This window comes from Brassica napus, chromosome C6 (assembly GCF_020379485.1).
Source record: "Brassica napus cultivar Da-Ae chromosome C6, Da-Ae, whole genome shotgun sequence".
Classification (NCBI taxonomy): Eukaryota; Viridiplantae; Streptophyta; class Magnoliopsida; order Brassicales; family Brassicaceae; genus Brassica; species Brassica napus.
Window position 1 is genome coordinate 34,916,200 of NC_063449.1, and position 71,320 is coordinate 34,987,519.

At 38.1% G+C, this 71,320-nt stretch overlaps 7 protein-coding genes, 1 long non-coding RNA gene, 1 other non-coding gene and 1 pseudogene across 9 annotated transcripts; 5 read left to right on the plus strand and 5 right to left on the minus strand.

The window, feature by feature from the left end:
* Window positions 1–20,766: 20,766 nt before the first annotated feature.
* LOC125589314 lies at window positions 20,767–20,873 on the plus strand. The gene has a single exon (XR_007325502.1). It is a non-coding gene; the product is annotated as a small nucleolar RNA R71 (small nucleolar RNA).
* A 13,790-nt stretch (window positions 20,874–34,663) lies between these two features.
* On the minus strand, window positions 34,664–35,160 carry LOC125588590. Its single transcript, XR_007324691.1, has 2 exons — window positions 34,826–35,160; window positions 34,664–34,754 (listed from the first exon to the last, which is right to left on the minus strand). It is a non-coding gene; the product is annotated as an uncharacterized LOC125588590 (long non-coding RNA).
* A 371-nt stretch (window positions 35,161–35,531) lies between these two features.
* On the minus strand, window positions 35,532–37,167 carry LOC125588589. The gene is made up of 2 exons (XM_048760072.1): window positions 36,999–37,167; window positions 35,532–36,909 (listed from the first exon to the last, which is right to left on the minus strand). The coding sequence occupies exons 1-2, from the start codon at window positions 37,148–37,150 to the stop codon at window positions 36,621–36,623; spliced, it is 441 nt and encodes a 146-aa protein (XP_048616029.1). The 5' UTR covers window positions 37,151–37,167; the 3' UTR covers window positions 35,532–36,620.
* A 159-nt stretch (window positions 37,168–37,326) lies between these two features.
* Window positions 37,327–39,484, minus strand: LOC125588500. Its single transcript, XM_048759872.1, has 5 exons — window positions 39,453–39,484; window positions 39,284–39,362; window positions 37,862–39,199; window positions 37,492–37,624; window positions 37,327–37,391 (listed from the first exon to the last, which is right to left on the minus strand). Exons 1-5 carry the CDS (start codon window positions 39,482–39,484, stop codon window positions 37,327–37,329), a joined length of 1,647 nt encoding a protein of 548 aa, XP_048615829.1.
* Window positions 39,485–41,279: 1,795 nt separating this feature from the next.
* On the minus strand, window positions 41,280–43,637 carry LOC106403727 (disease resistance protein TAO1-like). Its single transcript, XM_013844530.1, has 4 exons — window positions 43,183–43,637; window positions 42,275–42,444; window positions 41,784–42,143; window positions 41,280–41,719 (listed from the first exon to the last, which is right to left on the minus strand). Exons 1-4 carry the CDS (start codon window positions 43,635–43,637, stop codon window positions 41,280–41,282), a joined length of 1,425 nt encoding a protein of 474 aa, XP_013699984.1.
* An 8,344-nt stretch (window positions 43,638–51,981) lies between these two features.
* On the plus strand, window positions 51,982–52,458 carry LOC106403726 (toll/interleukin-1 receptor-like protein). Its single transcript, XM_013844529.1, has one exon. The coding sequence runs from the start codon at window positions 51,982–51,984 to the stop codon at window positions 52,456–52,458; it is 477 nt and encodes a 158-aa protein (XP_013699983.1).
* Window positions 52,459–54,989: 2,531 nt separating this feature from the next.
* On the plus strand, window positions 54,990–58,332 carry LOC106405258 (probable disease resistance protein At4g19520). Its single transcript, XM_013845833.2, has 3 exons — window positions 54,990–55,202; window positions 56,661–57,827; window positions 57,910–58,332. Exons 1-3 carry the CDS (start codon window positions 54,990–54,992, stop codon window positions 58,330–58,332), a joined length of 1,803 nt encoding a protein of 600 aa, XP_013701287.2.
* A 6,246-nt stretch (window positions 58,333–64,578) lies between these two features.
* Window positions 64,579–71,012, minus strand: LOC106406173 (disease resistance protein CHS1). The gene is made up of 4 exons (XM_048760071.1): window positions 70,080–71,012; window positions 69,178–69,448; window positions 66,103–67,895; window positions 64,579–65,676 (listed from the first exon to the last, which is right to left on the minus strand). Exons 3-4 carry the CDS (start codon window positions 66,522–66,524, stop codon window positions 64,692–64,694), a joined length of 1,407 nt encoding a protein of 468 aa, XP_048616028.1. The 5' UTR covers window positions 66,525–67,895; window positions 69,178–69,448; window positions 70,080–71,012; the 3' UTR covers window positions 64,579–64,691.
* LOC106403720 (toll/interleukin-1 receptor-like protein) lies at window positions 67,194–67,700 on the plus strand. Its single transcript, XM_013844524.2, has one exon. The coding sequence runs from the start codon at window positions 67,194–67,196 to the stop codon at window positions 67,698–67,700; it is 507 nt and encodes a 168-aa protein (XP_013699978.2).
* Window positions 69,215–71,320, plus strand: part of LOC106406617 — a 3,191-nt pseudogene continuing 1,085 nt past the window's right edge.

Sequence of the window (71,320 nt, forward strand, 5' to 3'; positions counted from 1 at the left end):
CTGTCTAACCATCTATCATACCAAAAAAGGATGTATGCCGACCATTCCCAATCTCCTTCATATAAAGACTCTTTGATATATCCCTCAGCTTCAACATCTTCCTCCACATCCACGATCCAGTATGCGTTTTACTCTTAACTTCCCAAAAGCTCCTCTTCCTCAATAGATTCTCATCAATCCATTTCCCCCATAAGGATTTACCAGTAAGCATACGCCAGATTAACTTCAATCCATAAACCTTATTCAGTTCCTTAAGCACTCTTATACCTAACCCACCTTCGCTTTTCATCCTACAAACATCCTTCCAAGCCACTTTAGCACCCGTTGTTTTGAGCTCTGGTCCTGACCAAAGGAAAGCAGAGCAGAGGCTTTCCATTTCCTTAATACACTGACTTGGTAATCTGAACACAGCAAAAATTTACTATACTCATCAACACTGCAGTAATCAATTGCAGCCTTCCAGCATAGGATAAATATTTGCAGGTCCAGGTACTGATCTTGTTTCTTATTTTCTCCACCAGTGGCTGATAATCTTGCTTCCTCATCGACAGAGTCATAAGCGGTAAACCCAAATATCTGACATGCAGAGCACCCTCTTCGAATGGAAAGTTTGTTAGAATTCTTATTTTCTCATCTTCCTCAACCCCTGCCATATAAATTGTAGATTTCTCCAAACTTATTTTCAATCCCGACCATTCTGCAAACTTGTTGAATACTGATAGAGCTCCTTCAACCGACTGTTTGGATCCCTCAACAAACACCATAAGATCATCCGCGAAGAGACAATGACTTACAGCTAGGATGAAACTTAAATTTCTTCTCCTTTGCAGCCTTATCTATTTTCCGAGACAATACGTTCATGCAAATCACAAATAGATACGGTGAAAGTGAGCAGTCCTGCCTCAAACCCCTAGCACTCTGAAAATATCCAGCCAAATCTCCATTAACTTTGACAGAAAAAGATGGACTAGTGATGCAGAGCTTTATCCAATGAATAAACTTCTCCGGAAACCCCATTGCCACCAAACTCCTTAACACAAAATTCCATTGAACTGAATCAAATGTTTTTGAGATGTCAATCTTCATTACACTTCTTGGAGAGATCAAATTCTTATGATAATCCTTAACAAGCTCTGATGCCAAAAGAACATTCTCCATGAGTAATCTTCCTTTTATAAAAGCAGATTGATTTTCTGTAAACATTCTCGGCAACAACAACTTCAGTCTGTTAGCAATAATCTTTGACACCACTTTATATAAGACATTGCAACATGCAATTGGCCTAAAATATCTCATCTCCATAGAGTCAATCTTCTTCGGAACCAGAGCAAGTATAGTGGAGTTATATCCTTTAGGTAAGAATCCATACCTAAACACAGATTGTATAGCCACCGTAAAATCCTGTGCTATGATTGGCCAGGTTATCTTGAAAAACTCACATGGATATCCATCTAGTCCCAGAGACTTATTAGCTAGAATTGCGAAGATCACCTTTCGAATCTCTTCTTCAGTGACCTCAGCTTCCAACATACTCCTATCTCCCGAAGAACATCTGAACTCCAACAGCGACTGCAATTCCTCTTCCGAAACACCTTTGTAATCCATAGGGTGTTTATTCAAAAACGCAGAGAAGAATCTCTCTGGTTCTCTTTTTATATCACCATGAGTCGTAGCCACACTGCCATCCAGACATCTGATCTCTCTAATAGTGTTCTGAGCTTTCCGGGTTCTTATAGCATTATGAAAAGTCTTGTTATTCTGATCACCAACATCTAGCCCATGCAGTTTCGCTTTTTGTTTTAAAACTCTTCTTCTAACCCAGCAAAATAATCCATTTCTCATAAGCCTCAGTTTCCTCCTGAATAGCAGCACTACTGGGACTAGAGAGAGTATTTTGCTGCTTATTACAAAGAACTTCATACGCTTCATTAGCTCGCTTAGTCAGATTTCCCAACTTCTCTCTACCCAATTCTGTAATAAGAGGCTTCAGGTTTTTGAGCTTCTTCGAGAATCTAAAAAAAGCCGAGGTTGAGTGAAAGAGCTTCTCCGTCCCATCCCAATACTCCTTCACCATTGGCAAAAAAGAGGGAAGGTTTCCTATTGCATTTACAAACTTGAACGGCCTTCTAATCTTTTCACTAGGAGTCCAGATTTGAATCTTGCAACGCATATGATCTGAACAACCCCCTGGCTCAAACACTGAGTAAACATTATTAAACCGAAGGAAAGCAACATTATTCAGCAAAACCCTATCCAGCTATTTACAAATAATCCCTTCTTCTCTCTTATTACACCAAGTAAATTTTGGTCCTTGATAGCCCATATCTGCAAGCTGAGAATGCAATACAGCTCTCTGAAAATCCCTCATCCCAGTTGAAATCCTGCCCGTATTCCCAAAACCCGAACTCTCCTCACCCTCCAAAATCTTATTAAAATCTCCCATAATCAGCCATGCCTTGTTTTTGAAACTGGGAGAATCGTGATGATGGAAAAGGTCACTCCACAATTCCTTCCGCTCCTCCATTTGGTTACTAGCATAAACAAAAGTGCAATAAAACTCTTCTTCGTCTTGCATACCCACAGAACAAGTCATTAACTGATTTGACTTATAAACTGGAGTTAAACAAACAGACTCTCTCCACACAAACCAAATTCTTCCTCCTTGACTACATTCGTAATTAGTCATAGAAAACCAATCACTAAATACCGACTTCATAATTCTTTCTACCTTCTTTTCTTTCACCCTTGTTTCCAAAATACACTCAAACTTCATATCTTTACTTCTAGTCCATTCTCTTACCACGAAATGTTTCAAAACTTTGTTAAATACGCGCACATTCCAGAAGAAACTAGCCATATTAGTGCTTTTTTCTAGAAGGCCTTGTACTCTTTGCATTTACATCCTGAGTTTTGGCCTTCTGATTCCTCGTCACCCCTTTCTTCATTACAGCTTCATCTTTCTCCTTCACTTTTCGAGTCAGAATAACATCTTCCAACAGATCATTTTCCAACTCCCTCATTTGATCACTTGCTTCAGAAATATCATCAACATTCTCCTCTTGCTCTTCTCTCAATACTTCACCTTCCTCAACATCTTCATCTACACTTAACACCGAGTATTTTGAAGCTGATATCTGAACTTCTGTTTCATTTCCCTGTGGAGACTTCATATGCGACCTTCCTATTTTTGCAGGCGAAACCAAAGCCCATTTGTTACCACTTTGCTGCCTCACAGATCTTCATTATCTCCTTCCCATCATTATCATTTTTTCCCCTTCCATACTGCTTCTATTTGTGACTCCTTTCTGTACATTTAAATCATCTTCCTGACTTGTGCTAGCATCTGCCTCATTAACAATTTTCACTCCTCCCTCAGATCTCGGCGATCGATCAGAACCATCATTCTGCTTCTTCCTTTTATCATTCAACTTGCAAACCTTCTCAGTATGTCCCCACTTATCACAAAAATTACTTCTACAGTTTTCTCTTGGTAGCCTTCAAGTTTTTGCAGCTCCTCCTCCCAAGTCCCTTCATCCTTGCCATGAAAGGAAGAACCAAGGATTTTAAGAGTCAGAGGAAGGAAACTGGCCACCCGAACAGCACGAAGAGCAAGTGATTCAAAACTAGTTGGAGGGTGTTGCTAGTTGAAAGCAGATCGGCAAAAGAGTTAGCTTCGTCAAATCTTAGAGACTGGAGTTCATTGACATGCTCCACACTAATTTCATCTAATAAACTCTTTTCTTGTGTAACAAAGATGACTCTGCTCCCTGAACCAAACCAGCCAACGATCCCTGCTATGTCCTTTAACTGTTGGAGGTTATCCACGCAATCAATCACAAGCAGACCTCTTCTCTGTCCAAGCACCTATTTGATGACATCAGTTTGAGATTCTTCTTGAATATCTCGTGATGTGAATGTTTCTTGATGGACTTGGTGATAGTTCTTTTCGGATATGTCTACATCTCTTCGTATGCATGTCTCCCTAGTGTCGTCTTGCCAACGCTTCCTGGACCACATATCCCGACCAAGCGAACCTCCTTTTCGGAGTTTAAATCCAGCAACTCGTATAATGCATGCATATGACGATCCATTGCGAGAGGTTCATCCCTTGCTCTGAGCTGAACTCATCTGGAAATGTGTTTTTTTTAAACCTTTATGCGTAGTAACGTTAACGTTTCTATCAACAGGGTACAGACGAAACTGAAGGGTTGATACTACACATGTGTAAGATGCGTTATACGTTTACTATGAGCAATACAGTATTTGAAGTTATGTGTAACGGCCCGGTTCCTGGCCCGTAAAATTTCCCAAAGAATATGGGCTTCTCTACGGCCCATTTGGCAAAAACATAGGGTTTCCCTTCCCCTTTCCTATAAAAAGAGATGCAGCCTCCCTTTTTGCCTCATCACAAATCTGAAGCGAAGCTCTGTAGAGAATTCCCGGAGGCCGAAAACCCTAGCCGTCGAGCTCTCTCCCCTTCTATCCTGCGCCGCCTCTCTCTCTTCTCTCTCTCTCCCGCGCGTCGCTCTCTCTCTCTCTCCTCGCCGACACCCCCTCTCTCTCCTCGCCGTCGCACGCTCTCTCTCTCTCTCTCCCTCTCGCCGGCGCCGTGAAGTGGTGGTGGTGACCAGATCTCAACCTTCTTAAATCCGTGTTTACAGATCCAGATCCAGATCTAGACTAAGGTGGAGTGTCTTGAACCCATCTTGTTCTCATGTACTGTATACTCCTTTATGTTGGAGTTAGGGTTGATTAGACCCTGTTTGAAAGCTAGGATGATAGATCATGATTATTGCTAGGATGTTAAATGAATGGAACACGATGCATAAGAACCCTCATACTGATAAATGGGACTCGATGAACTGAATTGAATTGTTGTGGTGATGATTGATTGGTAGTTGATTCTAGTATGTTTGGATGTGTTGTCCCATGTGTTGTTGTGATTGAAGTTAGGATGCTAGAGAGAAATAAATGCTAGGACGATAGACGAGTAATGATTATAAAAGTTATTGAAGTAGAACTTGAATGCGATGTGTATTGTGTGTGACACCGATAGCGGGTGGCGTCTAGTGAATTGAGTCCCAAGTACAAGTATGAATGAAAAAGGAAGGTAAATGAGAATGGGAAGGGATAAGTGAAAATGATAAGGAAGTGAAAGGATAAGTAAAAGTATGAGAGAATGATGTTAAGGTTAAGCATGGGTGGGAAGGCATATAGAGGGTCTAAGGAAAGTATGTGGGGTAGTAGTCCACGCTAGGTATCCATAGGAGATGTGGCCAATCCACAAGAATATGGAAGCACCCATAGGAGATGTGGCCAATCCACAAGAATATGGGGTAGAAGCCTAGTTGGGGCTACCCACTGTTGAAAAGGACGAAAAGATGAAAAGGATGTGCATTGTAGGGTTTTTAGCTCATGGTCGGGTAACAGGGAGTTAAAGGTGTCATAGGATCAAGTCGGACTGGTATGATGAGTCGGTTAAGCCTAGGGTTTGACGTGTGTGGCAATGAGTGAGATCATTGTATTGATTGATCACTAGGTTGTTAGAAATGAATGGAAGTGAATGTGGAAAATCAATAGATGACGTTAGGAAATGATAAAATGCATTAACTGATTGTAGTGGCTAGTCAGTCCTAGTTCCCGCATAGAGTAGTATAGAGTGTCATGCGGGCAGGCTGGGCTAGAACCACTTCACTGAGTAACTTGTTACTCACCCCTCCATTTCCATTTTTCCCTGTGCGCAGGACTGTAAGTAGAAGTATATGGATGTGGGTGTGACGGTATTTCAAAGAAGGTTATGCGCTCGTCTCTCGGGACCAGTATCGGGACACGTAGGGTTGGCTAAATGAGTAGACACGTGTCCATAACGCCCCTTCGATAACCCCGGTCGGACGCCGGGGGATCGGGCTGTTACATTATGCGTAGTAAAAAAAAAAAAAAGTTTCTCAAGTTCTTCCACCACTTGAGTGATATAAAGCCCAACTTGCAGCTCAAGTCAGATGGATTTTATTTTCCCCCAGATCTTAAGCTACTACATTGGGATGCATGACCGTTGAAAATCTTACCATCCAGGTTCCGACACCACCAGCTTGTCCAAGTCAATCTCCCATACAGCAACCTCAAGAGCCTTTGGGATGACACGTTGGTCTATTATCGTTTTAGATATATGTCCTGGTTTCACTCTTTTCAAACATATCAGTAAGTAAGGACTCACCACAGCCGCCAAAGATAATATCTACATGTTTTTTTGTCTTCATTTTGTTTCAGATCCTTGGTAATCTACAGAGACTAGATGTGACAGGCTCCAAGAATCTGATACAACTTCCAAATCTTTCAACAGCCACGAACTTTGAGGAGTTGATAGTAGAAGGGTGCAAGAGGCTTCAGAAAATCCCAAAGTCCCTAGAGTGGTTACATAAGCTCACAAAACTCAACGCAAGCCACTGCGATCACCTTAAGAGTATGTTGTTCGATGTTGACTCCATCCTGAGTGGTCCTACCTGGAGAGTTTATTTCAATTTTCCGGATGAACAAGCAAGAATGGAATGTCTTAAAGATCTATCCATCGACGGTCAAATACACTTAAGCTTATCGGGACTATATGGGCACATCTCCTTTAGGTCCAATTACCAAGAGATTGATAGAGTAAAGTAGATGAAAGATTTGTAAACTAAAATACACGTTTATGGAAATGGAAATAGCTTTGTAAAGTTCAGATGTGATCTCTATCTCATAACGATATAGATCAACACCTACGATCTCATAGCGATCATGAAGAGACTCATATCGTCTTCTCTCAACATACAAAGCATAAAGAAACTACAACGAATCTATTCCTTTATTAGTACTCCATCTCGAGCTGAGAAGACTCTAACCGCTAACCCTCCGCTAACCCTCCGCTTGCTTCAGAGTCTTCTCCTTTCTTGCCAGCTCACCCATTTCCTCCAATAAGAATGCATCACTCGGATCGGCCACGTCATCCAACTCCTTATTCATAATCTTCTTTTCCCGCCTCACATAAGAACGTTGGTACTTATCAATACTCCTCCCTTTGAAACCAAGCTTGTCCTCAAGCTTGAAAGCTGGATAATCCTTGACAAACGAACGAAACGAAACCCACGAATTCTCATGAGATGGCTTACCCACCAAGCTAACCAGCAGCTCCAAATAACCCTCATCATCATAACGCTTAGCCAAGACTTCCAATTGTTCTGGAAGAGCTTCTACCTCATCAATACAATTCTCTGGTAAGGGATGAACTACACGATCCACTCCCAATGCCGCTTTCAACTGAGAACAATGGAAAACGGGATGTATACGAGAAGCTGGGGGTAGATCCAACTTGTATGCTGCTTTCCCCACACGAGCAATCACACGGTAAGGACCGAAATACTTAGCAGCCAGCTTTTGACACACTCGGTGAGAAACAGACTGCTGCCTATATGGCTTGAACTTCAAATACACCAGCGTTCCCACATCAAATGAAACATCCCTTCTATGCTTATCAGCTGCCTTCTTCATCATATCTTGAGCGCACACCAAATTCTGTTTGATGAGAGCCAACACTCTGTCACGTTCACGCAAAGACGTTTCCAAATCAAAGTTACTCGTACACCCCTCCTCAAACTTGACCACTGCCGGAGGTTCCCGACCATAAACCACTTGAAACAATGTAGTCTTTAACAAAGTGTGAAATGACGTATTGTACCAGAACTCCGCCCAAGGGAGAAACTTACGCCACGTTCGAGGATGCGCAGATGCGAAGCAGCGGAGATAAGTTTCGAGACAGCGGTTCAACACTTCAGACTTACCATCAGTTTGAGGATGGAAAGCCGTGCTGTACTTGAGCTGCGTACCTGCCAAATGAAAAGCCTCCTTCCAAAACGAACTCAGAAAAATGCGATCCCTATCCGACACAATGCTTCTAGGGAACCCGTGCAGTCGAACAATACCCTCCACAAAGCAGTTTGCCACTTCCACCGTAGTGAAAGGATGACGAAGACTAAGAAAATGAGCATATTTGCTTAGCCTATCAATCACCACCAGCACCACATTCACCCCCTGTGAAGTAGGCAAGCCCTTGATAAAATCCATTGCAATCTCATCCCACACACATGTTGGTAAGGGAAGAGGTTGAAGAAGACCAGCAGGAGACAGTGTTGATGACTTATGTGTCTGACAAACAACACACTCTTGCACATAACGCTGCACTGACCGTGTTATGCCTTCCCAATAGAATGAACGTTGCACTCGTTTAAGAGTCTTCAGAACTCCAGAATGACCACCACCCAAACTATCATGTGCCTCATGCAATAGTAATGGAATGAAAGTCGATGTCTTAGGTATCATCAGCCTCCTCTTGTACCAAAGACGACCCTCAATCACTTGATAGTTATTGTTGATCAAAGAAAGATCCAAGACCCTTTTGATCATACTCTGTAACTCTGGATCAGCGTCAATATCTTTATACAAATCCTGGAGCTGTAAAGCTGTAGGAGTCGTCAAAGAGAGCAACAAAGTACTCGCAGAAACGTCCAAGCAACACATGCTTCGAGAAAGCCCATCCGCAGCCTTATTCTCACACCCTGGCTTGTAAAATATCTCAAAGTCAAATCCCAAAAGATGAACCAACCACCGTTGATACTCCATATTGACCTCCTTCTGTTCCAACAAAAATTTTAAACTCCGCTGATCCGTATGCACCTCAAACTTCCTTCCAACCAGATATTGTCTCCACTTCTTGACTGCCAACACCACCGCCATTAATTCCCTCTCATACGCAGGATTTAACTGTTCTCAATCAGTAAGAGCATAACTAAAGAATGCAATTGGCTTCTTCTCCTGCATCAGAACAGCACCCAAACCCACGCCAGAAGCATCTGTTTCCACAATAAACTTCTTCGAAAAATCTGGTAAAGCTAATACTGGAGCAGTACACATAGCCTTTTTCAATTCCTCAAAAGCCAACTGAGTAGCAGAAGTCCATAAGAACTGCTCTTTCTTCAGCAAATTTGTAAGTGACTTAGCAATTAACCCATAATGCCAGACAAAACGCCTGTAGTAACCTGTTAAACCTAAGAACCCTCGCAGCTGCTTAACATTCTTAGGAGTAGGCCACTGACGCATAGTTTCTGTCTTCGCACTATCAGTTGAGACGCCATCTTTAGAAATTATGTGCCCCAAGTACTCGACCTGAGTCATTCCCATCACGCATTTCTTCTTGTTTGCGAATAACTGATTCTCCTGAAACACCTTCCATACAGCTTGAAGATGCTGCACATGTAATTCTACTGACTTGCTGTAAACAAGCACATCATCAAAGAACACCAGCACAAAGTCACACAAGAACGGCTTGAAGATCTTATTCATCAGTGCCTGAAACGTTGCAGGAGCATTGGTGAGGCCAAAAGGCATCACCAGAAACTCATAATGCCCTTCAACTGTCCTGAACGCCGTCTTGGGAATATCCTCCTCGACCATACGGATTTGGTGGTAACCAGAACGTAGATTAAGCTTAGAAAACACCATGGCGCCATTCAATTCATCAAGCAGCTGATCTAGGACCGGAATGGGAAACTTGTCCAAGACGGTGACTCTGTTCAGAGCTCTATAATCCACACAGAACCGATGACTATTATCCTTCTTCTTCACAAGTAAAACCGGACTTGAAAAAGGACTAGTACTAGCTCGTATCACTCCAGACTGCAGCATTTCCTCCACCATCTGTTCCATAATCACCTTAGTTGCGTGTGGGTAACGGTACGGTCAAACCGAGAGCGTGGAAACTCCTGGAAGTAATTGTATAGAGTGCTCACTTCCTCGAAAAGGAGGTAACCCCTGTGGCAATGCAAACACCAACTCCCAAGCCTTTAACAGCTCCGTATCTGCTGGATCACAAGTAGCTGTAGACGTTGTCGCAACTGCACTAGAGAGCAGCAATTCCGGAATCTCCAACTTTGTACTCACAGCGGAATGTAAAGATTTCAAGGACAAACGAGGTCCGTGCAAACTCCTATCTCCCAACAATGTAACTCTCCCTCCTTGATAAGGAAACAACAACTCCTGTTTCTTCCAATCCATCTCACATTTGCCTAATGTCTCCAGCCATTGAACCCCCAAAATAACATCTACTGATCCCAATTCCAGCGAAATAAAGTCTGAAATGAAACACGCATTGTTAAGCTGAATAGGAACATCTCTGCACACTCCAAACCCTTTAACTATCACGCCATTCCCCAAAAGCACATCCAGACCTCCCGCTTCACACAACTTCAAATGTAACTTCTGCATCACAGTTGGAGAAAGGAAATTATGCGATGCTCCACTGTCCACCATGCAAATAACATCACTCCCTCCCAACTGATGTTAGGAGTTTTCAAGGCTCCTAAGACAAATGTTGTAGTATAAATGATTGTCGAACCAATTCCAAGGGATTCGAAGCACTGAGAATGCAAGTACTTACTTAATCTAAGTGCAACTGATGATTTTAAAGGTTTTCTAAACTAATGATTATTACTAATGCTATTTCAGAATAATAAAAACGGTAAATGAGTTGACTTTCTTTACTAAGGGAAAAGAGAACTCATGGGCATAGGGATTAGACCTTGGGTGATCAAGTTTCGAACTAAGGATGGCAAACGATCAATCAAACTATCAACCTTAAGCCTAGACATAATTCTAAGCAAGCTCTATGTCTAGATAAATGCTCATTTGCTAACATATCTCAAACATCAAATGTCTTTGGTTGAATAATATGAAAGCAATCATTACTAACAGGTCTATTGGCTATCTTAACACCTTTAACAACAAATGTCTTTGGTAAAGTATGTTAAAAGCTTAGGAGAGTTGTCTCAGGCATTTCATCAAGCACCTTGTGGGTGGGAAATGTCTAAAGATCACTTTTGAGTGGCCAACTCATAAGATGCATTATGAATACTCTACTAGCAAGGAACAAGAATGATCTACACTAAAACATCCTAGAACTAACCTAATCACCCTTGATCTCCCTAACCCATGAATTCAAAAGGTGATTACTCACTAATCTCCATGATTCCTCTTAAACCCATGTTGGATTTCAGATTACTCATACAGAGGGATACAACAACGAATCGGAAAACACAGAATTGCAATAACTAGATGAACAAAGAAGATTCAAGAGATGAACTTTCCAAAGGTTTTTTCTTAAGAACCAAAGATCCTCCTGGTGGCTGTCCAAAAGTACTTAAAACATAGGTTTTCAGAAGTGAAAAGGTGCATATTGAAATGACCAAAAGGCCCTTGAGTAGAAATGAATTCGAGCAATCAGACGTCGCGGAGCGACTTCCAGTAGTCGCTCCGAGAGGTCGCTCCAAACTTCGGGAGCGACCTGGAGGGGTCGCTCTGGTCACGTCGCTCCGGGTGATGGAGACGCGAGCGACCTCGCGTGGTCGCTGCGAGACGTCGCTCCGGGTGATGGAGACGCGAGCGACCTCGCGTGGTCGCTGCGAGACGTCGCTCCGGGTGATGGAGACGCGAGCGACCTCGTGTGGTCGCTGCGAGACGTCGCTCCGGGTGATGGAGACGCGAGCGACTTAGCCGAGTCGCTCCAGTCACGTCGCTCTGAAAAGGTGTCACAGCGACTTCACAGTGTCGCTCCGGTGAGGTCGCTCCCATGCACTGCTCGTCCAATGATCACCTTTATCACCTCTTTTGAGCTCCAAATGCACTCAAATGTCTCCAAGAACTCCATGTGGTACTCCAATACCTGATAAGGACCTATGTATACAAAATGCAACCTAAACATGGCTAAATCCTAGTCTATATGATCAAAATGCACATGGGTGAATGGATAAGACAATGGAAATATGCAAGATATCAACTCCCCCAAACTTGTTCTTTTACTTGTCCACAAGTGAACTTTCTAGAACTCATAGGGAGAGAGGTTTGAAGGTGGGAGCTCATAGCCAAAAGAAACACAACTAGCACTCGATTCAACATCTAATCTAACATGAGCACACTCTCTTATTACACTCTAGCTTCTCTAGGCATATCTCAACTCTTTTTGCCCTTATACTCATCATCAAGCATCCACACATTCAAATCAACCAACTCTCACATTCATTAAGCATAAAACATCAAGTGAATTCTTGCAAATGGTCAATTGGTCCAAATCATTTGGTTGAGTAAGGGAAGGCTTTTATTCAAGTGGGTCAAGAGGTTCGAAATCCATGATCTTTTAAAGTGGTTTACTCTCAAAACGAGCAGCCTTGACATTGCACATAATATATCTAAGAAAGGGACCAACTCATGCATACAATGTTCAATCTCCATTGTTCTAACCTTTTCCCAAATATACAAGTTACACAATCACTTCATAATGTCAAACCCAACTCCCATCTCTCACCAAAAGACCCCAAGAACACTTTGCACATAAAACTCTTTTTCTTTTAAATCTATAAAGGATTTTCTAAACTTTTAAACAAATCTTAGCTCTAAACAACTTTGCTAGCCCCTTTTTTTTTCGGGGGCCAAGACTTTTCATAAACTCGAGCTAGACGTTTATCTATTAATTCCAATAAGATTATCCATTTAAACATAAAGAGTCTATTCTTTTCCTTCGAACTTTTCATGCTTCCAAACCATAGTCACAACACTCACCCCCCCACCTATAGCTAGACAATAGAATGCCTAATCTAGCAAGAATGAAGACCAAGCATTGTCGTTCCCGATACTCTCAACATTATGCACATGTAAGGCTTTCCGAAAAAGGCCTCACTCATCAAATAATGAAAGCTCCAAAGGAGGAAAGGGTTTTGGGAATGGTGTACCACTCGAGTTTGTCAAAAAGATTGGCATAAAGGATGTGACAACTCAAGTGTGTATATCCATGACTCAGTACACAAGGGACCATGAGCAAGATGCATTAAGTTCGTTCAGTTCAAATAAGGTTGTAGTTAGCTTCAAAGACTGAGTTTCAGCAATCAACAAGTTTCAGGAAGAGTTTTCAAGGCTCGAAACATACAAGGCTTTTTGAGAGATGCAATAGCTACTCGAGTGTGAAATAGTGTTCTTTACAAGGCATTTTAAATCATTGCTCCCAATGCAAGTGAATGCAACCTATATGCTCTAGACTCTCCTAAAAATGCAAGTGATGCAATCTATATGATTTGTTTTTTTTTTTTTTTTTTTTTTTTCATGCTAAAAGGTATGTATGCAAGACTCAATGAAAAATCATCAAAGCAAACATGATCAAATACTTGGTACCTCCCACAAACTTAAATGACACGGTCTCTGTGTTGTCAAGTAGAGAGAGATACCCAAAAGAGAAAGCTAATATGCAAAAATGAAATGGTATATACAAGGGAAAGTAGAGAAGTACCTTCAAGGATAGTAAGTGGGGGCAGATGCCCCAGCATCATCGTCGTCTGGTGGGAACGTGGTGTAGTAACCTCCATGTCCTGAGCTGTAGTCTCCATACCATTGTTGGCTCTGAACTTCTTCAATCTCAGCTTCACTTTCTGAAGAGGCTAGGGATGGAGACTTGTTTCCAGAGGCGGAAGGCTGGGTGGGTGGGTTCCTCCGTTGTCACTGGAGCTGTCTATCAGTGAGTGGGAAACCAAGAGCAGTGGGGTGAGGTGGGGGCTGGGGGACTGATGTGTTCGCGAAGGCGAAGTCCGCTGAGCTACATCCAGCTATTCCTCCTCTGGTCAAGACATCGGCCACCTTCTTCATGAACTTGGCTGAAGTCTTTGCTTGCTTCTTCACCGTCTTGCTCAGTGCCTTGCACTTGTCCTTCAGCTTTTCGATTGTTCTGTCTTGTGCCTTGTTCCATCGCTGAAGTCGGCTAATGTGGTCATGAGCATCACGAAGCGCACCAGGGGGAAGGACTCCATCATGTGGCTTGAAGTAGTAGCGTGGAGGTCCATAGATGGGTACAGATTCTTCCCTAGGAGGTTCTGTGAAGTCATGTCTCGTCGGAACACTCCTTTTCCTTGGTGCAGCAATGGGACCGAGAGACCCGTGTTCTCCAAGAAAGTCTTCTTGAGATAAGTTGAAGCTGATAGCTCCAGGTCTCTCTAAGCTCGTCAGTCTCTGGTTTGGAAGAACCACTTCGACCGGCTTGCCCTGCAAGTAGTAGTGGTAGACGTAGTCCTTCCCATACATCCCACTGAAATAGGTGGCAATCCTCAAGTAAGTGCCATCGATGAACTTAGGCCCTGCTGCGTCCTTTCCCAAGCGAACATTCAGAAATTGGAGCAGTGGTGTGATCATTCCGCCTATCCCAATCTTTGGTTGCGAATCAGTTGTGTACCATGCCCAGTCTCTGTATTGCTCGAGACGATTCACGAAGAAGCTGACCATCCCAAAGGAAGCATAGATGTCGTTGCTTGGAAGGGGCAATGTTCCAGGTGGGGCATAGGGGCGGATAGCCGGGCAGAGCAGTCGCATGTCTTCCTCGGTGACACTACCAGCTTGCTTCCGTGGGTAGAATGCATGGACGAGCATCCTATGGAGGTAGCGTACAGACGGGTGCCGGATATGTGAGTTCTTGTCAGCCCCAGTAGAGTGTTTGTTTCCAGTGATTAACTTCCAAAGCTGAGTGGGGAGGTTTTCACACTTGAAAAGGGAGTAGTCTGGCAAGTCTTGGAAACCCATGACTCTCCCAATGTCTTTGAAGTTCATGTTGTACTCTCTCCCGTTGGCCTTGAACTTTATTTTGGCCCATCCTTGCCTCACGTGCGGATCGTCATGGTAAATGACCTGAAGGGAAGACAAGAACTGACAGGAGACATCCCGGTAGGTGGGGTAGGCCATGGTGAGGAGTTTAGGCATCTTCAGGTGCCCCAGCATTGCCTCAATATCAGAATAGAGACCCACCTCCTTCAGCAAATCTTGGCCAGCGAATCTGGTTGGAGTCCAAGTTACCCCATTTAGCAAATGATGATACAGTTCTTCCTCAGATGGAGTTTTCGCCCTGTCTCTATCCTCAGCAACCTCTTTCCCCTTGGACATCTTGGCCCTCTTTGTAGGAGCCTGCTCATCTGCACTTTCATCGCCACTCTCCTCATCTGTGGCAACTGCTATACTCTTTCCTGCCCTCCTCTCGTTCCTTTGCCTTCTTTGCAGCCATGGTATTCTGTCGAGAAGTCTTTTGTGTCCCAGAACCAGCCCGTTCCGAGGCTAAAGCCTTTCCTCTCAACGAAGACTCTTGACTTTCAGGTTCTTGCCTCTTAGCATCCGACTTTCCCTTAGTTTTCTTAACCATTGTACCTGGACCGGCTCGGGAGCGACCTGGAGGGGTCGCTCTGATAGGTCGCTCCGTGTCGCAGTAAACGCGAGGGACCACACGTGGTCGCTGCGTCACGTTGCTCCGTGTCGCAGTAAACGCGAGCGACCTCACGTGGTTGCTGCGTCACGTCGCTCCGTGTCGCAGTAAACGCGAGCGACCTCACGTGGTCACTGCGTCACGTCGGTCCCAGCGACAGAAAACGCGAGCGACCTCACGTGGTCACTGCGAGACATCGCTCCCAGAGCGACTCTCGAGCTCCGGACACAGAATATGCGAGCGACTTAGCCGAGTCGCTCTGATCACGTCGCTCCCAGCTGGAGCGACCTCGCGGCGTCGCTGCGGAACCTCACTCCCACGCTCGAGTCCTTTGCCTTGACCGGATCGACGAACCACCTGAACACTACTTCAACACTTTCCCTTCCTTTTTTTTTTTATGAAATATTATGAAAATGAAAATATCAATGCAATATGTACAAGGATACGCATGGGACTTCCTCCCAAGTGAGCTTGTTTTAAGTCTCTAGCTTGACTTTGCCTCCTTTTGGATTAGGTTGGGGTAGGGTCAGACAGTGGAGTTGAAACTCCATCTTCCTCAGGTGCATCTGCCATGTAGAGCTTAACCCTTTGCCCATTGACTGTGAAGTCTCTTCCATCAGTACTCCACAAAACTATTGCTCCATATGGCTTAACCTCTTTGACTTTGAAAGGGCCGGACCACCTTGACTTAAGCTTTCCTGGAAACAACTTCAGTCTTGAGTTGTAGAGAAGAACTTGATCTCCTTCTTTAAACTCTCTCTTTAGGATATTCTTGTCATGGAAAGCTTTAGTCTTCTCCTTGTAGATCCTTGAGTTTTCGAAGGCATCCATTCTTATCTCGTCAAGCTCATGTAGCTGAAAAAGTCTTTTCTCCTTGGCACTCTTGATGTCAAAATTTAGCAACTTTACTACCCAAAGTGCCTTGTACTCAAGCTCCACTGGCAGATGGCAAGTTTTCTCGTACACTAGGTTGAAAGGTGTGGTCCCTAGAGGTGTCTTGTAAGCTGTCCTATAAGCCCAAAGCGCATCATCAAGCTTGACTGACCAATCCTTCCTTGTAATCCCCACAATCTTCTCCAAAATGGACTTGATCTCTCTGTTAGAAATCTCAACTTGACCACTTGTTTGAGGATGGTAAGGAGTTGCCACCTTGTGTTTAACACCGTTCTTCCTGAGAAGTCCCTCAAGCAGTTTGTTGATGAAATGAGACCCTCCATCACTAATTACAACTCTTGGAACTCCGAACCTTGGAAAGATGGTGCTCTTGAACATCTTGATTACCACTCTTGCATCATTGGTGGGACTTGCAATAGCTTCCACCCATTTTGAGACATAATCAACAGCTACCAGAATGTACTTGTTGCCATTTGATGATGGAAATGGTCCCATGAAGTCAATACCCCACACATCAAACACTTCAACTTCTAGGATTGGATTCTGAGGCATCTCATTCCTCTTGGTGATGTTTCCCCTCCTTTGGCATGAATCACACCTTGAAACAAAGTCTTGTGTGTCCTTGAACATGTGTGGCCACCAGAATCCAGCTTGTAACACCTTAGCAACAGTCTTGAAGGTAGCAAAGTGGCCTCCATAAGATGATCCATGACACTGTGTAAGGATCCCGTCAATCTCCTCATTAGCAACCACTCTCCTATAAAGTTGATCTTTGCAGAGAATGTATAGGTAGGGCTCATCCCAGTAGTATCTCTTCACATCCTTGTAGAATTTCTTCTTGGCATAACCCACAAGATTCAAAGGCTCTTTTCCTGTGGCTAGGTAATTCACCAAATCAGCATACCAAAGTTCTTTCTCTTCTGTTGCCTTGACTTCTTCAAGCTTTCTTCCAGTCTCACAAACTGCTATCACTGCTCCAATAGCCATGATCTGTTCCTCAGGGAGTCCTTCATCAATTGGAATGCCACACTCCACTCTCAGCCTGGACAAGTGATCGGCTACACCGTTCTCAACTCCTGGCTTGTCCTTGATCTCTAAATCAAACTCTTGCAGCAAAAGAATCCATCTCAAGAGCCTGGGCTTTGCATCCTTCTTCGCCAAAGGTGTCTTAACGCAGCATGATCTGTGTAGACAATGACTTTAGATCCCACCAAGTAGCTTCTGAACTTCTCAAAGGCAAAGACAATGGCTAGCATCTCCTTCTCTGTTGTGGCATATCTCATCTGAGCATCATTAAGGGTTTGGCTCGCGTAGTAGATCACATGGGTCTTGCCATCTTTCTTCTGCCCCAAAACAGCTCCCACGGCATAATCACTAGCATCACACATGATCTCAAAGGGGAGATCCTAATTAGGTGGCTGGACAATTGGAGCACTGATGAGCTCACCTTTTAGCTTCTTGAAGGCTTCTAGATAGTCCACATCAAAACTGAAGGTGGCATCTTTGCACAGCAGCCTGGTCATTGGTCTAGTGATCATGGAGAAGTCCTTTATGAATCTCCTCTAAAACCCAGCATGACCAAGAAAACTTTGGATGTCTTTCACTGTCTTTGGTGGGGGCAAACCAACCATAACATCGATTTTGGCCTTATCCACCTCAATCCCATTCTCTGAAATCTTGTGCCCCAGCACAATCCCTTCCTTGACCATGAATTGACACTTCTCCCAGTTCAGCACAAGGTTGGTGTCTTCACATCTCTGTAGGACCCTGCACAAATTTGACAAACAAGCAGAAAACGAAGATCCATAGACTGAGAAATCATCCATGAACACCTCCACAACATCCTCAATCAGATCAGAAAAGATCGACATCATGCACCTTTGAAAGGTGGCTGGAGCATTACATAGACCAAATGGCATTCTTCGATACGCGAAGGTACCATAAGGACATGTGAATGTTGTTTTCTCCTGATCATTGGGATGTATGGGGATCTGGAAGAATCCTGAATATCCATCAAGAAAACAATAGAATGGATGATTTGCAAGTCTCTCAAGCATCTGATCAATAAATGGGAGTGGAAAATGATCCTTTCTAGATGCAGAGTTCAGTTTGCGGTAATCAATACACATCCTATGCCCAGTGACTGTTCTTGTTGGTATCAATTCATCCTTATCATTTTTAATCACAGTTATACCACCCTTTTTTGGCACAACATGCACAGGAGATACCCATTTAGAATCTGAGATAGGGTAGATAACACCAGCATCTAAGAGTTTAAGAATCTCTTTCTTTACAACATCCTTCAGGTTAGGATTTAACCTTCTTTGATGCTCGATGGAAGTCATTGATTCATCCTCAAGATGTATCCTATGCATACACAAAGAGGGTGATATTCCCTTGATGTCATCAAGTGAGTAACCTATTGCTTTTCTAAATCTTTTAAGTGTTTTCAAAAGTTCAGATATCTCAGTTTCAGTAAGTTCACTACTCACAATGACTGGATAAGTTCCATTAGGACCCAGAAATGCATACCTTACACCATTGGGGAGAGGTTTAAGCTCCACTTTAGGCGCCTTAAGCTCGCTCCAGTCGTCTTGCTGGGTGTCCCTTTGTTGAATGATCGAGGCTTCCTAATGGACAATTTGAGGCAGCTCCTCATACTGACCCTCACTACCAAATCCTCTGTGTGAATCCAACATCATCCCATAGGCAGCACTCTCCAGGTTCTGAATGACTTCAGCTTCCCTCTCTATCGTCAAAGCATGCTGTAGAGGGTCTTCTAGTGACAACTCTTCAAGGAGCTCATCAGCAAGGGCATCCATCTCTTCAATGTAGAAAACTTGCCCTTGAACTGTTAGTTTCTTCATTACCTCCTTGATGTCAAAATGAAGAACATGCCCTTTACCCAAGTGTAGATCAATCTTGCCCTCTTTCCCATTAACAATTGCTCCTGCTGTAGCTAAGAAAGCCTTCCGAGGATTAAAGGATCTGCAGCTTCCTCACCCATCTCAAGCACCACAAAGTCTGTAGGGATCTCATATTTTCCAACCATAACGGGAAGGTCCTCCAAGATACCCACAGGGTACTTCACTGAACGATCAGCCAATACCAGAGACAGTCTACACTTCTTGTACTGAGTGAAACCAAGCTTCTTAGCAACAGATAAAGGCATCAAGCTGACACTAGCTCCCAAATCGCAGAGACATCTATCAAATACCATAGGTCCAAGAGCACAAGGTATTGTGAAGCATCCTGGATCTTCTAGCTTCTTTGGAACAACAAGCCTCTGGATGATGGCACTGCACTCATGAGTGAGAATCATCATGCCCTCCATCTCCTTCTTCTTTGCAGCCACAACATCTTTCAAGAACTTGCTATATTGAGGAATCAGCATGAAAGCATCAATGATGGGCATTGTGACTTGAACTTCACTCATTTGCTTCTCAAATAGAGCTTTGTACTTCTCTAGCAGCTGCCTCTTGAATCTACCAGGGAATGGTAGTTTGGGTTCATAGGGAGGAGGAACAAAAGAATTTTCACTTGCTGGAGCAACAATTTCACCATCTTTCATTTTTTTCTTCTCTTCCCCAACCTTTCCTTTACCTTTTGCTTCCACGATCTTCTCCAAGATTTCATCATTGATTTTCTCATCAACAATCACCACTTCATCATCTATGTTGATGAAAACCCCCTCACCTTGTTTCTCAGCATCCTTGGTGAGAGCTTTCTGAGTTAACTCCTTACCACTCCTGAGGGTGATAGCTTTCATGGTCTCCTTGGGGTTTTGCTCAGATTTTCCAAGTAAAGAACCTTGTTGGCGATTTTGTTGAGTGTTCATGGCAGCAAACTGGTTCTCCAAGGTTCTGAACTTATTGTTGAGCTCATTGTAGCTTCCATCAATCTTTGCGTGCAGGTTTTTCAACTCATAGCTAACATGCTTCTCACTTCTTGTCTGAGACTCCAAGATTTGTTTTAGTAGGGCATCAGTGCTGCTGACTGGAGTAGTAGAGGTAGAAGTAGTAGGTTATTGTTGGGCAGGTTGTTGTCCTTTGTTGTTGAAACCGGGAGGAGGGTTTTGTGGAGACTGATAGCTGCCTTGGTGGTTGTTCCGAGGCTGATAACCACTCTGTTGGTTGTTGGGGTAAGATCTCTGTTGGTAGTTGTTGTACTGAAAGTTTGGCTCTTTCTTGTACCAGCTACCATTGTTGTTGATGAAGCAGAGCTCTTCTTGCCCTTCCAAACCATCAACTTCCTGGACAACAGGTGTGGCTTCTTTGTTTGGGTTACCAACAAAGTGCAGCTGCTCCTGGGTGGCCATATCAGCAATGAGAATATCAATCTTATCCTGGAGAGCTTTTAACTCCCTCCTCGTCTGCTTGTCATCTGTGCGACTGCCTCTGTCGTGGTCTCCACTGTAGACAGCATCACTCTTTACCATGTTGTCAACCAGCTCTTCTGCATCTTCCTCTGTTCTCCCCAAGAAGAACCCATTGCTAGCTGTATCCAGTCTGGCCCTGTACTTAGGAAGAGCACCACGGTAGAATGTGCTGAGTAAGCTCTCCTTAGAGAAACCATGGTGTGGGCATTGAGCTTGGTAGCCCTTGAATCTCTCCCAGGCTTCACTGAAGCCTTCCAAGCCTTTCGGTTGAAAGCTGGAGATCTCATTTCTCAGCTTAGCAGTTCTTGAAGTAGAGAAGAACTTCTCCAAGAAAGCTTTCTTTCAGTCATCCCAAGTGGTGATTGAGTCACTTGGTAGAGACTTCTCCCACTATCGTGCTTTATCCCCCAGAGAGAAAGGGAATAACTTTAGCTTTAAGGCATCCTCAGACACACCATTGGTTTTTGACAACCCACAGTAGCTGTCGAACCTGTCCAAGTGATCAAATGGGTCCTCTAGAGCCAAGCCATGGTACTTGTTGTTCTCGATCACGTTGAAGAGTCCTGATTTGATCTCAAAGTTGTTGGCTGCTACAGCTGGTGCTCGGATTCCCAATCTATGACCATGAATGTTGGGGCGGTCATAAGTGCCAATGGGTCGAGCTGCTCGCTGTTGGTTTTGTGGAACGCTGTTGGCATCATTTTGAGGTATGTCTCCCATAGCAGTATCCAATCTCTGCAAGTGAGACTGTTGCTCTTCTTCTCTTCTCTTTCTAGCACACTCTCTCTCTAAAGCTCTGATGTATGCGGCTCTTGGAACTAGGTTTGATGGACCCCTGCTCCTCAAGTTCATACACCTGTAAATTAAAGGGAGGTGACGAAAGAGAATTAGTAACTAAAAAAAAAAAATGACTTAGTCTCAAGCAAATGACTAAATCTCAATGTTCAAATCTACTTAGAATTTGGCAACGGCGCCAATTTGATGTTAGGAGTTTTCAAGGCTCCTAAGACAAATGTTGTAGTATAAATGATTGTCGAACCAATTCCAAGGGATTCGAAGCACTGAGAATGCAAGTACTTACTTAATCTAAGTGCAACTGATGATTTTAAAAGTTTTCTAAACTAATGATTATTACTAATGCTGTTTCAGAATAATAAAAACGGTAAATGAGTTGACTTTCTTTACTAAGGGAAAAGAGAACTCATGAGCATAGGGATTAGACCTTGGGTGATCAAGTTTCGAACTAAGGATGGCAAACGATCAATCAAACTATCAACCTTAAGCCTAGACATAATTCTAAGCAAGCTCTATGTCTAGATAAATGCTCATTTGCTAACATATCTCAAACATCAAATGTCTTTGGTTGAATAATATGAAAGCAATCATTACTAACAGGTCTATTGGCTATCTTAACACCTTTAACAACAAATGTCTTTGGTAAAGTATGTTAAAAGCTTAGGAGAGTTGTCTCAGGCATTTCATCAAGCACCTTGTGGGTGGGAAATGTCTAAAGATCACTTTTGAGTGGTCAACTCATAAGATGCATTATGAATACTCTACTAGCAAGGAACAAGAATGATCTACACTAAAACATCCTAGAACTAACCTAATCACCCTTGATCTCCCTAACCCATGAATTCAAAAGGTGATTACTCACTAATCTCCATGATTCCTCTTAAACCCATGTTGGATTTCAGATTAATCATACAGAGGGATACAACAACGAATCGGAAAACACAGAATTGCAATAACTAGATGAACAAAGAAGATTCAAGAGATGAACTTTCCAAAGGTTTTTTCTTAAGAACCAAAGATCCTCCTGGTGGCTGTCCAAAATTACTTAAAACATAGGTTTTCAGAAGTAAAAACGTGCATATTGAAATGACCAAAAGGCCCTTGAGTAGAAATGAATTCGAGCAATCAGACGTCGCGGAGCGACTTCCAGTAGTCGCTCCGAGAGGTCGCTCCAGACTTCGGGAGCGACCTGGAGGGGTCGCTCCAGACTTCGGGAGCGACCTGGAGGGGTCGCTCCGGTCACGTCACTCCGGGTGATGGAGACGCGAGCGACCTCGCGTGGTCGCTGCGAGACGTCGCTCCGGGTGATGGAGACGCGAGCGACCTCGCGTGGTCGCTGCGAGACGTCGCTCCGGTCACGTCGCTCTGAAAAGGTGTCACAGCGACTTCACGGTGTCGCTCCGGTGAAGTCGCTCCCATGCACTGCTCGTCCAATGATCACCTTTATCACCTCTTTTGAGCTCCAAATGCACCCAAATGTCTTCAAGAACTCCATGTGGTACTCCAATACCTGATAAGGACCTATGTATGCAAAATGCAACCTAAACATGGCTAAATCCTAGTCTATATGATCAAAATGCACATGGGTGAATGGATAAGACAATGGAAATATGCAAGATATCACCAACCGCCCCAACAACTTCATTGTCTTAGGAGCGTCGATACCCACAAAAGCAGAGTAAGATAATGTTTTCAACTCCGGATGTAACCACTCCTCAGGTCTCTCCTCTCGCTCCTCTTCAGCATCCAATAACTCCACTTCAAATCCATTAATGACCGTAAGCACTCGGAATTCCTTCTTTTGGACATATTCCTTCATGTGCTTTAGACCATTTATCCCCACTTTTAAAACAAAGCCCCTGCCTCCTTAACGCATCCAGTTCCGCATCAGAATGACGCTGTCTTGGTCGTTGAGATGGCCTAGTGGGACATTCTCTTTCTGTGGCTTGATATCCAACATCACAGCCTTCTGGTTATTATTATAGTAACCGCCAGAACGAGCATTAGTGTTGCCACCACCATTGATAGGCTTCGAAGCCACCTTTGAAGCATCACCCAAAACACGACAGAACGTGCTAGACTCCATTTTCAACACGGCTACAATGTAGTTTGAAAGGCCCTGTGGTTCCTTCATGCGAATCACCTCCTTCATCTCTCTGTTGAGACCAATATAGAAAATCCGTTCCAAGTGATGATCATCCAGTCCCAAAACCTGAGCTGATAAATCTTCAAACTCCGATACGTAATCAGCTACAGAACCAGTTTGCCTGATAGAAAACAAGCGCGTGCTCGGCTCATCCTCAATAGATTCAGAGAAGCGCACAAACAAGCTCTGTTTGAAATCCTTCCAACTCCTAAAGCCACCACGATGCATCACCCACGCAAACCACTTCTTCAAAGCACCTTTCAAACATAGCGGAACCAGATCCAATCTCGCCTCCTCATCATACCTTCCCAATTCATAAAAATACTCCACATCCACCAACCACTCCGAAACTCTAGTACCATCGCAGAACGGCATCTCAATTTTCTTAAGCATATTCTCGCGATTGTCTAGATTAAAATCATCCTCCCTAAACGCCAATGGTGAATGCTCACGAACTCTCTTAAAATGGGAAGTCCGTACCTGCGAATGTGACGACGCGAGTACAGGATCTCGTATTGGCGTCTGGATTGGTGATCGATCAATCACCGGTTGTTTCCCCAACGCCTTCAGCACCGAATCGAGTTTCGAATCCATCGACGACAACTTCGTATCCAGTGCGCCGACTCGCGACTCCAACGAATCAAAGCGATCGTCCTTCAACTTCGCATCATCGCACAACTTCTCATAAGCTCCCATCAAAAACTTCACCTGACCTTGGATCTGCTTCGTCGGATCCATAGAAGCATCAGAATAGCCCAAATTTGAAGACATCGTCGCGATTTGAGAAGATCGAACCGTTTCACCGCACCAATGATAGAGTAAAGGAGATGAAAGATTTGTAAACTAAAATACTCGTTTATTGAAATGGAAATAGCTTTGTAAAGTTCAGATGTGATCTCTATCTCATAGCGATATAGATCAACACCTACGATCTCATAGCGATCGTGAAGAGACTCATATCGTCTTCTCTCAACATACAAAGCATAAAGAAACTACAACGACTCTATTCCTTTATTAATACTCCATCTCGAGCTGAGAAGACTCTAACCGCTAACCCTCCGCTTCCTTCAGAGTCTTCTCCTTTCTTGCCAGCTCACCCATTTCCTCCAATAAGAATGCATCACTCGGATCGGCCACGTCATCCAACTCCTTATTCATAATCTTCTTTTCCCGCCTCACATAAGAACGTTGGTACTTATCAGAAACCATCTCTATATCTATGGCAACTGACTTCAGCTTAAAAAATCTATAAGGTTATCATTCCTCAAAAAACTCTTTCCTCTTATCGTTTGTATCTCTGCACCATCTTAACTGTTCCAGTTAACCAAATAATGAACAATTCAATTGATTAGCAAAAGGAAACTGAAGCAAGACTAATGTTAATGTGATATATTTTTTGATACGACTGGTATAATTAGATCTAGGTATAAGCATCATCCCATATGTAAAAAGTGATCTATTTTTTTGGGTGTGTTAGTGACAAATCCTTCTTTTAAATCCTATGTGTCAGTGAATCTCACCGTTTGTAGCGAACTGGTGTCAATGTGTGCAGGCACAATAGAGCACAAACTGTGTGTGATCTGGCATGGAGAGTAGGACTTGAAGTTGTTGACCTTCCACCTGATATCCGAGAGAGCCCACCACACTCGAGACGGAGTGCTTCAAGAACCATTCAATGGCTCTAAATTCATACATGCCAATAGTTTTCAAGCATAAGTTTGGGTCATGTAACTGGTACACTTATGTGTACTCCTCCAGGATATGCAGATTCTTAGTGTTCATTTTCTTCTTTTTATTTTGATTTAAGGGAACTGCAGTAATCATGAGGAAGATCACAGAGACAGCTTTTCCTTTATTAGAGCTGGTGGCCGAAAAGCCTTTTAGCTAAGGTTGTGATAGGTGCTCAGATTGGAGTTATTGGTCTCATAATGGGAGGTGAGCATATATTTCCCATGATTGGAATCGCACACCTTCCTGCATGGTCCTGTGAGGAAAAATAGATATGGGCCCAGTTGGCTTCTCGGTAACTTCCTGCAGTCATTTCTGAAAAGCTCATGGGTCTCTGAAGCTATCTGCAATTGGGAATCGGTCAGTTCACTTATAGAATGTATGGGTGCAATATCAGATCACTTTATGTGCTGCTATTGTACCAAAGGCCAAACGTATCAGTGTCAAACTTAGTAAAGCTAATTCAATCCAATGATTCTTCTTTGCAGGTGTTCTTTACATTAAAAAAAGAAGGGTTTCCGGGGAGATCGAGTTGAAATACCTCATCGGCAAAACCTTGATGGAACCATTGTCAAATGCATCGGCTGAGAAATCTCTGGCTACAAGTTTCTGAAATCCTAACTCAAAACTCCATTGTATAGACCCAAAATAATGTGTACGTCAAAAGCTAATGTGCTACATAATTTTTTAAATTATGTTTTCTGTTAAAATCACAAATATTTTAAAAAAATTATGTTTTCTGTTAAAATCACAAATATTTTCTTAAGTATTGTCTCCAAATTGTGTGAATGATACGATACATAGCTTACATGGTTTCTCAAATTTTAGCTTTCTTTTTACAACTTAGATGATTGGTATTCAACTCGCTTATATTATTATAGATGTTTATTTAACATACTAAACAAGTGCAAGTTAAAATTTTTGTAGGTGTTGTGTCAGCCCCCTACCTTAAACAGAGAGTGTTGCGGCCACATGATGTACAAATAGAAGGGTTTGTATGAGAAACAAATGAACTCTCAGACTCATCTGTTGGTTTGATTGAGGTGTGTATGTGTTGTATTTATCGTTACGATGGCATGGGGTAGCTATCAAGTTACTTCGCATAGATCATGTAGAGGTTTCTCATATTCAGGCTATAAAGCTTCATGTATATGCAGTCAGATTCGGGAGAGTACGTGAAAGCTATCTATGATTGTTATTTAACACTGGTCATACGTAAGTAAGAAAATGTATTGGACATATCCTATTCCAAGAGTGAAACTTTTTAAATTTTGACTACAAAGTAACACATCTACAAATTATAAACCAAACTTTGCTAAAGTTATAGGAAATAAAATAAAATTATTCATTTCAGTGTAACTGAAAAAATATTTTTCAGTCAACTAATTCAGCTATTATATTTTTCAGTCAAATAATTCAGCTATTATATGTTTCAGCCAAATAATTCAGCTATTATATTTTTAAATGTTACTTATTTCAAATTTAAAATAAATTCAAATACAATGTAAAACACAAGATTATAAAATAATAATTTTAACATATAATGGACAATAAAGGCCATCTTTTGCTTTGCTAAACACAATTGTGTAAGACCAATTCGAGATTTGAGATGATGACAAAGTGATCTACAGTTCAATACATCAGTTTGAGATAGACCTTCCATCTAAAGTTGAGAAGATTATCATTGAGAAAACACAACTCCGTGCAACATCATACGAGCTGTCTATGTATTTTGAACTCGATTTTGGTATTTATCAAACTAATAGAAATATTTATTACAAAAATGCTCGAAATAAAGATATATGCAAAATTCAAACAACAAAAATCAGAGTATGTCTCTTCTCTTATACTATATCCAACACCCTAGAAAATTTATGAACACGAAAATATTTTACAATATTTGATATTTACACAGTAAAATCATTAGTAAAATTTAAATAGTAATTATTCGCACATAGTGCGGAAGAAAACTTAATTTCGTTATAAATGTTTTAAAATGCCAAAATAATTTACAAAAAATAATTAGTAAAACACTAAAAACTAAAGAAAAATTCATTATAAATTGAAAATCTAATATAACTATAAACATATGTTATAAACATCATTAGTTGTTAATTAATATATATTTATTATTTATGATATTATTGAAACTATCTATATATTATTTTGTAATATTACTTCTATAATTTTATTACTTTACATTATATTTTCAAATGATTTAGCTTGGAGGTGGATTAATTTACTATAGTGAGAAAATCAATTAACGTAAGAATATTAAAAAAAAATATTTAGAAGAAAAAAATAGTTATTCTTACTTTAGAATTTTTTCAACTATATCAAAGTGAACATAAATCAAGAATAAGAAATATAAATCATTACATTTTCCTTAATTTTTAAATTTAATAATTTTGTTTTCTCTAACAAAAAAATAAATTTGAGTGGTCCTCTCAAATTAAACCAACAAAATTTAATAAAATTTACAATATGATTTTAGAAAACATCTTATATTTATTATTACAATTTAAAGTAAATTTCTAATTTTTCATACAATTATATTACAAAATAGTTTTAGTGTAACTTACCCGCCCGCAGGGCGGACAAACCACTAGTTTATATTAACCGTAAAAAGTAGCAATATATCAGTGTTTATACTAAAGCTTTAAACTTTTACGTTTATTCATTAACATTTTTAATCTTTAAAGTGATATTTGTATCACAAAAAACCTCCAAAATAAAAAATTGACCGGTTGTACATGTAAAAAAATGATGTGTCCGGTTGTTTTCAAAAATTAATTATCTAATTAATAAAATAAACAAAAAAATTAATAAAAAAATCTGAAAATTAATTTTTAATTAATTTTTCGTTTATTTTATTAATTAAATATTTTTGTAAAAAAAATACTGACACATCATCTTTTTACTTCTACTAGTGGTCATTTTTTTACTTTGGAGGTTTTTGGCAATATAAATGTCAGTTTGAATGTTAAAAATGTTAGTGAAAAAAAACTTCAAAGTTTAAAGTGATAGAAGTGACACATTGAGGGTTTTTTATGCGATTTTCCAAAGAAAAATACCAATATTTATATACAAACCATAAACTATCCGGTACAAGCCGGTTCTAACTAAACCACTATCTAAATGTGTAAACCACTTCATCATCATACTTAATAGTTGATAACTCAAGGCTGCAAGAGGCTCAAGAGAATTCCAGAGTCCATCAGAAACCTTACTAGTCTGAGGAAGCTTGATGTCTCATACTGTGATGAGCTTAATAGTTGTTACCACATCACTATAAGGGAACTGACTGGCCGCCGTTGGCAGATTGCTTTGTATTTCTTTGGTAATAAAGTGAAATCGGAGTCCATTGCAAATCTATCCATTGGAGGAACCATAAAAATTCAGATGTTGTCGCTTGAAGGCAACGTAGACCACTTCTGTTTTAGTACTGATAACCAAGCAACTGATGAGTTGACAGAAAGGGATCAGCAACTAGTGTTCCGTGGTTTTAATTCATTAGCTATCATCAGGTTCAACTACGAGAGTGATGGTGCAAGCTTCTTCTGTTATAGCCTTTCTATGTTTCCATGCTAGAAAGAGTTAAACCTAATCAACTTAAACATCAAAGTGATACCTGATGACGTATGCACCTTGCAATCCCTAGAGAAACTGGACTGGAGCGGCAACGACTTCTACACATTACCAGAGGCTGAACTACGTCAGCCTTTGTTACTGCTGCAGACTCAAAGCATTATAGTTCAGTTAGAGACTATCAAACTCTCTGGATGTATGAACCAACCTTTTGTTAGAGATGTCTCATACTGAACAAGATTTCGAAGGATTCCAATGGCGTGAGCTTTGGTTGACGGCTGCAAGCACATCAAGTCAATATCAGACCAGCTTAGATATTTTGTCAAGCTGTCATATTTAGATCTTAGCAGCCATGACTTTGAGACGTTGCCGTCAAGCATTAGAGAACTTTCCTCTTTGGGAACACTCATCCTCAATAAATGCAAGAAACTCAAGTCGATAGAAGGAGTTCCCTTGTCGCTCGAGTATCTATACGCTCATGGCTGTGAATCCCTGGAAACTGTTTCCCTTCCTTTGAGCCATTCTATAAAACACCTTGATCTTAGCCATTGCTTCTGTTTAAAACAAGACGAGCATCTGATCACTCAGTTTCTCAAGAATGGAGACAACGAAGAGGTATGTTATTTTAAAAAAGCTTTTGTACATTTGCTACATAATTTTGATCACTCTCTTTCTTTGATGAATAGGAGTCACCGAGATTCGCTTGCTTTCCTGCGACCGAGGTGCCTAGTTACTGCGTTGGTACAGAGACAGGGAAGTCCATAACAGTTGAAATACCTGGAACTCGTTTTTGACGAAATGGTTTTAGACCATTTATTGATAAGTTTCGGGACGAAGACGTTCGTTAGAGCAACCGAATGTTTGACACTATGAAATAGTGTAATCATATGTCAAAAAACGAAATTCGTTTGAATGAAAAATGAAAGTCTAACTAATGTGTATTATTTGTAAAATATATCATATTAGAAATATGAGGTTTAATTCTTTTTTTATTTAAAGCGGAGAAAATACATTAATGTTTAAGACTTGATTGTATAAGAAAAGATATTTTGACCATACATAAATTTCATGTTTTGAAATTTAGTAAATAGGTCAACAGAATAAAAGAATTTATCTTTTATATTGAAATGGTCAACATGAGTTATGGAATGAATGCAAAGTTAATTTTGTATTTGTAACATCTCCATGAATGCACGTCCATGTTGTAATGAGAAAATAATTCTCAATCTCCACATTGAATACCATATGTTTTGGTCGGAGGCAAACGTAGGGTTTGGTCAGTGGACTATATAATAGTCACTGCTCTTCTCATTCTGATGCACACAGCAATATCTAGAGAAAAAGAAACAATTCTCCTACTTGAAATAGTTATGTTATTTTATTTATTTTTTTTTGTGTCTGAGAGTACATATAGAAGGGTCGATAGATTCTGTTTTTCGGTGATGGTAAACAGAAACAATGCTGCAGTTGTATCCTGGAAATCTGAGCACCATGAAACCGTCACACTACGGAGCGTTTAAAGATTTAAGGAAAGAGATTAATTATCTCGACTCTGCAATTCTTCTTTATTTTTATATTTCAGTATTGTAATTTTAATTTATGTTCTTATTATTTTTACAAATATCAGTTGTCCCTAATGTAGTAAAATAAAGTTCCTACACTCTTAAATCCTTAAATATTGTTTATGCTTTTGCACTAACAATACTGATATTTGTTAAAAGTTATTGTTTTTTAAGAACAGGTTAATCGACAGTCTCAAAACAAAATCTGGATAACCAACTTTTGATATTGTGTAAAGCTTGTGTTCTTGAGCTAACATTTTTTTTTTTTGCAGGATCGATTGAATTATTTAAAATAATTCTCTTGCACTTATGTGTTTCTGGTTGTGATTTGCATGATTCACTGGTTATTAGCATTGTTCGCCTTTGGTTAATATTGGTGCAACTTAATCGCTTTTAGTCCTGTCTCGTAATAAGACTGTTCATCAGTTTATATTATTGGTTAAAAGCTTGATTTGTCTGGTAGTCGATTTTTGATTAACCAGAATAGGAAAAAAAAATTAATTGGCTCTTTTGATTCCATTTCAAGCAATCTAGCGTTTAAAGACTTTAGAGATTCTGATTTGGTATCTTGATTTTTGTTATTAAATAGTTAAAAACATTTTTTTTCAATGGTCAAAAATGTGTAAATGCTTGACTTGGTTAAAGACAATTTATTTGTTTTAATTATCAAGAATGAGTATGACTAACGTTTTTATTTCTTATTTCATATTTTTTGGAACAACTTAATTTAATTATTAAGTGTTTGATCATCAGAAAAGAACAATGATTCAAGTTTCAAATATGGTGAAACCATAGTCATATATAACATTTTGATTTTTAAGGGATCATGTTATATGAATGGAAATGGATTTTGTAAGTCAACGCCCTAAATTAAGTTTGGGAGAGGTCTGCCACATATAAATCATTTGCCATAGGAAATAAAATGTATTGATATTAATCAAAAACATTTCTATTTCATCAATGCTTAAATGTAATTTTGTAAAAAGATTGACATGTAAAAACAATGAGAATTTTCAGACCAATATGACTAAAACTGACATGTGTATTGTAGTTTATAAAGTCAATATGGTTGAGAATAATCATATAAAATAGTGTGGTTTTGATGGTAAAAATAATATCTTGTAATGATATGTATATTTGCGAAAAAAAAGTGTTTGGAAATGATCCAAAACATACAAGTTAGATTTATTAATTAACTTGAGAGAACTATGAAAATAGTTGTATGTAAAATGTGAATTTATAAGAATGAAATACATTTTTTGAAATTGCTTTATATTCATTTAAATATAAAGGAGTTATAGATCAATCTTTCTAAACTCTTAAGAGATGTTAAATGCAAATATGCATATTTTTTTAGTTATTTCAAGAAATGTGGGGGAAGCTTTGCTTACCATATAAAGTTGTTGGCAAGAGGTCAAATGAACTTAGTGATAGTTATCACAATATAATTCAAAAAAAAAACTAGTGTCAAACACTGAGTTTTGTATATGTTAATTGTATCTTGAATACAAGATGACAAAAATCATTAGACAACTGATCTCGACAAATCTCAAGGGATTATGTTCACTGTGATGACAACCTAGGATCCTTATATTAAAGGTGTGTCATGAGATCAAGTTTTATATCATCTAAAGGAATGGGTAGCCTGTGAATTAATATGAGGTTTGGCGGCACTACAAGAAATATGTCCATTCTTAGCACACGATAAACGCTATTGTATTCATAGCGTTTTCTCATCTGCTATGTCATCGGCAGCCATCATAGGTCCCCTCTCTACGATGGCGTTTTTCTTTGACGCTACTAATATTCCGATACGATAGCAATAAATGAATGCCGTTTTTAACGAAACTATAACACGTTTTAATTTTGTCACAAATTGTTTACGATTCATAATTCGAGTTATGATATGTCCTTCTACAATAGCTGTTCAGTATTCTTATATTTAATTTTGGTATAGCTTCGAAATATGTTATCATTTTCCAATTCATAGGTAATTTAAAACGCTTTGATATCTTACTATAACATTTTTGTTTTTGCTATTGTAGATTTGTTTGTCTAATTCGTAGTTTGATTTAAATGCTATGATTTTCAACTATAACAACTGTTTTTTGTTATTGCTGGTTTGTTGTTATGCTATGGTATGTTGGTGCCCAGAATTGATTTCAGAAAACACCACTCATAAACAACAACGAAAGCATTCATAGAGCATTCATAGAATATGTAGCTACTACATAAGTCATAAAGTTTACACAGCCGATTGAAAACTGAAAACAAAATCATACACATAAGATAATTATAAGTTCAGTAGCCTTGTTTAAAGGCTGGACCAGAGTTCTTCATTCCCCAAGTTGCTACAATCAAAACCTCTAATCAGTATAGGAATTGCATCAGAAAGATTGTAAAGAGAAAGCACAACACTTACCTGTTCCTCTTAAAATATGACCAATTTATCAAGTGGCCATGCGATAGAAGAACCATGTGCATCCTTCAAGCTCTCCATTTCATCAGATTTCCTCCAAACGTCTGCATCATCTACCAAACCAACACTGCATCTACCCACACTCTAGCTGCTTTCGGACCCAATCGTACAAAGTGAACCATCTGATCTGGGTCTGTTGAATGCACACGTCCTTCGGCAACGACTTGTTTCCTATCACTGATGTCCATCAGTTTGCACTTCTGATTCACTTTTATAGCTTGGGATCCATCATTTAGCTGTCATGTTTACAGTACAAACATTGTAGTACTCAGACAGTAAGACAAATAATATTATTTACAACCTAAGGAAGAAAATGTTACCGGCATTGAGGGAGACTTCTTAGTAGGAGTAGTTGATGTGGTTGCTCTTGATTTTCCACTTTTTTTAAGGCTGCTTCCAGTAGACCCAGGAGAAGGAACTTTAAGACCTGCAGTATTTGGAGTTGGAGACACTTTTCTTCTTGCTTCTACTGGGTTTTCGAATACAATTTTGTGAGCGGGCCATGATATAAAAGTCATTACGCTGTCCTCAAGGTATGCCACTTCCAACGTAGGCCTCCATAAAAATGTTTCAGGTTCATGTACAACATCCAGAAAAACTTTTACTGCCTTTGGTCCGAGAGGAAGTCCATTCACCAGAGCTTTTGGTTCTTGCGTCTGCCAACGTCCTTCACCAACAACTACATTATCATCGGATAAATCCAACAGTTTGCATTTGTTGAGAGAATTTGATCTTGAGCCCTATTAGACAATGGCAATACAATATCAGTACAAGTCTACTCAGTACATAAACTGCTCAGTACAATATCAGTAAAAGCCTACTCAGTACATTAACTAATAAGAGAATGGACCAAAATACTTTACCAGTGGGGCAATGTCTTCTGGTTGGAGGCCCTGACCTAGTTCAACACATTTACTCTTAGGCAATGCAATAATATGACCAACAGCTTCCTGAATCGTGCACATGTTCTTCGCAGGTCTCCAGAGGAAAGCTTCTGGTTCAGTAGCAGCGTCAACCAATACTTTAACATCTGTAGGTCCTAAACGACAGTCATTTACTATATCGTTTGGGTCTGAAGAGAGAATACGGCCCTCACCAACGTTGCCATCTTCATCAGCCCAATCTATTATAAGACACTTCTTTTCTGTTTTTTTTTTGTTCACACTCTTTGCAGGCGAGTTTTCACCAACTTCATATTCTTCTCTCTGTAAGTTAAACCAAAACAATTCTTATTATTTTGTTATCACCTCCTGTCTCAATGTATAAACAGAAATATTATATGACCTGGGTTTTCACTGCTGCAAGTTCAGCCTTTAACTGATTAACAGTTTCCTGGAGCTCATATTGCTTCTCTTGCATTTCAGAAATAGTCTTGTGCTTAACTTGGAAGCAAGCTAACTTGGTCTTACTCATATTTCTGCCCATTACTCTCATACGACCAGGATTATCAGGTCCTAACAGCTTGACGAGTGTATCCTCATCTTGATTTTTAGCAGACGATGGATTGCACCACTACCAAGCTCAGCTGCCTTTTGCTGTACATCAGACAACAAACGATTATTATGAAAAGCATTATATATAGCAAACCATAATTTATGTTTTCACTTACTATCTTTTCAGCCGCATTTGTGTTTATAGGAGTTCCATCTTTTTGGGTCCGAGACTTGACCCAGATTTTAAGTCTTGTCACTTGAGATGGGTCATCAGAACTGTTTTTTTGTTTAAACATTGTATGTCAATATACCAAAGTACCAATTGAAAAGGAAACAACGAGAAGAACGAATACTTACCATGTCTTCTGCTAGTCTAACCATTCCCTTCCGACTACAAGTGTGAGGTATCTGTTTGCGTCTTCTCTCCTTGTAGCTATCACTCACAACCTATCATAACCTCTGATTGTTAATATCTTATCTACTTTCAAAAAATATTTTACTCTACTCAAAATAAATACCTTGAATTCTTGGCTTGTTTTCAACTTCACAAATTTGCGCCATTCAACCGGAGGAACATTCTTCGGTCTGAGCTTCATCCTTTGTTGGTTATTATCGGATTCATTGATTTGGGTGACAAGACGTGACTTCGATGATCTCCACAACACTCCCATCTGCTTAAGCACTGCATCCCTATGGTAGTCTTCATCAATTTCAAACCTTGCCTGCACTCACGTAGAAAACAACTCAGTAATCTATCTCCAGTTGCATAACATCTAGATGTTCTCATAGTATAAAAGTCAGAACCTGCACAGATTTCCAGAGAACTGTCTTCACTTCTTCAGAGAGTTTTTTCCAACCTTCAACTGTGACAGGAACGTGCTCCCTAACCAATGGACCTAGATATGAAGACAACTTGACTGAACCTTCACCATACGCTTCTCCCATGGCATTGAACTCAACATGAACTCTGGTATTTGGGTCTTTGGCTATGTCTTTCATTCTTGTCGGTCCACGCTTCCTCTTATGGTTGGTTCCAACTTCAGGCTCTTCATTAGTAGATAGTTCGACTTCACCTTCAGGCTCTTCTGTCTGTTGTTGTTCATCGTTTCTCTGTTCAGGGTTTTGTTGTTCTGGATCAAGTTCAGTTACTGCCTGCTCTTGAACACCTTCAGCTCCTTCCTGCTCTTGAACAACTTCATCTTGGTCTTCCCCTTCACCATGTAAAGTACAGACAAACTCAACTTCTGAATCTTCTTGTACTACTTTCTTTGTTGACTTCCTGACTCCTCTCTTTTTTCCACGTTTCATCTCAATTTACCTGCATCAAATTATGAGCAGGAAAAAGTTAAATCCAAAAAAAACAACAACGAAGCACAAAACAAGCACACACAGAAGCAAACTAGCACAGAACAAGCACAGACAGAAGCAAACAAGCACAGAACAAGCACATAAAGTAAGGATACGTTTCAGACATATATGACTTCACAATCTGTTCTGGCATTATAGGCTTCATCATTGTCAACTTCCATGTCAATATTTGTAGGCAGTGGCCCAATCTCAGCATTTCCCTCTTGAATATCTTCTTTACTATATCTTCTTGAAGGACCTCTCATTACAATATACCAGTTAGAAGACTCATTTTCCCTTGAGTAAAAGACTTGGTTCGCCTGAGAAGCCATTATGTAAGGATCACTTGTGAAAGAGGCTTGACTATGGTTCATGTTAACAAGTGTGAAACCATCTTCAATCTTCACTCCATTACCCATTACAGCCCAATGACACCGGAACAGAGGAACATAGAAGACATTATAGTCTATCAGAATGATGTCAGTTACTCTGCCGTAGTAGGAAACCCAATCAACCACCTGTGTTGTATCTTTCGCACTAGATCAACAAACTGCTGTATCCTCATAGTAAACCCCAGAATTCTGACTTTTCATATCAACTGATGCGGTGTGAAACCTCTGACCGTTAACTATATAGCCCGTATATGACTTTGCTGAAGAACGTGGACCATAGGCTAGCCACTTGAGTGTTTCGTCATGTTCTTTAGCATCAAGAGGCACCTACAAAAGTTAAGACTAGTAAAACACCTATATCATATTATCAAAACCAGATAACAAATCTTGTACCTTTTCTTTTAGCCATGAAGCAAAATTCTTAGTATGCATACTCCATAAGACGGATGCATCTCTCCTACATCTGTCATCTGAGTCTTGTAAATACTGGAGATGCTCACTGGACAGAGAATGTGCATATTAGAAATAAATATCAAAACGAGTAAAGACAATATAAATATAAAGAATAGGATTCTTACTCTACAAAAGGTTCGACGAGAGCAAGGTTTTGGATGATAGCAAGATGTGCTATTTTCTTCTCCATTTCAGTGAGTGTAACTGATGTGCCAGCTGATATTGGACGACCCTCTAAGATAGAGCTGTTCTCATAGTCCATGTTTCTCTCTACTTTGTCTTGTACATTTGTTGACTTCTTGAGAAATTCATTGCAAAACTTCATACATTCCTCGGCAAGATAAGACTCAGCAATGCACCCTTCTGGTCTAGCAGGATTTCTAACAAAGTCTTTGAGGACTTTCATGTACCTTAAAATGTGTCTATGTCGATTAGCAAAATAAAATGGCTATCAAAGAAACTTAGATGAAAATATCTACAGCAGTCATGAAGACATTACCTTTCAAATGGGTACATCCATCTAAAATGGACAGGTCCACCAAGCCGGGTCTCCCTTCCTAGATGCACAGTCAAATGGACCATGATATCAAAGAAACTTGGAGGAAAATATCTTTCAAACAAGCAAAGCGTCTCTACAATCTCCGCTTCCATAACCAGAAGCTGCTCTCTATCAATAACTCTCTGGCACAACAGATTGAAGAATGCACATAACCTTGAAATTGCTAGTCTCAGTCCTTTAGGTAACAGCCCTTTAAGTGCAATTGGGAGAAGTTGTTGCATTAACACATGATAGTCATGTGATTTCAGCCCTGTGACTTTACAGTCATCTAATGAAACACCTCTAGATATGTTGGAACAATATCCATCTGGCCCTTTGAAGTCAAAAAGTCTCCTGCAAAATATTTTATTCTCTGTCTTAGACAAAGACCAAGGTGCTGGAGGAAGATATGTTCGTTTTCCATGTATGCGAGGGTGCAAATCCTGCCTTGTACCAAGATCCTCAAGATCTTTACGAGTCGGAAGACCGTCCTTAGATTTCCCACAGTGCAACAATGTCGAAACTAGACTAGCAGCCACATTTCTCTCTACATGCATAACATCTAAGTTGTGCCTCACCGGGAGTTCCTAATCATATCAGAAACAGTACATAAAGTCAAATTTAGACATAACATATTCAAAATGGAAAACTATCTAAGGTAGCATGAAATAGATATCTTACCGCCCAATAAGGTAGCTTGAAAAAGATAGATCTTTTCTTCCATCTAGATAACTAACCCTCATCTATTTCCACTTCTTCCTCTTCCTCCTCATCTTCCTCTTCCTCTTCATCTAAATCGGTACAGCCCATATTTTTTCTCTTACTCCCAGAATGTTTAACAATGCCAAAGTCATTCTTGAAATTTCTAAGGTTTGTGAAATTTCAAGGCCGGTTAAAATTCTTCCCCTTCTCCTTTGCTCAGCTTTTCCATCAAACCACTTCTTCTTTCCTCGGAAACTATGAGCTTGTGGCAGACCTTTTCTGTGGCACATATACACATGTTTTCTGCTGTACTTAAGCCACATACTGTCTGTGTTTTTCCCACATAAAGGACACCCCATTTTTCCCTTAACTTTGCAGCCTGCAAGATTCCCATAAGCCGGGAAATCACTGATCGTCCAAAGCAGCATTGCCTTCAGTGTGAAAGTTGATCGAGTATAAGTGTCGTACACTAACTCTCCACTGCTCCACAGATGGTTTAGATCTTCAATGAGAGGCTCTAAGTAGATATCTATACTGTTACCGGGCTGTTGTGGACCAGGAATCAACAGTGAAAGCATTATGTTCTCCTTCTTCATACATAAATTAGGTGGCAAGTTGTAGTTGACTAACAATACCGGCCCGCAACTGTACATAGAATTCTTCATGTTGAATGGATTAAATCCGTCTGTTGAAAGTCCAAGCCTCATGTTCCTTTCTTCAGCGGCAAAGGCAGGGTATTTCGCATTCATCTGATCCCATGTGACTGAATCAACAGGGTGTCGAAGTTTCCCATCAGTGCTTTTGTTGCTGAAGTGCCACCTTAGATCCTTAGCCATTTCCTCAGACCGGAACATTCTCTTCAACCTTGGGATTATTGGAAAGTAGCGTAATACTTTCTGTGGGACTCCTTTCTTCTTCTCACCCGTATGGATATTAGTCTTCCATCTCGATGCCTTGCATTTTGGACAGTACTCAAGCTTCTTCAACTTCAATCTGAATAGGCAGCAGTCATTCACACAATCATGGATCTTCTCGTAACCCATATCAAATGATTTCAAAAATTTCTTAACCTCGTACAGTGAAGTGTGCAGCACATTATCCTTTGGTAACATTTCCGGTAACGTCTCTAGCAGTTCATTGAAGCTCTTGTCAGACCATCCATTCTGAGTCTTCAATCTAAATAATGACACTATTGCAGATAACTTGCTATGGTTCGTACATGTAGGATACAAAGGTGTTTCAGCTTCAGCTAGCTTCGCCAAAAATTCATCTTCTTTCTTGTCCTCTCCCTCTGCTATCTCAAAGACATCCCCCGTACCAGCTAAAGCTTCATCGGAACACTCAGCGGCTCTGTATAAACCAATGATCTCATCATTCCATTGACTTGCCCTTCTTTCATCTGCAAGCACTGAGCTCAACTCTCCATGCAGATACCAATCAGTACGCTTCTTATAAGCCTCCTACATTCCCCTAGTAACAAGATGAGCAACTACCACACTTTCGCAATGACGATCTATGTTACGACAGTCAATGCAAGGACAGACAATCATATCAATTCCTCCCGAAGCTGCAGCCACTTCTCGTACAAACTTAGTAGCTCCTCTCTCATAAGCAGGATCGACTCTTCGGTGACATGAAGCCAAAACAAAAATTCACAAGCTCAGTGACTAAACACATACTGAAACATAACATATATGATAAAATTCATTATACCTGCTCAGATGAACCCAGTCTTTGTCCACCATTCTATGTTCTAAAACCTAAATTGAAACCTTTAGTAACATAGAGAACCATTCAAAGTAACAAATAATATAATCAATCAAACCTAAATTGAACAATTTATCGCTTGACTGTAAATCGAAATCGATAAAATCATGAATCAAGTTTAATGTTGTTAAGAATATAATAAAGGGAATCTAAGCAAACAACGTGGAGCAGGAACGCAAATCAAACAGGAAAGAAAACAAAGACAAAATCAAAGCAACAAAACATCTCTTCCATTTGAGATAACAAGCGACAGAGATGTCGCAATCACAATCTCCGATACCTGTGCAGTCGACAATAATGGATGTGGGGAGCTTGATTACGGTTCTGGATTAGCGGATTAGGGTTTTAGTGATGGAGATTGTGGTCTAATTTTTTTAGGGTTAGTACGGAAAGAGGGGAAACTGAGAAAAAGAGAAAGGTCTTTCGCGAGTGGAGAGAGGGAAAATAATCAGATTAGTCTTTTTTTTGCTAAGTGTACCGCGGTAAAGCTAATTTTAGGTTCCCGCTTAGTGAAACTCTGCCATAGCGTTTAATTAACCCTATTATATAATAAGCAAATTTTAGCCTCATCTATGATAGCAGTTCAGTAAAACGTGCTATAATCATGTGCTATCAATGAGGACTTTTTTTGTAGTGCGGTAACTCTACCTAACTGACTGGAGATCCCAAGAAATAGGTTCAAGGAGACAACTAAGTCAAACTAAATCTGTCCAAAGCACTGTAAGACTTCGGTCTATACCCAGTTCCTATGATGATTAAACAGTGCTACATGTAAGGAATAGGATAAGCATTAGCTTTTAATGATTTGTGTCCATTGTTTTGAAATATGAATGGAGTAGTACATGATACTTCTCTAAACAAAGCTAATGGCAAATCACCTGATGAGTGTGAAATGGAGTCTTTTCTAGGAGAATGAAGGAAATGCTATATTCTTCAAGTTCACTCATGATTAACCAGGACTGTTCATGGCCAAAATGAACACAATAGAGAACCTAGTTCTGTGAGAGAATGAAGCTCTGTTATAGCTATTGTCTAGGTTTACACCAAATCCCGGGAGGTTCAATACATCATGGCCACCTCCTGACCGAGTAAATCTGATAGCTATTAACAATGACATAGGGAGTAATAAACTAGAGCAGCAGCGACAAGTAGATCAAGCAGACAAGATCAACCTGATAGCTTTATTCTTGAAGATGATCAAGCAGACAAGATCAACCTGGAGAAGATGATGACCTCTCAACTCTCTTTTTCTTAAGTTTGAAGAACTACCCATTTGATTCGATTGGAATGTATAAACCGGCATGGTCGAGTACATTACCTCTTTCTACTCTTTAAAATTCGGTTCATTGTACAACAGCCTTTCATATCAAACACGATTTTATAGGTTTTCAAAATACTTGACTGGCAAGAGAGTTGTCTTTTCATTTGCAATCAACGACGTCGCTGGGAATTTGAACGAGATTTTTGAATCGACCATAAACCCAGATTTTCTCTAATTTTCGGGATAACTACATAAGATCACATATTTGTGTTCTGTATATCTTAAGTTGATTACTATTATCCTTCCCTGATTTCTTTTATTCCTAACTGTTGAAAGCATAGATGTGGTTTACGCAAACAGTTGTGAAATTTTTATTTTATTTTACATGATTTTCATACAAAATAGTACAGTGCAACTGATATCATACAGGATAAAAATATATATAAGCTGTTTTAATGGATAATATAAGATTGTGGTAGAAGGAAACTAGTCCTCCTGATGTGGACTGAGCTTTAATCGTTAAACAATGTCTTTCTCTTCTTCCCTTTTTTCCCGAGCCTCTGCATTTCACGTTCCCAGTCCTTTCTTAATAGTTCGAGAATGGCTTTATCTTTTGCTTTGAGCCTCCGCTCTTCACGTTCGCAGTCCTCTTTGGTTGGACCAGGTGGTACGCCTTTGGCGCTATTCTTCAATAGTTCGACAATGGCTTTACCTTGTTTTGCTTCAAGACTTTGCAGTTCCCGTTCCCAATCCTCTTTGGTTCTACCACATAGAAAAGAGCCGAGTAACTTAAGGCCCAAAGGAAGACAGCCGGTTAGCTGTACAGCACGGACAGATTGCTGTTCAAATTTTGTAGGTGGATACTGTTTCTTGAATGCACATTGGCTGAAGAGCTCAAGAGCTTCATCGTATTTCAGATAGTCCACTTCGTAGACATGTTCAACTCCACAAGCTAAAAGTAAACTCTTGTCTTGTGTGGTTATAACAACTCTACTTCCTAGACCAAGCCAACTCACATCCTTCATGATCTCCTCTAATTTGTGTGATAGTCTTAACGTTATCAACTATGACTAGAGCTCTCTTCTGGTTCCAAAACATTGTCCTTTCATCATCAGAGCCCACGTCAGAACTCGTCTGTAATGCTTTTCGTTTAAGACCTCTTGGAGAAGGAAGCTCTTTCCTTGAGCCTAATGAGGAAGCATGGTTGACGAGGCCTTGATCATGAATGTTCTTCGAAGTCTTAAGCAAGTAATGATCTTCAAATAATGGGGTTAGTTTCTGGTAAAGACTGCTCAGAATACTTGTTTTGCCAATTCCCTGAGGTGTCAAGAAAGCAATGACTTTGAAAAGCTGGTGACAAAGTCTGGTGAATGAACCTGGCAATAGTAGTTTTACCAATTCCAGTGGCGCCTGAAATGCCAACCATTCTAATTTCGCTAGTAGATTGTAACTCCAACATCTCATATATCACTGCCATGTGACGATCCATGGCAACTAGGTCATATACCAGATATGGTAGTCATAAGCTGGTCGGAATTAGAGACTACTCGACTTGAAGAAGTTTTCTTTGCAGTTGACTTGTTGTCTCCCGGAAGAAACTCTTTCAGGAGACAAAATTCAGACAACAAACCAGACACGTAACGCGTAATTTCGCGAACCAGCTTCGAGTCATCCTCCCTGTCAAAGTAAATTATCATGCGGAGTAGACAAGATTACAACTAAAAAAAAAGAATATGGCATTAGTTCTTTAATTTCAACTACAATCTTTATGCATACATATGGATGTTTGTATTTTTATCAATAAATTGTAGACGTACGATACAAATGTTTAAATTGTCTTTTTCTTCTATCTGTGTTTATTATTTATATAAATGATTTTGATGTTTATAAGAGGGAAAAAAAAGTACATGATGTTTGAAGATGTTAAATGCTAAAAATTCTAAAGAAACAAAGAGAAAATTCTTGAATACTATAAGGGATACCATTTTCAAAAATATTTTACATCAAAAATATTATAACATTTAAGTTTAGGATTTAATGATTATTGTTTAGAGTTTAGTATTTATGGGTGGAAATGGATTTACAAAAAAATAAAAAAATAATTTTTTAACATTTATAAATGATTTATGAAGGTTAGTTTAAATTTTCATCAAAAAATTAAAATATTTATGAAAATAATTATTTTTAAAGATAAATTTGAATCTAAAACTGCAATAGCTAGGGAAAAAAACAGCAAAAGATACACAGAGATTTAAATCTCTACTACTATATCTATCTTCAATTTAATTGTCTGTTTCCTCTTTGATAACTACTCTCTCAAACTCTTTGACCTTAAAAAAAGTCATATATCTGAATTACTTTCATGCATTTTAATTTGAAAATCGTTTGTCAAAAAAAAAAACTGCAATAGCGTACGAATCATGAGAGGAGAAGCCGGTTTGGCTGGTCAAATTGATCAAAGCGTCTCTCCACCTCTGCAACGTCTCTGGATTCTCTTCTTGACCATGTCTCTCAAATTCCTCCCCGAATCTGCCTCTCTGATATCTCACATCACAATAGTCTACCTCGTAGAAGACAGGCACTGCCGCCATCAATTTCTTGCCAGCATGACCCATTATCTTGTCCAGTTCATCCAAACACCACCTTGAAGAAGCGTAGTACTCAGATAAGACAACCACTGCCAATTTTGACTCTGAAATTGCACGGAGAAGGGAAGGTGAAACCTGCCTCTCTCTATGCTTCTCCTTCTCCTCCTCCTCCTCTTCTAAAAAACTTCTTATGCCGTTCTGAGAAAGCTCACGATAGAGATGGCTAACCAGACTTCTACGCACGTCTTGGCCTCTGAAACTTAGAAACACATCTGGATACATGATCAATACCAACACTCGTGATTATTGTGCAAGAAAAATAGAAAAGGGTTTGGGGGTGTATTTGACAAGCAAACGTAGTACAAGACGAAACCTAAAGAAGAATATGTACGGGTTTGATAAGCTGATCTCCAGTAATTTTGCCCTTGACATGAGTCATCAATTTTGTTTGAGAAGTTACCTACACTTGGAAAATCTGACTTCGTCCATTATTGCTTTTCTGACGCCATTTTTATATGCCCACAAGTCACGCAACGTCAAAACCAAAACTAAGTAAAGTTTGATTGGGTTCATAGAATCAGTGTTTAGGAGTATACCTACATTAAGCAAGTGAGTCCATAAAGATCATCCCCAAAGGGGAGAAGCCAGTATCTCAGATTCTCAATTATAAAATGTTCTCATTTTATTACTACCTCCGTTTCAATATAGATGATGTTTTAGAAGGTTTTTTTTGTTTCAATTTAGATGAAGTTTTTAGATTTTAAGGAAGTTTTGAGATTTTAAGGTTAACTTTAACTTTATTGTAAACTGTTCAACCAATTAGATTTTACAGTCTTTTTTATAATTGGTTAACTGGTTTTAAAATTATATCTTTAAAATATTTTTCTAGGGAAATGTAATTTTCTTAATCTTTGTTTACTATTATAAAACATCAAGTATTATGAAACGGAGGGAGTATGATTTTACCGAATAATTAATAACTTAAATTTTACATAACCGGCCACTAATAGATAGCCATGACGACGTAGAGTGACCATTTACTACTGTCTCATAAGTTATTGTTTGGATAAAGCTCCTTTCTTTATTTTATTTTATTATTATTTTTGTCTATATATAATTCGCAAGAACCATGTGTTAAAAAATGCTCTAATGTCTACTAAGTATTAACCGCTAAATTGTCACACACAAAATTGCGTTAAAATCATGCATATGGCTCCAACGCCCAGTCCCTGATTCGATTTGTTGACCAGAATTAACTACAGCTGGGTCCCAAAAGTTGGACTCAGTCAACAGTCACCTAATATCTTTCAGAAGACTCCCTTTCCGACAGTCACCTAATATCTGAAACCAGAGTTGGACTCAGTCAACGCCGCCAATTTCCACAAGCCAATCAAATATGTGTAGACCTACTTGTCGCTGCTGCTCTAGTTTATTACTCCCTATGTCTCTAAATAAAAATTTTATAAAATATTCACGCTTATTAAAAATATAATAAATATTTACAATTAAATTTATTATTTATTTTATTATATATTTTTCAATAAATATCAACCAATACTATTTAACTAATTCAAATATTTTCAATTAATGTTTCTTAAAAATATATAACTTTTTAACATTAAATATTAAAAATATCTTAAAATTTTAAAAAATCTAATATTTTGGAACAAAAAATAAATTTAGGAAATCTTATTTTTAGGAACAGAAAGGAACAGATGCAATATTTGTATTTATCTAATGATCCTTAAAAAAAGTCGTATGGCATAAAGATTTTCACCAATAATTTGTTACACAAAGTTTCATTAAATGATCTCGGTTTGTTGATCAAGAGATACGAATCTTATCCTACAGATGAATGATTATGACATAACACCTTCTTCCAACTACCGACAAAATATCATCACATCTTTTTTTTATTATTTGAAGAGTATTATATAAAATTAATCTTTTAATTCATGTGTTTATTACATAGAGACAGACGTACATAGAAGGGTGGGGGTGCAATTGACACAGGTTAAAATAAAGCATTAATTTTTAAGCTTGTTTACTTTGAACCCAGTGACCCCATTTTCCCGAGTTCGAACCTCAGCATGCACACATATTTGTCATATTTTTTTAATATAAAATAATAATTTGTTTTAATTGGACTTAATGTTTAAATGAATTTGAGTTATGACCCAGGTAAAAAAATTTCCTGGGTCCGCCACTTTATTACATGTGTGTCATTTCTTACGTGTCAGCACCACCAACTCTTTTACCTCATATATTAAAAAACTCTTTCTTAACTAGACTAATTACAAAATTTGACATTGCTCACTACATTAAAAATTGGGTATATACTATAAGCTTATTGACTAACAAAAAAATTAAACCTGCACCCTACTTGCTACGCTTCAATTAGAAACGGCAAATTTAAATACGCAGAGATTTTATTGCCATAACCTGAGATTCTTCATAATGATCGATTTCGTTATATAGCCTGACTTAAATATTAATGTCTTTCTACATAGTTAGACTACATAAAATCTATTGTGTACGTATGTATCTACATATCTACTTATATATATGTTGGTGCAACTCTTCTCCGTATTAGATAAAGATACCAATCACAATTGCAATGTTCAAGAATTATTACATAATAGCAAAATCTTATAGATATATACGTACATTTTTTTTAAAAAAATGACATAAAACTTGGAAATATATTATATTGTTAAAAGCTAATAATAGTTTCAAATCTCTTCCATTGCATGTTAACCATGTTTATCGTTTCCATAATTATCAATGCAATTGTAATCGACGATCATTTTATGATAGTTTAGATTCAAGGCAACACAATTTAATACATTACCATTTCGATTTTTCTCATAATATATGATTCAAATTTGAATTGTCAATCACGGGATCAAATGAATTATTGTCAATGACAATGTTAGCTTGATAATGGAAACAAAATTGACGTGAAAAGAGGAGTTTTCTATATAAGGGATTTAACGGATATTGCATCGTTGTTATTTGAATACGGTTTTACCACGTCAAAGTTATTATGAATACATGATTATCCATCGTTGATTTATACATACTTTTTGCAACGGAGAATATTTTTACATTAAATTTGCGTGACGAAATCTTTGTATTGTCACTACAAAGAAAACATTCATTTTGCCACTGCAGTTATAGTAACAGAATAGTAGCAAATAAGTTTTTTAAGACTTTTTTGCAAGTGCCCGTGAACGTTAGAAAAAGCTCGTCGCAAATCATTGCAGTCGCAAATTAGTTGGCATGTTGCGACTAAAGTGAGACATCATAATTAGTGGCTAATTTTGTAACTAATGTAAGACCACTATTAAAGTCACAAATCGGAGTTGCAGTTTGGTGATATTAACGATAGTGACAAAGTAGTTGCAAAATTTACCACTAAATCTAACCTTCTTAGTGGCTAAAGCTAGTGACTAATTGGTGACTACTGCATTGATAGTTAGTTACAAATTAGTCATGAAGATTTATGACTATTTAGAAACTACATTATTGAAATCTTTACAATTTTAGTTACAAAAATTTAGTGATTAACAAACTCTTAATTTGAAATTTTGAATCTATTAATCTACAAACTAAATTTATTAAATTTTAAATATCAGTTTCGGAATTAAAATTTAAATATCAATTTCATATTTACTTAAAAAGTTGAAATTACAAAGATAAATACATATATATACACAAATACACACAATCATCATCTCTATGGGTTCATGCACTGGACGGGTTCCGCCACCGGCTTCTCCACTGGCTCCGGTTTCTCCGGTACTGTACCACCGGAGTGATTCCATCTGAAGCGACGACTGGATCTGGCTGATACACACAGACTCTCTGCCATTGCTCCGATCTGTTACGACGCAACTACCACCTACACGTCTTCTCCGTCACACCACCATTTCTCCGTATCATCACTGCTACTTCTTCACAGATCTGTAAAGAAAACAAAAATCAATTAGAAATTGTATAATGAGATGAAGACAAAGAAAGAAGACTAAAAGAAATGAAAGAAAGAAAAAGAAAAAAAAGTGATGAGGGGAGAGCACAAAAAAGGAAGATGAAGAGAAGCCAAAAAAAAAGTTCAATCTCTGAAACTGACGATGAGAGAGCAGAGAAGAGGAAGAACAGAAGTAGAAAATTTTAAAACTTGATTAAATCGCAGCCATTAGTTTTACTGATATCAACGGTGGATAACTAACAAAAGTCAATCCTTCCCTTTGTGAATTAACCAATCAGAGGCAACCTTTTAAATTATAATTTAATTTTTATCAGCCAAATTATACTACCAAAGTGCAACTACCTTTAGACAAATGGTTGCAAAATAGTGACTAACAATACCCTAAACATTGAATATTATTTCATTGCTTTTAAAAACTACTATATCTGAAAAAAACAAATGATTATAAATTAAGTAAATATAGTTTACAAAATCATTAATGTAGAACTATCTAATTGAAAAATATATCTACATAACATAGGTTTTGTGAAGATGTGCATATATCCAAATTATACCATTTCTTATATTTTATACAAGATATGGTCATTTTTGGGTGTAATGTTATTTACTAATAATTTATAATAAAACAATATAAGAAAATAATATATTTTGGTTAATTTTTCCAATAAATATGATTGCAGTGGCAAAACAGTAACAACTTTGCTATTACTTGTGACTAATTTGCAACTTTATTATGTTTTTCAGTCCCAAATTAATTGCTAATGATACCCTAAACTCCAAATATTATTTTTATTTAAAAAAATTAGATGTAAAAAGATATATGATTGTATACTAAATAATTATTACTTAGAAAATAATTAATGTAAAATAATTTAATCAAGTTTTTAATCTAAATGACTATAGATTTTAAACTTCAATTTTTTTTGGGACTATATATTTGATACTTCAGTCTAACTACGCTATTTATTGGGTTGAGTGGCTGAATACAAATATTGTTGGTCACAAGTTAGTTACAAATGTTTATAGTAGTAAATTAGTCACAAGATAAGATTGATCCTTGTGTATTTAAAGTCACATAACAGTGGCCAAAATTTAAACCTTGAAGAATTTTATTTGACGTATACTATCATTTAAATACCTATAGATTCAATATATGTATATATAATTGTATAACATTAGCGTAATCAAAAGAAAGTTGTTCAATAATTTTAACTATAGAAATCATTTGTAGAAAATATTAAATTTACAATTATCGTCTCACAAGCGACTAATTTAAGACCACAACCTGTGTTTATGTCACTGATTTGACACCATTGCAACTTTTTAAGTTATAATGCTGACCCTAACCAAGTAGTGACAAATTTATTCTCTATATCCTAAATAATTTTTTGGTGACTCAGCCTAAGTAAAAAAAGACCACATGAATGCAATACAAACATGTTACATGTCTTTTGCGAGTGACTAATATATGCAAGATATGATTAGCTTCTTGCATTTATTTGATTTTGATAGTGACTCAAATTCATTATTTTTTGTTTATTAGATTGTTAACTAATGATATATTATATAATTAATGCATATGAATAATTAAATTTATCTGATTGTAAATAATGATACAGTTTGCTACTATATTGTAACTACAATACATTTTAGAGTTGCAAAAAAGTTACAAAATATTTGTATTAACATTTTTACTAAACCTCAAAGTACATTTTACGTCAATTACATGGTTGGAATACATGCAAATTTACCGATCGTGTACATGTATTATTTGAAGTATTATATTAATTGACTGTGATAACATATGTATGAAATTTGCAACTAATTCGTGACTTCTTTGTTTTTATCTAAACTAATTAGTCAAAAATTTGTTGCAAAGTTGTAGCTACAATTTTTTTTTTTGTTTAACCTAGGGTGTCCCAGACTCCCGGAGAGGCTCAGACTAATCCCCAAGGGAAGGTGCAGCCCACGGATAGACCCTCTTTCCGGGTATTCAAATAGTCCCTAAAGCATAGATCCATATCCGTGTGGGTGACATGGATGGGCAGTTCGTCTTCGCCTGGCGTTGAACCCGTGAACATGACAATTAGCCTCCAAAGTCCTTACCAAACGGGCTACCTCATCCCGTCTTGTAGCTACAATTTTGCAACTACGGATTAACAATATTTTATGACTAATTTGTAACTACAGATTTGTAATTACAAAAATAGTTGCAAATTAGTCATAACAATGATACTATATTGTCACTACGCTAACTAGTTACAAAAATGTCACAAATGTGTCTCAAAATAAGCGACTGAATTGCCATAGCTCATCTTGGTCGCAAATATGTGACTAATATATAACTTATTTATTTTTTATTTTTTTGTCAGCATATACGTAATTATTGTAGTTGCAAAATAGTTATAAATTAGTTATAAAGTGGTCACCTAATTTTGCAACCACCTAATGCAGTTGCAAGAAAGAATAGTCTCAAAATTGATGTTTTCTTGTAGTGTGTTACCTATTTTAAGTAGAAACATATTGTACTGATTATCCATCGTTGGTTTTTTTTTTTGAAAATATCAAAATTGGTATGGTAGTTATTAATTTTTTTTAATGAATTGATATTCGGGGTCCCTTGATATTTTTGGATAACCGCTCTAACAAAAAAAAAAGAAATTATTGAAATAATAAAACATGATGTGCAATCTTTTTGGTTTGATTGAAAAGTCAAATTAGACTATTAATGTAACAAATCATTTATAATTCAATCATATTCAGTATTCAAACCTAAGTTTCTTTATCTTATTCATTTAATTTATAAAATTTATTCTCCACATAAAAGTTGGACTAGACATCGAAACTACTATAATCTTTTTCAACCCTAAATTTATTTTCTTTAACTTTTGGACTATGATAAAGTTTATTCAAATCTAAGTTTCCTTTCCTTAAATTTTGTTTTGTTTTGGGTGATGTCACTAAAATTAATTGTGGGTCAGTAACAGACAATCATGTGCTTATTTAGGCTTGTATGATTTTCTCTATTCTTTTGTATATGTTTAATTGTGAGAAAAAAATATTTTTCATTTTTTGTATATGTTTCAAGTACATTAAGAAAGCTGACCATATTATTTTCAACAATTAATGATTTGGTTAACTAATACTATATTTAATTGTGAGAAATATTATATTCAGGTTTATTATTACTAATACTATGTTTATATATGTTTAGGTGGCCAACACGTACATCAAAATAATCTTATATATCATTAAAATTAAGTATTTTTTAAAAAATAAAAACAATTGTTTATATTAGTCTTTGCTTATTCTTATATATTTACTTCTACAAAATATACTTTAATTATACAAGTTTTTTTTTAAAGTTGAAGCTTACTTTATAGAAACGTACATGCACAATTTCGTTCAGTTTTTCATTATATAATATATAATATTTGTTATTATGATTTTTAACTTTCTAATATCTATAAATTAAAAGTTTTAATCTATTTTATTTCATTCGTTCTGCGCAGCTTACCACCTAGTAGTTAATTATAAAGGCTAAGTTGGCACGCTAATAACATGTAGAAATAAATTTGCTCAATCAAACCTCGCAAGGTCAAACAAACACATAATTCTAGCGAATATATTATTTAATTACAAGAGCAGGCTGCCCGTCGAACGCCGGAATTTGTCTCTATCATGAAACATTTTGTCAGGATTAGTTGCATACTCAATTATCATAATCGGACTACAAGAGGTTTATATATATTTTGTCAGGATTAGTTGCATACTCAATTATCATAATCGGACTACAAGAGGTTTATATATATATATATATATATATATATTTATAATATGTCATCTTGAAGAATTCAAACGATCATTTGAATATTCTATATTTTAAAAAAAAAAACTGTATAAGGGTAAAAACTTTGGTTTGCTGTTATGTCCTTGACAAAATGCTTTTAGTTTTTTTTTTTTTTTGGCAAATGGTAATTATATATATATATTCTTAACATATACTGATAAGTAAATAACAATAACTTTTTTGAACAAATAATAACAACTATTCGTCAAAATTCATATTGCGTTGTTAAAATCAACTACATCAATTTTCCTTTTGTAAACAATCATAAATGATTTATGATTCAATATTTTATATTAATTTTCATTTAATTAAATATAATTAATCTATGACAAAAATGGTTACAAAACCAATAGGAAAATATCATTTATAAGTGAAAAGCGGGAGATAAGTAATTCGTGTTTTATTAAATTTTTACCAGAACGTCTGGCTTGTTTGTTTCTTTCAGTATATCCCAACCAGTTTAATTACTTTCTTATATAAGAGAAGTAAAGTCTCATGCACGTGCAATCAGAACTGCAATCAGAAAAGCCGTATGCTTATCAATTATCATAATCGGACTACAAGAGGTTTATTTATATTTATAATATGTCATATGCTTGAAGAATTCAAACGATCATTTGAATATTCTGTGGTTTTAAAAAAAAAATTGTATAAGGGTAAAAACTTTGGTTTGCTGATATGTCCTTGTCAAATGAGAATTGTGCAAAAACTATTTTCAGAAAAATAGTTTTTGCACAAACTATTTTTCAAAAAAAGTAATTAATCGTCTTCGAAGCTACTGTGCAATGTCGTCTTCTTCCTCTTCGACTCGCCTTTGGAAGTACGATGTGTTCCTGAGCTTTCGAGGGCCAGACACTCGCAAAAACATTGTCAGCCATGTATACTCGGCACTCCGTAACAAAGGAATCTTTACTTTTAAAGACGATCGGACGCTGGAGATAGGAAACTCGATTCCAGGAGAACTTGTAACAGCCATCCAGACCTCACGGTTCGCCATAGTTGTCATTTCCGAAAATTACGCCACTTCCACTTGGTGCTTGGAGGAGCTCCGGATGATAATGGAGCTTCAGGAGGTGGATGGCATCAGTGTGGTTCCAATCTTCTATGGAGTTGCGCCATGTGACGTCAGACACCAGAGGGGAAGTTTTGCAACTGCGTTTGCTAGCTTGGTACGGTTAGAAATGGCTGAGAAGTTTCTCAAATGGAGAGAAGCTCTCACCCGAGTCGCAAACCTGTCAGGCTTCGACTCCAACAACTGGTAAAGCTTCTTTGATATTCGAATATAAATATATGCAAAGAATCTTATTTAGTATTAAGAATATGTAAGAACTAATACACAGATCTTCCGAAAACAACAGTCAAGAATATAAAAAGATCAAATATTAATAACAACGATATAACAAATCTAGGCGTAATAAAGTAAAAGACAATTCTTTCAAATTTTTTTTTTTTTTTTAAGTTTTGTCATAAAATAGTTTTCAAACAGCTGAGCAACAGAGCTGCAACCGTAGACAGCCGCTCACTACGGACCCAGTCGCGCTTGCCCTTGGGCTACTAAGGGGTCCTCACGCTCACTACACTTGAAGGGAATCACAACACTTGCCACGTTAGAAGAGCAAAAGGCTCGGGGCAGGGGTGATCTGAGGGGGGACAGGGTAAGTGAGCGATTACACACCCAGTCAAAAATGACTGTTCTAGGGGGGGGGGGGGAGCAATGGTGTTGGTCCTACAGACGAAGCGATGTTGTATTATTGCCAGTTCCGAACAATTTCTAACATTTTTTTGAGGAAAATGATCAAAATAATTTATTTTTGTATTGAAAATTTTAATATTTATTTTTTAATTTTTAAAATTTAAAACATTATCCTCAAAATTTTACCCACCTTTGAATGGTGTCGGGGGGGGGGGGGGGGGGGGGGGGCAGACGAAGCGATGTTGTATTATTGCCAGTTCCGAACATTTTCTAACATTTTTTGAGGAAGATGATCAAAATAATTCATTTTTGTATTGAAAATTTTAATATTTATTTTTTAATTTTTAAAATTTAAAATATTATCCTCAAAATTTTACCCACCTTTGAATGGTGTTGGTTCTATCAGACAGAGAATGCGACATTGTATTATTGCCAGTTCGGAACATTTTCAACATTTTTTGAGGAAAATGATCAAAATAATTCATTTTTATTTTGAAAATTTTAATTTTTTATTTTATTTTTTAAAATTTAAAACACTATCCTCAAAATCTCACCCCTTAACTCTAAACCTTAAGTCTAGATTAGTTAACCTTAGGGTATAAATGTATTTTTATCTCTTAATAAAATTTCTTTTGATCATTATAAACTATAAAAAAACTATCCTAGGAAATTTCTCTAAACTAATATATAAGAAAATCAAACAACCACAAAACTATAAAATCTTACATATAATTCTAACTAATCAAAATAACTATTAAAATATCTAATATAATTATTGTAAAAAAAAAAGAAATGATTTTTCCAAAACTGCTCATTATTCAATCACTGAACCTGTTTGCCGTTTGAGAAGTAAATACAAGTGTACCTATTTCCCAATGCCACTGTGGACGACGCAACAATGGTTGAAGAAGTTGTCCAGCATTTACTAGACTGCCTGTTCCCTGCGCACACTACAGACGAGGATGTTGTTGGAATGAGCAGACACATGGAAGGCTTAGCTTCTCTATTAGAAATGAAATCTGAGGAAGAGATTCGTTTTGTAGGGATTTTGGGAATAGGAGTAGGCAAAACCACCATTGCCAAGTATCTCTATAGCCGGTTTTCACGTCAGTTCCCAGCTCGTTGTTTCATAGATGACGTCAAGAAGAACTATAAGGAGATGGGTCTCCCATATCTGCGGAAAAAGTTCCTATCTGAAATTCTCGGAGATGAACATATAAGACAGGGAAGTATGGGAGCTGGATCCCAAGAGATAAAGTCGAGATTCGGGCACCAAAAAGTTTTTGCCGTGCTTGATGATGTCGATCAAGTGGAGCAGTTACATGGCTTGGCAAAAGACCCAACCTGGTTTGGTTCAGGGAGCCGTATCATCATAATCACACGAGACAAGGGTCTCCTCGATAACTGTGGAGTTAAAAGTGTGTAGCCAGTTAAGTGCTTGGACCAAGACGATGCGCTCCAGATGTTTAAACACATTGCCTTTGGAGGAGGACCCTGTCCCGATGGTTTTGAGCAACTCTTGATCAGAGCTTCTCGGCTTGCTCATGGGCCTTACGCACTTCACGCCTACAGTTTGCATAGAAGAGTGGGAAAAAGTAGTGCTTGAATTTGAAAAATCTCCTCACAGAAACATATTTCATTTCTTGAGAAGCAGCTATAAAGGCTTGGCCCCAAGGGATAAGATTGCTTTCCTTCATGTGGCATGTCTTTTTAACGGACACCATTTCCTGCGCACCAGTAGCCTTCTTGATGATGGTGAATGTAGGATAAAAAACTTAGTGGAGAAATCTCTTCTTGACATATCAGCTCAAGGATGCATAAACATGCATGTTCTAGTAGAAGAAATGGGAAAAGAACTCGTATTTGAAGAATCCGATCACATCCCACAAAGACAAAGAATCTTGTGGGGAAATAATGTCTGTAATGTCCTGCTCGACAACATAGTAAGCTGTGTATACAGATTTCAGATTAATTAAACTTAAATGTAACGTGACATTGACGTTTCTATCATCAGGGTACAGAAAGAATTGAAGGCCTGGCACTAGATATGTGTGAGATGCCTGACGTGTTACATATTGCGGATATAGTAGTTTTCAACCGATGTCTAACGTGAAGTTTCTCAAGTTCTACACCAATTCGGATGATAAAAGATCCAAACTGGAACTCCTTTCCCATGCAGCCTCACTTCCCTCCATGCTTAGGTTACTACATTGGGATGACTATCCGTTAACAACCTTGCCTTTCTCCCCACGCGGTCTGGTTGAACTCACTCTGCGTCGCAGCAATCTTCGGACCCTCTGGAATTATAATCTGGTAAATTAATTACTTGCGAACTGTTGTTAGTTTAGTAAACCAATAGTAGAAGCTCTCGACCTGGTTCGGTTTCTGATGGAACGGAATCAGCTGGTAAACAGCTCAACTAATGAATTCCAATGAATCGATTAGAACATTTCAACTAAACCACTAGGGATCCTTGCTTGCCCCCTACTTTTTCATTGATGAAATACATTGGTAAAGAATACAATAAACCAATTCATAAACTGAATATAATTTTATAATTGAATGAGCATTTATAATAAGTTTTAAACATAACAAAATTTAATGTTAACTAAAATAGAAAAAAATAAAAATATAAAAAATAGATAAAGGCAATTATATAAAAAACAAATTCCCCATGATAGCACTAAAAAGTTTTTATTGTAAATATAGTTTACACAGGTCAAAATGACCAAAAAGATAAAAAAAAAATACTTATATTCATATGATTAACTAATTTATACTTAAAGTTTAAATTTGAGAAGTATTTTTTTTGGAAAAATAATTATATTTAAAATAATAGTTTCAAAAAAAAAAATTGGATTTACGAAAAATTTCAAAAAAAATTTTGAAAAGAAAATGTTTTCATTTTTTTAAAGTTCGAAAGTCTTTACCTCTTTAACTAAATAATTATTTTATATTTATATATATAATAAGGGTAGAAAGTCATATGAAATCTATTTTTTTTATTTTCCTTTTAAATGTTTTTTTGTTAAACAAAATCCACTTTAAAATGAGTTTTTCTTGCGTTCATTCTCTAAGGTGAACTTATAGGTTCATCAGAGGTTCACCAACCAATAATAGTTTTGTCATCTCATATTTTTAAAAAAAAAGAAAAACAAAATAATAAGAAGTTGTATTATGTTTTAAAAATAAAAAGATAAAAATAAATAAAAATAAAAAATAGTAATAGCTGCTAAAAAAAGAAATTTTTTTTGTAACATTGTTAACACCGTCTGCGAAACACTAACCTAAATCATAAACAACACTAAACCTTTGGGTAAACCCTAAATTTTTGGATAAATCTTAAGCTCTTATATCATAAACATTAAACACAAAATCATAAACACTAAACCGTAAACGTCGTTAGCAAAACTGTAAACCTAGACCTGATTTATCCTCGGGTTTAATATTCAGAATTTAGGATTTAGGATTTATTGTTTTGTTGAATGTGTTAACAATGTTGAAAACATACCTTGACATATAGTATTTTTTTATATTTATTTTTACTTTTTTATTTAAAAAAAATAATAGAACGTGGCATATTATCATCTTGTTTTTTCTTTTTAAAAACTAAATATAAGATAGTATTTATTATTGGTTGGTGAACTCAGGTGAAACAAAAAAAAACTGAGGAGATTTGCCTTATATAAATATACAAAAAGATAATCCATAAATATTCCAAATACTTTACCACTACATAATAAGTTTCTAAGTTTTCTTTAATGTTTCCAGTACCTCAACAAGCTCAAGAGACTAGATGTGAGTGGATCTAAGGATCTAACAGAACTTATAGTTTCAATGGCTCCAGAGCTCGAGGAGTTGGTTGCTGAAGGCTGCATGAAGCTTAATCTACTTGTTCTGATGTCCACTAGAAGGAGACATTCTCTGAGAAATCTGGATTTATCGAACTGTGTTGGTCTTCGGAGTCTCCCGCCTTTCATACCAGATTGGATTTCATTTGCAGAAGAACCCATTTTCTTCCGATGTCAAGGCACTAGACTCGAGTTTGAAATAACGGAACTGAGGTCTTTCGAAAATCTCTGCATCGACGGGGACATAAAGGTAAGGTTGCAGCAGCTAGTAGGAGATGCAGAGCACTTATCTTACATTTCCAAGCAACAGACAACATTTGAACTGAGGCTGATGCGACCATCGAATTGGCCTGAGTCACATATTTCTGGCAAAACACTCCACATCAATCGGTCCTATTACAACAACGGTGGCGCTCCTTTCAAGTGTGTTAGCTTCTCAGATTTTTCCTGCTTGGCGGAGTTGAAACTGATCAACTTGAACATCGATAAACTCCAAGATGACATCGACCTATTGCATTCACTAGAGAAACTGGACCTCAGTGGAAATGATTTCACGCATTTGCCCACAACTTTAGGTAGCCTTGAACTGTTAAAAATTCTCGTACTATGCAACTGCAGCAAACTCGAGGAACTACCGAGCCTGCCGAGACAGTTGCAGAAGCTCAAACTTTCTGGCTGTACAAACCTCCAATCATTGCTGGCGGCGGCACACGAGGAAAGCTCCCAGTTGCTTGAGCTCCATCTTGACGACTGCAAGAATTTAGAATCACTGACACATGGTCTTGGTCAGTTCACCAAATTAATGCTCCTGGACCTCTGTGGGCATGAGTTTCAGACAATCCCAACATGCATCAAAAACCTTTTAACTCTGATAACTCTCTGCCTCAACAACTGCAACAAACTCAAGTCTCTCGAAGAACTTCCACTGAGTCTTAACTATCTAAACGCACACGGGTGCAGTTCTTTGGAAACTGTTTCATTACCCTTGAATCATTCTATAAAACACCTTGATCTTAGCCATTGCTCTCAACTACATCAAGGTGAAGAGCTGATCACTCAGTTTCTAAAAGGGTGGAAACATGAACAGGTATGTATGTGTTTCTACTACGAATCTGGTCTCCTCATTCACTTAGGAGTTTATAATTATGACTTGTGTTCCCATTGATCAGGTGTTGCTGCGATTCGCTTGCATTCCTGGAACTGTAATTCCTAGCTACTTTGATAACCAATCTTTGGGGACATCTATTCAGCTTTCCTTCAACGGTATGGGTTTCACTGCTTGTATTATGATTGCCTGCAGTAGACCCTACCATCTCCAGTTTTTGGAGTCTTCTTATTGTTGGAGCTGGGAAGCTGGTGGGGTATTTCGGATTAACCTCAGACCAAACATCTATCGCTCATACGGGATGGACGAAGAAGAGGCTGTTACAGAGCACTACTTGGTTATCATCCGTGTATTATCTAGCAAAAACAATGACCAAGTTGCCAACTTGCTATTCAGTTCCGCTCTTGAACTTACAGAGGTGTCTGAGATTCCACTTGTAGAGATAAAAGCATGTGGGGTTCGCATAGACATCCCCAACCAAATTTAATAATTTCCATTGAGTTTCTTGTAAACCGCATGGCCCTGCATTGTATGATCAATCAAGGTTTTTTACATATTTTAAATGATCCTGTAATTTTTAAGGTGACTTAAATTGAATTGCACTAGTAAACCTAACGTATTCTATTTCAGTTGGTGAGTTTTATCACTTAAAACCTTAGAACAGAAGATATTAAAGCCCTGTTCGTTTGGGTAAAGCTGCGATCAAAACCTGCGACTGCATTTTTTCACAGTTTTTTGCTTTATTGGTCTGCGGTGATAAAAGAGAAAACGCAGCTATCAAATAATCAAAGAGCTCCGGCACTGGTGACGCAAAAAAAAAATAATAGCGTCTCATTTTGTCCCTATTCTCTCTCCTCTGCGGCTGAAAAACGGTTAAAAGTAGCGGATCCTTCGTTGATTCTTCCCTACCTTCCGTTAAATTTTGTGACGCTCATCTCGATCGCAGTGTTTAAGTTACGAATAGAGAGATTCTAAAACAAGTGTTTTTCTACAGTGGAGTTTTCTCTAGTATTCAACATTCTTGAGTTTATTTCATGTCTATTCAACAACAGATCTTTCACAGTTTTAAACAAGACCAGCATCTCATTACCAGCGGGCAGACCTAGGTAAGATCTAGGTGCGGCAAGTGCCAGATGCAGAAGAAAATTTATTTATCATTAGTTGCATTAAACATCAAGGATCTAAAATGGCTTATAATCTCTAAATTGTTAGGAAATACGTGGTCAAATTTTGCGGAAAACCAGAATTTGCGAAAGCGGGAAAAAAACACACACAAAATTGTTAACGGAGTTCGGCCAATGTTGCCTACGTCTCCGGACCTGCTACAGATCTTTTATTATCAACCAGAGAAATTTTACAAGCTCATAACTCACACCCCGATCCCAAATACACTCAGAAATTACTCGTAATTTCTGAAAGAAGATTTTTTGTGAGAATAAAAAAAGTTTTTTTCTCCTTCTTCTTTTTCTCTCTTGTTCTCTCTGTGTTTTACATTTGGGATGATCTTGAACGTGAAGAAGCACCATGTATTTATAGAATGAGCTTGAGAGGTAGGTGTTGACAAAAATGATGAAGCCATTCTTTATGACTTTGGTTTCACCATGTCTCCACGTAACAACTCTTTCACCGTCCATCACCGTCAACATTTAACATGTGATCTTTAACACAAATGCCACCCACATCTTTGTTGAAACATTTGTTATTTATGCCACTTACATCTTTGGTTGAAACATTTGTTATTTAACTAGGTGTGTCCCATGTTGTGAAATTTGCTAGATCAACCCTGCTCATCACTCGAGTTTTAAATGACGGATATGCTCATCTCTGTTATTGACCTAACTAGAAAGAGCCGCGGAGCAGGCTATCCACATCATATAGAGTTAGCGACACGATTCAGGGTTTCCATGCATGTACGTAGTCATGACTAAAGTAGTCAAGAACACAAAATTTATAAAACGTTTTCCTTGTTTTATTTCTTTCTTAGCTTTCTTATTCTTTTCTTATTAGATCCTCTTACATCATGATCTCTTTATATAAGCAATAGAAATCCTAACTTATCCTATTACATAGTAATCTAGGAAACTTATCTTTATCCTAGACCTTTTAGTATTAGTTATCCAAGTTTCCTTTTTGAATAACTTGTTTACTAAGTAAACTCTTGAAGCTTATCCAACATTCTCTCCCTTGAGCTTCAAGCCATTTTCTCTTCGATCTTGAACTCCAATCTTCTTCTTCATATCGTTGAACTTTATCTTTGCCAATGCCTTTGTTAAGATATCTGCACATTGATTTTCTCCTCGCACAAACTCAACTTCAATTTGATCTTTTTCAACACATTCTCTGATGAAATGAAATCTCTTCTAGATGTGCTTACTTCGCCGATGAAAGACTGGGTTCTTGGCAAGTGATATGGCCGATTTGTTGTCAACCAAAATCGTGGTTCTTTCTTGTTCTTTCCCCGTGACTTCACTTAGAAGATCTTGAAACCAGATGGCTTGCTTTGCAGCTTTTGTGGCTGCCATGAACTCTGCTTCGCAAGAAGATAGAGCCACCGTTTGTTGTTTCTGAGAGCACCAGGTTATCGGCGTGTCCCCAAAGAAAAACATGTGTCCTGAAGTATTTTCACCATCATCAGGATCAGTATTGTGACTGATATCGCTGAAACCAACCAGTTTCTGTGTTCCATCTTTCTTGAACACCAAGCCATTGCCGAGAGTTCCCTTTAGATATCTTAGGAGTTGCTTTAGGGCGTTACCATGTGATTCTCTTGGTGACTGCATATATTTACTCAAGATTCCAACAGAGAAGGTGATATCAGGTCTTGTATGCATGAGATATTTTAGACATCCTATTCTTCTCCGGTACAAGGTTGCGTCGATCTCAGCTTCATCAATTGCCTTTGGTAATTTTAAGCCAAACTCCATAGGAATTTGCGTTGAGTTGCAGTCTTGCATTCTTGCTTCTTTGAGTATTCGACTAGCATAGGCTTCTTGCTTGATTTTTATACCGTTCGAGCTCTGTTTGACTTCAATGCCTAGATAGTAGGTGAGCTTCCCGAGATCAGACATATCAAACTTCTTAGCCATCCCTTCTTTAAACTTCATTATCAACTTCAGTGAGTTCCCTGTTACAAAGAGATCGTCGACATAGATGGCAACGATGAGAAGCTTATCTCCTTCTTTCTTTCGATACACTGAACTCTCCTTAGAACACTTGGTGAATTTCATGTCGATCAGAATTCTGTTGAGCTTTGTGTTCCAAGCTCTTGGAGCTTGCTTTAATCCATATAAGGCTTTGGAAAGTTTGAAAACTTTATGCTCATCTCCCTTCTTTTCAAACCCTTCAGGCTGCGAGACATAAACTGCTTCTGTTAACTCACTGTGCAAGAGCGCCGTCTTGACATCGAGATGGTGAATTTCCCATCCGTTCATTGCAGCCATTCCGATCAAAAACCTTATAGTTTCTAATCGAGCAACTGGAGCAAAAACTTCATCATAATCCACTCCATGTTCTTGTACGTATCTTTTTGCGACTAATCGAGCTCTGAACTTATTGATTGAGCCGTATGTGTTTCTCTTAATTTTAAATACCCACTTGAGACCTATGATTTTAACTCCAGCTGGTCTATCAACTAGGTCCCACATTCTGTTCTTGTTGATTGAATCAATCTCATCCTCACAGGCATTTGTCCATTGAACGATGTCCTTTGCTTCTTGATAGTTCAGAGGTTCGTCGTCAAGAGATCGAAGAAGAATCACACTTTTTAAATCTGCAAGAAGAATGTACTCATCGAGATGACTCGGGCTCTTTCTTTGTCGAGTTGATCTTCTAGGTTGAAGCTGTTCGCTTTGATCAGTACCAGGCTCCGTGTCGAGTACATCTGATGGTGTTTCAACCTCTTCAGTTGACTCTGTTTCTTTTTGCGTGCTGATCAAGTAAGGACATGCCTGATTCTAAACATGCCTGATTCTATTGTCTCCTCATTGTCCATAGCATCTCCCCATGTCACTCTAAACATGCCTGATTCTATTGTCTCCTCTGTTTCATCTCCCTTCCAGTTCCAGCATTCTCTTTCATTAAAGATTACGTCACGGCTTATAACAATCCTTTTTGAAGTTGGATTGTAAAGCCAATAAGCCTTTTTCCCTGGTTCTATTCCAAGATGTACTAGCTTTATTGATCGATCATCAAGTTTTCTTAGCTTCCCGGAGTCGATCTTTGCATGAGCAATGCATCCGAAGATCCTGAGATGACCAATGCTAGGTTTCCTGTTCCTTAGACACTCGTAAGGTGCTGGTTCTTAAGGGCTATTGTAGGAACTCGATTGATTAGATATGTGGCATGTCGTACTGCTTCTCCCCACATATAATTTGGAACACTCATAGCTTTCAATATGCTTCTCGTCATCTCCATGAGTCTACGGTTTCTTCGTTCTACCACGCCATTTTGTTGCGGAGTGTAAGGTGATGTTAAGTGGCGTCTGATTCCTTTTTCTTCGCAATAGTCTTGAAAGTATTTTGAGGTGAACTCTCCACCCCTATCTGTTCTTAGAGTTACTATCTCCTTGTTGACATCCTTCTCAACGAGTGATTTGAATGTTTTGAATCTTTTAAAGACGTCACTCTTCTCCTTTAGTAGTATTGACCACATATACCTTGTGTGATCATCTATTATGACGAAGATGTATCTATTGTGTGACAATGTTGCAGGTGAGATCGGTCCACAAAGATCTGCGTGTAAGAGCTCCAATGCACGAGAAGCTCTGTAGTTTGTTGCCTTTGGAAAAGCTTGTCGAGCTGTTTTCCAACTAGACATGAGTCGCACATCTGTTTCTCTCCTTCGATGTTTGGTAGTCCTAAAACCATATCAGGCATTGACATTGATTTTATGGTTTTAAAGCTAATGTGCCCAAGTCTAGCGTGCCACTTCCATGAATGTTCATCAAGTTTCGCAAGAAAGCAAGCTGGTTTGCCGATTTTCAAACTGATCTTGTACAGTCTGTTCGTTGATCTTGGTACCTTCACAAGCAATCTTCCATTAGGATCTTGTAAAGTTAAGTAATCATCCTTCATCCTCACTTCACAGCTCTGTTTTGTAGCTTGTCCGAGACTTAAGATATTGCTTCTTAGGTCATGAATGAAATAGACATCAGTTAGAAGCTTTTGCTCCCCTGTTTTTGCTTCAAACAAAATTGATCCTTTTCCATTGATGCTGACGCAAGATCCATCACCAAACTTCACTTTATCTTTAATCTTTTCATTCAGTTCCGAGAAGTATGGCCTTTCACCGGTCATATGATTACTTGCACCGTTATCTAGGTACCAACAACCTTCCTCCTTCTTGCTTGATTCATACGTTTTCGGTATGACCTTCTCTTCGTTTAAGAATACAACTTCGTGCATATAGAGAGCTGCATCTGCAACTTCTGTTTCCGTTTGATTGAGCTCTTGATCATCTTTCTTATTAGGACACACAGAGGCAAAGTGACCTTTCTTATGACAGTTGAAGCATTCAATCTGTGAGTAGTCCCTTTTTTTTTGGTTCTCTCGTTTGAGCTGCTTCTACCACGTCCCCTTCCTCTGTTGCCTCTACCACGACCACGATTACCACCTCTGGTTCTTCCTCTGTTACTTTGATCGGAGTTTGAGTAGAGGAGAGTACATTGTTGTTCGTGTGTGTCATCACCGAGTGTGCGTTCCTCGAAAGCTTTGAGTCTCCCAACAATGTCTTCATAACTTGTCTTATTTAGGTCAAGTACTTGCTCAAGCGCCGCCGTGATGTGAATGTACTTGCTCCGTGGGAAGCTGTTCAGAAACTTTTTCACAAGCTTAGGTTCATCGAGTGTTTGACCTAGGGATGCAGACTTTGCAGCTAGTTCTGATATCTTGCCAGAGAAGGTATCAATTGTGTCTGAATCCAACATCCTTAAGCGCTCATATTCGTTCATCAGGGTTTGTAGACGACCTTCTTTGACACGTTCGGCACCAAGGTTTCTGGATTTAATGGCTTCCCAAATCTCTTTAGGGGAGTCTTCTTCTCCAACTTGCATAATCTGATTCTCAGGAATAGATTGAAACAAGAGTGCTGTTGCGATGTCATTCTTTTCTTCGTCAGTTGTACCAGGATCGATTGCTTCCCAAACCTTGTGAACTCTCAATAAGACCTTCATCCTTTTCGTCCATACAGTGTAATTCGTCGTGCTGAGCATAGGACATCGCACTGAGCTGGGAACGCCTTCTCTTTTCCCTAACGCTTTCATATCCGTTAATGTTTTTCGTATCAGCCATTGTTCTTGACTGTGTAATCACAGAACCTAGAGCTCTGATGCCAAATAAAGTAGTCAATAACACAAAACTTATAAAACGTTTTCTTTGTTTTATTTCTTTCTTAGCTTTCTTATTCTTTTCTTATTAGATCCTCTTACATCATGATCTCTTTATATAAGCAATAGAAATCCTAACTTATCCTATTACATAGTAATCTAGGAAACTTATCTTTATCCTAGACCTTTTAGTATTAGTTATCCAAGATTCCTTTTTGAATAACTTGTTTATTAAGTAAACTCTTGAAGCTTATCCAACAATGACGGCTAATTTGCTAGCCAAAGCCCCTTCCACTTTGTCAAACTATTACAACGAGTATCGGCCAGAATTATTAGCTTATATTATATCCAACCATAATTTACAGATAAAAGAAAACACACGAGCAAGCATAAAGTTGCAGAAGAGTTGAGTGACGAACAAAGATTTTACTCGTTTGTCTTATTTTCAACCATTTGCACAAAGATTACTTGAAAACAATTAAAAAAAGTACGTGATTCTGAGAAGGATATATTGAGTTATATGATCACTTGAGAGAAAACTGGTAAAATGGTAAACGGTTTGCTTCATCGACTCCAACATGGTGGTCCACTTTCATCGGACGTCTTGGTGCGTAGTTATCTGCTCCGACATACCTACAAACCTCTGTAGCGTAGTTATTATGTGAAGCTTCTAGCCTACGCAATGTACTTACCCATTCACTTTTCTCTTTGTTGCATAAAAATGTTCCCAACATTTTAAGGGTAAGAGGAAGACGATTTGAAACTTGGACAGCAAGAAACGAAAGTTCCTCGAAACCGGGACGAGGTTTTCTTTCCTTGAAAGCAAACTCTGAGAATAAAGCAAGAGCTTCCTCAAATTTAGGACAGTCAAGCTCGTATATGTGTTTTACTCCACATTGAGTGAGCAGCGACCTGTCTTTAGTGATTACAATGACTCGACTTCCTGGACCAAACCAACTGGCTTCTTTGATTATACCTTTTAGCTGCTTAATGTCATCCACACCATCAGCAACAAGCAGAACCTTCCGGCGTCGGATCATTTCTTTGATGGCATCAATAGATCTCCCATGGAAGCTACTCTCTTTTAAAGCTTCACGAGCGAGATCAGTCACTAACGACTCTGGTTTGTAGCTGCAATCTTGTGTTCGGATCCTGTTTATGAAGAAAAAATAGTGCTGAAAGTGAGGTGAAATATCATCATAAACGTGTCTTACAAGGCTTGTCTTCCCAACACCCTCAACTCCACAAACTCCTATTATTGTGGACTTTGCACGCAACGTTAATGCTCGCAGATCTTCAAAACGTGAGTTTCTCCTGATGTCAGTATTGTCTCTTACTGATATCCTCCGCAAAGGCTTATGCATTTCCTCACTTAGCTTTATTTTGAACAATAGCTTCAAACTCCTATAAGTACTGAGACCAGTACTAGTCTGATATCTTGATGTGGAAGATGTCAGAATATCGGAAACGAAACTAGTAACTTTACCCACCAGCTCTGAGTCATCCTTGCTGATTATATATGTCAGCAGTTACAATGATATTAATTACCCTTGAATAAAAAAATATGGGCAATTTTCTCAAATAGTCATTTTTAAGTTTTGGTCACAAAAATGACACCAAGAAAGAAAATGACCAAAATAATATTTTTTATTTTGAAAATTTTAATTTTAATTTTAATTTCTAATTATTTAAATTTGAAACTATATCTCCAAAACTCCACACCCTTTAACTCTAAACCCTAAGTCTAGATTAATTAACCTCTGTTTCAAAAAAAAAAAAATTTAGTTAACCCCAGAGTAAAAACACATTTTTATCTTTTAATAAAACCTATTTTGGTAATAAAAAGCTATTTTTATGACAAAAACTAAAAAATAGCTATAGTAAGAAATTTCTCAAAAAATCAAACATAGGAATAGATAATAGGAAACAAGGTACCAGTCGAGGGAATTAAAACCAGATTTGTTGATTATGTGAGCGTCAAGCCACTTCTTGACAATCTCAAGGGACCTCCTCTGAGGCTCATGCATGGTTTGGGCGTCTTTTCCTGCAGTTCTCAACATTTTCAAGAAATCGTTTGGATCAAGTTGGAAGAAGACAGGCACTGCGGTCAAAGTTCCTTTCTTATCACAATCAATAATCGTTGCCAAGTCGTCGACCCACAAGTCCAAAGACGCGTGGTCGTTTGAGAATATAGGGATCGCAACCAGAGATACTTGGAGGGCTTGAACCGACACGGGGCAAGACTCTGAAGATGTGGAAGTTGTGATGTCTTTCTTCTTTAATGAACTAAGAAGATGGCTTAGAAAAGTTTTGCGGGTCTGCTCTCCTCTGAAACTCAAGAACACGTCGTTCTTCATTATGATTTGATCTAGGCGAGGGAGAGACTCATGAAATTCTTTCTTTCGTTCTTATTCTTACATAGAACTTGCTATGAGAAATTGTCTTAGAGCTTTGTAGCTCGTGTGTTTAAGCACTTTGACAAAAACAATAGATGACGTGACCTGCACGACAGCTAAACCCCAAACAAAGTCGTCTCCAATACCCATTATTCCGCTAATAATTGTAATGCATATAATAAGCTCGGTTTATAATCAAGATGAATGATAATGACAGAACATCTTGAAAATGATTATGACATAGTTAATTAGGGCTAAGTTGCCATGCTTATACCATCTAGATATCAAAATTCTCAATCAAATCCTTGAGGTCAAACAAACATATGGTTTTATCGACCACTCAAAAAAAGAACATGCTTGCCAGTCGTTATACGCCAACCACGCAATGATTCACGACTTGAGTTTAAAGAAATGTAACTATCATGATATAACTATAATAACATAACATAGTCTAACTATAAGTTCTCCATATTTATAATATAAGCCAATCTGTCATAAGCTTGAAGAATTCAAATTACCAGCTTGTCGCGCCCATTTACAAAGTCGTTGACTTGAATTAATCAATACCAAACGTGATCGTAGCCCATGATATAAAACTTCAAACCAAGACTCTTCTTCTGTACATATCAAATGGACTCATTTGTTGCTTCACCTCGTGACAAGAAGCGGTACGATGTATTCCTCAGCTTCCGAGGAAAAGATACACGTAGAGGCATCGTCAGCCACTTGCACAGCGCACTTGTCGGGAGAGTTGATGACACATTCAAAGATGACGAAACAATTGAAATTGGTGACACAATTTCTGAAGAAATCAAGGAAGCTATACGGAACTCCAAGTTTGCCATTGTGGTTATCTCCAAAGACTATGTTTCCTCAACTTGGTGCCTGAACGAGCTCCAAATGATAATGGATCTTCACAAGAAGAAGCAACTCCTTGTTCTCCCAATCTTCTACGACGTGGTTCCTTCAGATGTTAAGCACCAGAGAGGCACATTTTCCTTAAGACGGTATCAACCCTCGATGGTTATGCGAATACTTTCCAGCAAGGAAAGAACAATGGCGGCACATGTTCGGAAATGGAGAAAAGCCCTCACCCGAGTCGGAGGAGTATCAGGCAAGGATTCTAGAGCCTGGTGAGTTTTCAATTTTTCAGAGACAATTCCCTTATAAGACGTTAGTAATTATGCTATACAAATTGAATCAAACAAAGTACGAACGTAAAGGTTATATAAAGAAAAATGATTTAGGATAAGTTGTTAGTTCTTGTCTGAATGTCGAAACAAGGCTAGGTTTAGGTGAAATGTATTGTCCGTCTTGGTTCTTCTCTGGTACCTGCATTAAATATGGTGTTTCACCTTCTTTATGATCCAAAAGACACTATAACTTGAAATATAAAGTTTTTTGCTCTAAAAAAAAAGAACTTCAAATTTGAAGTTTCATATTTTTATTTACATTTTGGTCTCTACAATTACAAATCACATTTATGATTCATAAATATTTTCTTGTTTATTGTTTTAATCCTTATAAAAATTATATCCCATAAATATTTTAAGTTTTGTTTAAAAAATTAAAGTTTACACATAAAATTAAATAAAACTTTAAAATAAAATTTAAAATATTTAAAACTATATTTAAATAACAAAAAAAGACAAAAGAAACTTAACAAAAAATTTTTTAAAAAAATTATATAAAGACATAACTATTACATAAATTTAATTATTACAGCAATACTAATAGTTGGGTAAGTTTGATCCGGAACCTTCAAAATTTTCAAATATTGTCCAATTTTTTTTTTGTGTAACTGAAGATAGTTGTTGTTGTTGATGATGTATTTTGGTACAATTCTATCTTGTTCATATTTAATATATTCACGATTATTAATATCGTCGATAAAAGTTAGTCTTTTAGAAATATTTTATGTTTATCTTTTACTTTCTTGTTCTAATCTATTGTATTTACAAGTATTAATATCACCCGATTCAACAATTTTTATCAATAATTTACAGATTAAAAATAAGGAAAGCCATTTTTACTTCGAAATGCACTAGTAGATCATATATGCATTACGAAAATCACTTTATGGAATAATATGATATTTTTCTTGAAGTATAATATTAATTAAGTTATTTTGTTTAAAATTTTATATTTTAATTTTATATTTTATTAATTAATATTGTTGTAATATGTTTATATATGTGCTAGTTATTTACAAAAGTTTTATGAATTCAAATTAGCTATGACAAATATAATGATCATATTATAAAATAAAAATAGTTTTTAAGTTGAGTTTAAAGTTTTGCTTTTGGAAAAAAACACATTTAAACTTCAAATATAAAATTTTGAAAACTTAAAAATAGAATTTTTTTTGGAGATGCTCTTAGTTAATAACATAGTCTACAAAAGTATCTTAAAGGCAACAAGTCCTTGGGAAAATATTTAGTAAATTGAGCAATCATCTTGCTTCATCAGTAAATTCAGAAATTATCTAGTAGAAGTCAACCTATTCAAAGAAAAATGTTTTCCTGTGTTTATACGTGTGTTTTGTCTTTCATGTTAGCAAGGACGAGGCCACGATGGTTGACGATATCGTTGAGCACATTGCAAGAGAGCTAACCTCAATGCAGCCACTAGAGATGGGTGATATTGTTGGAATGGACGCCCACATGGAACAAATCGAACCTCTGTTGGATATGGACTCGGCAACGAATGATGTCCGGATGATAGGAATATGGGGAATGGGAGGCATAGGCAAAACCACAATTGCCAAGTGCATATATAACAAATACTCACCTCGGTTTGGTCGTCGCTTTTGCTTCATAGAGAACGCTAGAATTGCGGGAAGGAATGGCCTCCCAGGTTTACAAAGAGAGCTTCTTTCTAACATCCTGGGCAAAAAGCAAGCAAACATCTCGGATAAGGAGAAAGGATGCAATCTTATCAAATCAAAGCTTAAGAAACTCAAAGTTCTCCTTGTCCTTGATGATGTGGACAACGAGGAACAGCTTCTTGCTCTGGCAAAAGATACTAGCTGGTTCGGACCAGGGAGCCGAATCATTATCACAACACGAGATTTAGGCTTGCTCCACTTCTGTAGGCTGAGAATTGTACACCATGTAAACTTTTTGGGACATGATGATTCGATCCGAGTCTTCAAACAAGTTGCTTTTGACGGGGGACGGCCTCCTTCTGATGTCTACGAACAACTATCAATCCGTGCTTCTAAGCTTGCTCAAGGGCTTCCTTCAGCGCTAGATGCTTTTGGCACATATCTCCGTCAAAAAATCTCTACAGAGGCGTGGGAAAGGGCATTGGATATTCTTGAAAAATTCCCTCCTCAAAGTATCATGGAAATTGTGAGAACTAGCTACGAAGGTTTAGACAAACGAGACCAGGCTGTGTTCCTTCACCTTGCATGTCTCTTCAACGGAGACAATTTCCATCGTGTAGCTACGCTATTTGATCATGGTGATGAACGGATAAAAGATTTAAGAAAGAAGTCTCTCATTGATATATCACCTGATGGATGCATCACAATGCATGTCTTGGTAGAACAAGCGGGGAGAGAAATTGTGCTCCAGGAATCCAAGTCCAAGCTTTGGAGGCGAAGAATCTTGTGGGAACCCGAGGAAATTGTTTCTGTGCTGCAAAACACCACGGTAAGTTTCCTCAAAACTAAAAGATCAATCCTCCATCCTTGTGCATGTACTTTCATTGTCTTACTGTCAAGTGACTCTGGTGAATCTCTTCTCAGGGTATAGCATTAGCAACAACTGAAGGTGTATCACTACACATGTGTGATATGCCTCGCATGGTGTCTATTGACGGTGGCATTCTAAACGCAATCAACAATCTCGAATACTTCAAGGCCTTCACACATTTGAACAATATAGAGTCCACGTTGAACTTCGTTCCATGCACTGAAAATCTTCCCAAAACACTTAGATTACTACACTGGGATGCTTATCCAATGAAGACTCTGCCTTCTAAATACTATCCATATCGTCTCACTGAACTTAATCTGCGTTACAGCAATCTCGTGCGGCTCTGGGATGGAATCCTGGTAAGCTAGTGCAGTGCGTTGGTGTTGAGACTGATTAAGCAATCAAAAAGGTTTCAAGATCTATTAAAAACTCTCTCTTGGTTGTTTTCTTTTTCTTAGAATCAGGGCCTCGGTCAACTGAAGAGACTAGATGTTACTGGCTCAAAGAATCTGATCGAAATTCCAGATCTTTCAAGAGCCACGGAACTAGAGGCGTTGATAATGAAAGGCTGCAGGAGACTGGAGAAAATTCCGGAGTCCATTGGTCTCCTATCTTCCCTACGAAAACTTGATTTATCCCAGTGTGACGGCTTAATGAATCTTCAAATCTATATATCAGAAACGACAGCCCTTCCAGAATCCAGACTCAGGCGACGCCCGCAAATCATATTGACGCTTCCCAGAGCAGTAAAGCCATTAACTTCTCTTGCAAACCTATCCATAGAGGGGAGAATACACATCGAGTTAACGCATCTCAAGGGTAACGCAGAGCACCTCTCTTTTATGCCCGAGAAACAAGTCTTTGATGATGAATTTCTAATGACGCCAAAGGACCAATCACCGACAATCCCAAGCTTCCATGACTTCGAATCGCTTAGCATCAAGCGGTTTAGCTACACCGAGGATAATGCCCCCTTCAGTTGCATTAGCTTCTCACGCCTCCCTTGCTTGACAGAGTTGAACCTAATCAACTTGAACATCCAGGTAATCCCAGAAG

Bases quoted from the DNA above. Each gene is read 5' to 3' on its own strand.
- LOC125588589 (XM_048760072.1), bottom strand. From the start codon at position 37,150: ATGGAAGCGGAGATTGTAGAGACGCTTTGCTTGTTTGAAAGATATTTT. The intron at 36,910-36,998 runs GTAATGTCTTCA...ACACATTTTAAG, and splicing joins TGGATGTACCCATTTGAAAG to GTACATGAAAGTCCTCAAAG.
- LOC125588500 (XM_048759872.1), bottom strand. From the start codon at position 39,484: ATGGTGGACAAAGACTGGGTTCATCTGAGCAG. The intron at 39,363-39,452 runs GTATAATGAATT...ATGTCACCGAAG, and splicing joins GACTGGGTTCATCTGAGCAG to AGTCGATCCTGCTTATGAGA. The intron at 39,200-39,283 runs GTCTGTCCTTGC...AGGGGAATGTAG, and splicing joins CGGGAGGAATTGATATGATT to GAGGCTTATAAGAAGCGTAC.
- LOC106403727 (XM_013844530.1), bottom strand. From the start codon at position 43,637: ATGTATCCAGATGTGTTTCTAAGTTTCAGAGGCCAAGACGTGCGTAGA. The intron at 42,445-43,182 runs GTACGCTATTGC...TTACTTTGACAG, and splicing joins GGCTTCTCCTCTCATGATTC to GGAGGATGACTCGAAGCTGG. The intron at 41,720-41,783 runs GTGAGTTGGCTT...GTTTACTTTTAG, and splicing joins TAGAGGAGATCATGAAGGAT to CTTGTGGAGTTGAACATGTC.
- LOC106403726 (XM_013844529.1), top strand. From the start codon at position 51,982: ATGTCGTCTTCTTCCTCTTCGACTCGCCTTTGGAAGTACGATGTGTTC.
- LOC106405258 (XM_013845833.2), top strand. From the start codon at position 54,990: ATGTCTAACGTGAAGTTTCTCAAGTTCTACACCAATTCGGATGATAAA. The intron at 55,203-56,660 runs GTAAATTAATTA...TAATGTTTCCAG, and splicing joins CCCTCTGGAATTATAATCTG to TACCTCAACAAGCTCAAGAG. The intron at 57,828-57,909 runs GTATGTATGTGT...CCCATTGATCAG, and splicing joins AAGGGTGGAAACATGAACAG to GTGTTGCTGCGATTCGCTTG.
- LOC106406173 (XM_048760071.1), bottom strand. From the start codon at position 66,524: ATGAAGAACGACGTGTTCTTGAGTTTCAGAGGAGAGCAGACCCGCAAA. The intron at 65,677-66,102 runs GTACCTTGTTTC...ATATATAATCAG, and splicing joins GGTTTTAATTCCCTCGACTG to CAAGGATGACTCAGAGCTGG.
- LOC106403720 (XM_013844524.2), top strand. From the start codon at position 67,194: ATGGACTCATTTGTTGCTTCACCTCGTGACAAGAAGCGGTACGATGTA.